Raw genomic sequence first — 72,089 nt, forward strand, 5'->3', positions numbered from 1 at the left:
TTTCTCCACCACTCCTCACCTATTTCCATAACTCCTTTTCCATTCCACACTTCCATCCCCCAAACCAATTATCCCTAGACCTTATGCTACAATAAAGAGGAAGAGAAGAGGGCCTAAACGTTCATACAATTCAAGTTTGAGTTGTTGGAATGTTTAGGCGTTTCTTTGATTTCAATGTTTAATTTCAATTCTCTTTGTTTTGTATGAGGAACTAAACCCCCCTCTAGCTAGGGGGGTGATTCGAAATAAATGTTTATGCTTGCATTTTGATTTGATTACTTCTAATTGCGTTTCATAAGTTGTGAATTCAATTTGTTTAACCGTTTGATTGATAACTTATTTATGTATGTTTTTGAGAATGCGCGCTTAATTTTCATGCATGAATATGACGCTAGAATATAAGTGAGTTTCACCTAATCGTTATGAACTTATATTCACAAGTAGTGGAGGTTGCTTATAAACAATCGCGTTAAACGAATTCTTGGCATAAGTTTCATGCAATCATAGTAACGAATGCCTCGTCAACACTTATAGTTTTCATGATGCTTAATGATTCTTGCTTGTTTCTCTATTATGCAATTCATGTAGGGAACTTGTGAGGAATGCTTTGGGTTGTCGTATGCAATCATCCAATTCATTAACTTAAGGAAAACTTGACGGTTAATTTAAGCGGACCTAATTAACCCGGGGTGTTGAGAATTCATGGTTTATTGAAATGCAATTGGAAATCATTTTATTATGCAAGTGTAACATGTATGGAGATGAACCCCTTAGCTAGCCATACCATCCATTCATTTCCGTCAATTTCATATTTACAATTTGTTTTCTTTACAATCTATCCATTTTAGTTTAAATTCGTCAAAAATCAATCCCCCCATATTTCGTTTAAAGTCTTAGTCTTAATCTTTTTTTATTTTTAGTTTTGAATTCTTCGAGTTTAGTATAGCATTTTAGTTTGAGTTTTTAAAAGCATTTTGAGTCTTTTGATTTGTTTTAGTGTTTTAATTTTTAGTTTTGCTTTCTTCGAGCATTAAATAGTGTTTTATATTGTATTTTTATGTTTTTAAGTCAATTTAGAAGGTTTTAGCAAGCCCTCCTAATCCCCGGTCTAGAACGATCCCTCACTTATCCATTCTACTACAATTGTCAAACGAGGGTTTAATTTGAGTGTCAAGTAATTCTCGCATCAAATTTTGGCGCCGTTGCCGGGGATTAGCAACTTTGCTAATCCCTTGGTTCTTTTCTTTTTTTTTGGTTTAGTTGTTTTCGTTTTAGTTTCTAACTTAGTGTTGTTTTCTTTGTTTGTTGTTACTTTTGATTTTTGATTTAGTTCTCTTTCTTTGATTTTAGGTACTAGAGAAGTAAGATATGGATTTTGCTAGCATTCAAGCTCAATTGGCAAATCTTACTTCTAAATTGTCGCCGTATGCCGAAAGGACCACAATGCAGAGTGTCCCTACATTTGGTGCTTCATATAGGCAAGGATTTCAAGCCAATCAATGTCCACAAAGAGATTGGAGGGATCATTCAAACTCTATATGGTGGGAAGATCAACAAGTTCAACGTGAAGCATATTGGCAACCATATGAGGAGTTCTATTCAAGACCTATGCAGCCACCACAACTTCATATGCAATATGCTCAATTAAATTCAAGTTCGCCAGTAGATTATATTCAAATTCTTAATGAAATAAATTCTTTGGCGCAGGGGTCACAAAATCAAGCCAAGGAGGCTCAACAAGAAGCATATTGGCAACCATATGAGGAGTTCAATACAACACCTATGCAGCCACCACAACCTCCCCCACAACAATTCCAATCAAGTTCAAGTATGTCCATGGATAATGATAAAAATTTTCAATTACTAACCTCTTTGACGCAGGACGAACAAAATCAAGACAAGAAGTTGGGTAAATTGGACGAGCAATTTGGGCAGATTATGGAGTTCATGAAACAAATTCAAGAGCAAAGTGAACTTTCCAACTCAACTATTGAAAACTCGAAGGAAGATTTTGAAATCCATAATGCTATCACTTTGGGAAGTGCTATGGAGGTTGGAGCTGACCTAAAAATGTCCAAACATAGCCTAGAAGTGGATGAAAAGCTGCTAATTGAGGAGGAGGAAGAAGACATGCACACGGCAAGGGTAGAACAACCCTTGCCGCAGCCCCCTAATCCCTCTAAACCACCCACCACCAGTAAGGACGTCCCAATTTCATGTTATTCTGATGTTATTCCACCCAATGTCCCTTTTCCTAGCAGGTTTTTGATTCCCAACCAAGAAGAGAGTAAAAAGGACATCGTGGAAGCCTTCCCAAAGGTGCAAAATGCTATTCCAATTCTTGGTGCAACACAGCAAGTTTTAGATGGTGTTGAATTCTTCAAAGGACTTTGTACACCAAGAAGAATGATTCAAGAGAAGGTAGTGGCTGGAGAAGATGTAGAAGGCATCAAAGAGGACATATTTGAAACCACAATTCCCAAGGAAGTTGGATTTTATGACACGGGACAAGTCATAACTTTCGAAGGGGTGTTTATTCTGGAGTTCATTTTGGAGCACACAGGTAAGCCGCCTCCCCGAATTTCAATTTTCTTTTATACTAACATGTGGTTAATGATTCAAGCACCCAATCTGGAATTTAAACTATTACCGGATCATTTCAAGTATCACCGCCCATTCAAAGATAAATTCCATGCCGTTTGATTTTATTTATGTAAATAAAAAATAAAAAATAAAAAATAAAAAATAAAATAAAAAAAGATACTAAACATGGAGAAAGGTGGAGCTTCACAAAGGTTGTTTACGTGAAGCCCCACTACGAGGCGCAGAAGCAGAAGGCGCAGAAGCGGGAGGCATAGAAGCAGGAGGCATCGGAGCGGAAGCCATCGGAGCGGGAGGCATCGGAGCTAGAGCATTCCAGGCCTCAATACTTGGCCAAGCGCTGGATGACCCAGGAAAAAGGTGCCTCTGGAGATAAGACGCAAGCCTTTGACGGTCACTGTGAATTCGACCCTCAGATTCTTGCAGCTCATCAAGCTTCCTCTTCATCCCCGACGAATAGTTATTTGCAAGCACATGCAAACTTCTATTCTCGTACTTAAGCTGCTGGATCTCTTGCTTAAGTCTTTCCACCTCTGCCATCAACGATTCCACTTGGCGGGACCGAGCAAGCAGGCGTAGGCCCATGTTAGACACAGAGCTCGCACACTGAACAATAAGTGCGAGGGACTCTTGAACGGCCAACTCATCGGACCGTCCTGACAGCAGCCTATTATCCTTTGGAGTGAGGAGATTCTTAGCTACTATTGTAGCTGTTGTGGCGTCCTGCATCACAGAGTCTTCACCTGAAAGAGGACCGTTAGAAGATAAAAAAGAAGGGCACCATACATTACCTTGACGGGGCGCAACCGGATCGCTGCTGAGACTCAAATCTAAGCTAAGGTTCGATGAGTTTGCCATTTTCTTTCAAAAGTGTTCAAAGAGAAGGGGTGGATGGAGTAAATTTTCAAAGGGTCGGAGTCGATTTTCAAGAATGGGAGTTCTTCAGAGTGTGTTTGTTGTGGTGATCGATAGCTCTATAAGAAGCCAAGGCGACGCGTCCACCAATTCAAAAAGCCGGAATTTCCGGCGTAATTTAGGCGACGCGTTCTCGACTTTTCAGAAGACGCACGTGGAGGCCATCATCGCAACTACACCTCTTTAGCCGACAAGCGCAAAGTTCGGCGACGCTTTCTCTGCTTTTCAGAAAACGTGTGCAGCTTTGTCAAAAGGAGCCGCATCTGCACTACCACGTGTCGTTCAGAAAGCGAAGGGCGTCGTTCAGAAATCGAAGGGGCGCCTGCTCAGAAATCGAAGAGGCGTATTCAAAGATTGAAGAGGCGCCACTATTTCAAAGAGCCGGATTTGTGGGATCAAAACGTTTGTCGACAAGGGTAAAGAGTACCACCACTTGATATTATCTCTATATATGTCGACCTTCGTCTTTTATGGCAGGGCAAACCTGAAGAAAATGCCCAACTCTCCCTCACCTCTGAGGGCGCACTCCCAGCAAAGCCTTTCAAAATACTCAATTCTTTCTTCTTCCCCAAAGATGATACCAGATGCCTGGAGTACAGATGACCCAGGAGGAAACAGCACAACAAATACATGTGCTGATTCATTCACCGCTTCTTCAAAAGCAAAGGTATCTCATATCATCAAGGTCAAAAGCAAAAGTATCTCATATCATGCTATTTCCCTGTCTTTTTCTTTGTCCTTGTTCTTACTCGCATGGCAAAGTAAAAGAAGCAATCAGCCGGCACTTGGAGTCAGTCTTCCGTTCTGGAGCCAACTGCCTGGAATCTATTCCTGATTGCTTACCTGGCGTTGCTCTCGAGTAGTCATCTTCAACGGTTGATACACTTCCGGAGAAGGGACCACTTCTGCAAAGGGGAGCGAGTAAGGCAAGTGAAAATGATACATTGAAGCATGTGGAGACAAGCTTAGGCTGAGTTATCCTCCAACCCTTTTCATTACGAATTGGAAAGATTGAACAAAGAAACAGACCAAAGGGGTAAGCTCAGACCTTCGGGGAAGACCAAAAGAATCCTCCAGCCCAGTAGCACAAAGGAAAATCAATGATGGGCGGAAACCAGTTCGAGAGTAAGCCTGTGGAATCATCAAGATCAAGCCTCAATGCAATCAACAAAGAGAAGATGGAATTTACACTCTATAACCAGATTTGCGTCTCTAAACTCTTCTCTTTGTTAATTACATTATGCCATGTTTAGTATGTTTAAGTGCTTTTTGTGTATTTACTTATGCTTTGTGTGAATCTATGCTTAAAACATTGAGGACAATGTTTGATTTAAGTGTGGGGGGGGTAACTAAGTATATTTGATGCAAATTCGTTGGATTTTATCACCTATCACTTCACATGTTGTTTCTCACTGTTTTAAAACTGTTTTAGTGTGTTTTGTCTTAAAAATTCGAAAATCCCATAAAAATTTGAAAAATTGTTTTGAAAAACCCAAAAAGAGTTGTTTTAAAGTTGTTTTTGTGTGTGTGTTTGTGTCTTAGGATACCTTCCAACACAAAGATAAGGATTTGGTTTGTAATTGCATGACTGTTAAAAAGAGTTATTAACATAGAGAAAAGTTTGATTTACTCTTGGTATATGCTTGGTTATGGTTATAATGTATAACTTCACATGCAATCATAAAAGAAAATTTAGTTTTTGTAACATGCCTGAAGGAAGGAACTCAAACAAATGCTACAACCCTGAGAGACTTGAGCCTATAACGTTCTTTGGAGAGTATAATCTGTGATTTCTTGTTTTCTAAAATCGTTGCATGATCTCATTATTCTTTGCTTGGTTACTACTTAGAAGGCGTTTCATCATATAGTTCCAAATGCTAGAACTCATGCCCATTTCATTCAAAGCATGTTATTGATTTGCATAACATATATCAAGATGAAGTTGTGTAGTTGCCACCATAGCCAAATAGCCTCGCTTCCCATATTTCGTATATGTTGTAAGTTTTACCCCCGTTGAGCCATGTTAACCCATGTTCTTTGTTTACCCACTTTATCTTCACCTAACCTAGAATATGACCGTCCTTACCCTTGTTCTTAAAAGATAGTGAGCATGACTTAATTGAATTCCTTTTGAGTTACATTATGAAAGAAAATAAGTGTGGGGGAGAGAATGTTTAAGTGTTTTTGTTTTGAGTGTTGTGTATTTCAATTTGTGGAGTTTGAACTTGGTATGAGCTTATGGTGTCACTGGTTCTCGCGTCTAAGTAGTAGCATTCCATTCATGAGATCATATCTAAACTTGATTATTAACTCCAGAATTTGCGTTCTTTGTGATACATATATGTGAGTGTCGTTTTCATGTTTACATCAATCTTCTCACATATGACTAGATTAGGGTGTGTAGTTAGAAAATCTGAGTAAAAATTGAGTGCATATCTTGAACGGAATTGAGCAAATTCTCTAAGGCATGTTACTACATTCAAAACATGGTTTTAAATGCTTAATTGTGAACTAGTATATGGTGACTATGATTAAGAATGTACTTAAATGTGAAGATGACTAAAATCTGTGAGAATGATGATTTTTAACTTGTCATGTGCATTGGAAATCCCTAAGACGGTTGTTGGAAGGTTTAGGTTGTGTTTTACGTGTTTAGTGTCGTTTTGTTTATTTGTTTTTATTCTGTTTTGCTCGAGGACTAGCAAAAGCTAAGTGTGGGGGTATTTGATAGGAGCATATTCATGCGACTTAAATGGCTTGTTCTCGTGCATTTACGTTATGTTTCTCTCGTTATTTTAGTCCTTTATGCTTCTTTTGTGTGTTTTCAGGTTCTAAGGGCCTAGGGAGCAAGAAAGTGCATTTTGAGGCCATTTGGAGCATTTTTGGGCATGGATTGGATAGCTTATCCATGGAGCCAAGAGGATGGACGAATTTGAAGGCCTTGTATGCACTTGAAGACACAAAACAATGGCTCTAGCCCAATCAAACACATTATGCCATACAAACCAACCTATTTTAGGCCCATTCTATGTACTTAAACCCTAGCCCTTTAAACTAATTCATTTATCACTTATCAAACCATTCACTTATCACTCACCACATATCATTCACTTATCACTTAACATATCATTCATTTATTTCACTTCCATACTCCTCTTAATTCCACATGCATTCTCACACATGCACATCATTCACTCACATTTCCACCATTCATTCTTTATTCCTTTCCAAACATCTCACATGCATTTCCACCTTCCTACTTCATCATTTCACCACATTCTCCCTCTTCAACTCACATGCATTCATCATAATTCACAACACAAAACAACTTCATTGCCGTGGGTTCCCATTTCCTTTCCAAACATCTCACATGCATTTCTTCATTATTTCCTAACCCTACATGCATTATTTATTGCATCTTCACATGCATTTACATACACTTTACACATTCAAACCGTGAGCTCCCATTCCTATATGCCATTTTCAGATTTCCACCCACTAACCTAGTCATCAACACATGCACTTCAACCTTTCATCCACAATGATTCATGATTCATTCACTTTGCATCCTTTAAATCACATACTTTTCCATCATTAATTAGCCACTTGCATCTTAAACAAACAACCATATGTTCCCTCCACTACTCCTATAAATACCCTTGCATTCATTCATTCAAGAACATCTCATTCCATTGTAGATACCACAACACAAACACTCCATTCCTTCTCTAGCCGTGAGTTTCTCTCCATTTTCTGCACCATTTTCTCCACCACTCCTCACCTATTTCCATAACTCCTTTTCCATTCCACACTTCCATCCCCCAAACCAATTATCCCTAGACCTTATGCTACAATAAAGAGGAAGAGAAGAGGGCCTAAACGTTCATACAATTCAAGTTTGAGTTGTTGGAATGTTTAGGCGTTTCTTTGATTTCAATGTTTAATTTCAATTCTCTTTGTTTTGTATGAGGAACTAAACCCCCCTCTAGCTAGGGGGGTGATTCGAAATAAATGTTTATGCTTGCATTTTGATTTGATTACTTCTAATTGCGTTTCATAAGTTGTGAATTCAATTTGTTTAACCGTTTGATTGATAACTTATTTATGTATGTTTTTGAGAATGCGCGCTTAATTTTCATGCATGAATATGACGCTAGAATATAAGTGAGTTTCACCTAATCGTTATGAACTTATATTCACAAGTAGTGGAGGTTGCTTATAAACAATCGCGTTAAACGAATCCTTGGCATAAGTTTCATGCAATCATAGTAACGAATGCCTCGTCAACACTTATAGTTTTCATGATGCTTAATGATTCTTGCTTGTTTCTCTATTATGCAATTCATGTAGGGAACTTGTGAGGAATGCTTTGGGTTGTCGTATGCAATCATCCAATTCATTAACTTAAGGAAAACTTGACGGTTAATTTAAGCGGACCTAATTAACCCGGGGTGTTGAGAATTCATGGTTTATTGAAATGCAATTGGAAATCATTTTATTATGCAAGTGTAACATGTATGGAGATGAACCCCTTAGCTAGCCATACCATCCATTCATTTCCGTCAATTTCATATTTACAATTTGTTTTCTTTACAATCTATCCATTTTAGTTTAAATTCGTCAAAAATCAATCCCCCCATATTTCGTTTAAAGTCTTAGTCTTAATCTTTTTTTATTTTTAGTTTTGAATTCTTCGAGTTTAGTATAGCATTTTAGTTTGAGTTTTTAAAAGCATTTTGAGTCTTTTGATTTGTTTTAGTGTTTTAATTTTTAGTTTTGCTTTCTTCGAGCATTAAATAGTGTTTTATATTGTATTTTTATGTTTTTAAGTCAATTTAGAAGGTTTTAGCAAGCCCTCCTAATCCCCGGTCTAGAACGATCCCTCACTTATCCATTCTACTACAATTGTCAAACGAGGGTTTAATTTGAGTGTCAAGTAATTCTCGCATCACACATCTAATCCGGCCATGCTGATAAATGAGTTTGCTGCCTTCCTTCACAAGAAACAAGGTGGTGGAGAGAATGAAGGATCAACCAGTCAGGGTGACAACAAACCAGCTGCTCTACTTGGACAGCTTGCTGGTTTTTTGGCTGGGAAAGAAGGCATGACACAACAAGATATTCTAGGTATCTTGCGATCCTTCTCAACTGCTCTTAAAATAGGTAATAGGCATGATTATTGGATTATAGATTCAGGAGCCACTGATCATATGACCAACAAGTCCACAAATCTGTATGATTTTAAAAAACTTTCACGTCCATCTCAAGTGTCAGTCGCTAATGGCAAGGGTGCCATGGTTATAGGTAAAGGAAAAATACATCTGATCTCTAATAATGTCGAGTCTGAGGCACTCTATGTTCCTTCATTCCCTTTTCAGCTTTTATCTGTTGGAAAAATCACAAACTCACTAAACTGCACTATCATCTTCTCTCCCAAAATTGTGATTTTTCAGGACATCACCACCAAGAAGACGATTGGTGAAGGTTTTTTTCTAAACGGTCTTTACTACCTTTCCAAGCATGTTCAAACTCCCAAGGCTTTTCAAGTCACCTCAAGCCTGATTCAAGAACAACAACTTTGGCATCGACGCCTTGCACATCCTTCTGATAAAGTCCTATCTTTTTTGTTTCCAAACCTGTGCAAGGTTACAAGTTCTTGTGATGTGTGTCATTTTTCTAAATTCACTAGGTTACCTTTCACTTCCTCCCTATCTAGGGCTAGTAATCCTTTTGAAATCGTGCATTCCGATGTTTGGGGACCAGTTTTAGAGTCATTTGATGGATACAAATACTTTGTAACCTTCGTGGATGATTTCACAAGGATAACTTGGTTATATCTTTTGAAATTTAAAAGTGAAGTGCTGGAAGTTTTTCAAGATTTTCATAGACTTGTAAACGCTCAATTTGCTTCAAATATTCATGTCTTACGATCAGATAATGGCTCCGAATATATGTCCCATAATATGTCTCATTACCTAAGCACACATGGCATATTACATCAAACCAGTTGTGTTGGAACACCCCAACAAAACGGGGTAGCAGAAAGGAAAAATAGAGACCTGCTTGAAAAAACTAGGGCACTGATGTTTCACTCAAACGTACCAAAAAAATTTTGGTCTCAAGGTGTCCTTACTGCTGCTTATCTTATCAATAGATTGCCCAGTAAGGTTTTGAATTTTAAATCACCTTATGAGATTCTGAAAGGCAGACAGATAGATTTGTCACACTTACGGGTGTTCGGATGTACATGTTTTGTTCACATTCAAGCACAGAAACGTGACAAGCTAGAACCACGGGCTGCAAAATGTGTGTTCTTAGGCTACTCTTCTACTCAAAAGGGTTACAAATGTTACAATCCCACAACTAGGAAGATGGTTGTTTCAAGAGATGTAAGATTTGAGGAACCAATGCCTTACTTCACCCAACCCCTGGACTACTCTCAAGAGGGGGAGAAACTGCTTGACTTGTTTCCAATGCCATATCCATGTGAAGAAGACGCAACGGATGTCTTAAGGGACCAAACACTGGATGAGGTCCATTCTCAGCCAGTGGTACCTGATGAACTTATCTCATCTGAACCCTCAAGGAGTCCTTTCAACCAAGAGACTGCTCAACTACCAGTGGCTCAACCTTCCACAGTTCGTCGAAATCCTTCCCGTGAGAGGAGACTCCCATCCAAGTTAAATGATTATGTAACTTATAATGTCAGGCACCCCTTGACTTCTGTTATTAATTACAGCAAAGTGTCACCTTCATTTGCTGCATTTCTTAATACAGTTACTGAGACACATGAACCTCAAAGCTTTCAAGAAGCAAAATTACACAGCGAATGGAGAGCTGCTATGGCAGAAGAGCTTCAAGCTCTTCACGAGAACAACACCTGGACCATCATGAAGCTTCCTAAGGGAAAGAAGGCTGTAGGAAGTCGTTGGGTGTACAAAATCAAGTTTCATTCAGATGGCACGATTGAAAGACACAAGGCTCGAGTGGTTGCTCGTGGATTTACTCAGACTTATGGAGTAGATTACAAAGAGACCTTTGCACGTGTGGCAAAGATGAATACAGTGAGGGTGTTGTTATCTGTTGCCATTAACAATGCATGGCCTCTCTTCCAAATGGACGTTAAAAATGCTTTTTTACATGGGGAACTAGAAGAAGAAGTTTTCATGAAAATCCCTCCGGGTCATCCTCAATCAAACAATCCAGACTTGGTGTGCAGACTTCATAAATCTATTTATGGACTCAAGCAAAGTTCCCGAGCATGGTATGCCAAGCTCAGTCATGTCCTAGAGGGAGTTGATTTCTCTCGGAGCAATGCAGATTCCTCTCTATTTGTGCGATCGGGCACATCTGGTAAACTTGTTGTGCTTATTTATGTCGATGACCTAATTGTTACAGGTGATGATGTTTCTGAGATTAGTGCCCTTAAGCAATATCTCAGTCATAAATTTGCTATCAAAGATCTCGGCACTCTTAAATACTTCTTAGGAATCAAGGTGGCACATTCCCACAAGGGCTGTTTTCTAAATCAGCGAAAGTACATCATTGACCTTCTTCATGAGGCAAACATGACAGATTGTAAACCTGCTCGAACACCCTTGAATAGCAACTTGAAGCTGCAGTTCCATGGTGATCTCATTCCTAACATAGAATATTATCAGCGACTGGTTGGCAAGCTCATTTACCTAACTATCACTCGTCCTGATATAGCATATGCTGTGAGCCTTGTTAGCCAGTTCATGCATGCTCCAAACACAGATCACATGAAGATCGTTCACCGTGTGCTTCGCTATCTGAAGGGTTCCATTGGTAGAGGGATCCTCATGCGCAATAATGGTCATACTCAAATCTCAGGATATACAGATGCAGATTGGGCAGGGAACTCTCTCGATCGCAAGTCTATCACTGGTTTTTGCACATTCGTAGGGGGTAACCTTGTCACCTGGAAGAGCAAAAAACAAAGTGTGGTTGCACGCTCAAGTGCAGAAGCGGAATATCGTGCTATGGCATCAACGGCATGTGAGCTTACTTGGCTCAAAACTCTACTCTTGGACCTAGGGTTTCCTCATCCGCAACCTATGTCTCTTCATTGTGACAATCAAGCAACAATGTACATCGCATCCAATCATGTCTTCCATGAGCGAACAAAACACATTGAAGTTGACTGTCACTATGTTCGGAATCAAGTGCAGTCCAAGGTAATTGCTACACACTTCGTTCGTAGTCATGATCAGATTGCAGATATCTTCACCAAAGGACTGCCATTTACCGTTTTTCATCATCTCCTATCCAAACTCGGATCAATTGATCCCTTTGATCCAGCTTGAGGGGGAGTATTGGAAGAAGTTCTAGGGTTAGTCTAAGTTAAATCCCAAACCCTAGTCGGCAGACATAGGTGTATGTATGGTGCACTGCAGTCTAACAACTAAGTATGGCTGCCATGGTTGTGTATGGCTGTCATAGTTGTCATTCTCACTAATTCAAGGGATTTCTACCTTGCTTTAGTTGTTAGCTGATTGTCCTTATCTTTAGTTGTTGGTAAAGCATAAATCAAGGAAGTGTTGTCCCTTGATTTCTGCTTCTGTTTTCTCCTTTTCTTCAGCTCATATATATGAGCTTTCCTTGTATCTTGTTCCATAATAATGAGAAATAGACATTCAAACTTCAATACTCCACTTAAATGGAAGAGTTTAAGTGGAGTGCTAGCTCAGTGCAATTTGTGCATTATAAAACCTGAAAACTTTGAAGAAGAAGCTCAAGCTGACAAAGGAAAATCATCTCATTTTATGCTTGGATTCAAATACAAAAACCACTACACAAACACTAAAAAAACTTGCAAATCTGTCATTCAGCATTATTAAGATGCAACATTTTAACTGGTCTTTATGTCCGTGGATGCCCGAAACTCGTTACATTACCATATAAGGTGAAGTCGTCTGGAGCTTCATGTAGTGTACAACCACTTCCATTGGTGCTCCCAACTAGCTCAAGGATTCACACAACAGTTGTGTTCTTTAGCGCTTCCCAGTCTTGAGCAATTAAATGTACAAGGATGGAGTTATCAGAAATGAATTTCCTTTCTGTTCTTGATTGTGTGTCCACCTTATTCAAACTTGATGTATCGCGAAGCAATTTTGTTAGTCTTCCCAGATGCATTATCAACTTGATGTATCACGAAGCAATTTTATTACTCTTCCCGAATGCATTACCAAATTTGTCAGCTTGAGGATACTTGACATGCATGGATGCAACAGGCTTGTGGAAATTCCAGAACTTCCTCCGAAGGTAGGGTGAGTAGATGTCAGTGATTGTGTATCCTTGACAAAATTTCAAAATTGTCAAACATTTTGGAACGTGGAGATGCACAAATGTTTAACTGGATGGACTTGTCTAACTGCCAGAGACTCAAACAATCATGCTAACAATGTTACAAAAATGAAAACTATATTGTCGAATGGCGAGGCTGATCGCTTCTCTCTTTCTATCGTCTGCAATCTGAATTCGAGAATGTATTTCCAGGAACTGAAGCTCCAAGGTGGTTCAGCTTTAGTAAGATTTTGAATGCCTTCGATGCATCATGGTTAGCTCTAATGTAGTTGAAAAAATGCGGGATGAATTTGCTTTCCGTTTTGCAGCCGCGATCCATATCAATGAAGAACAAATTTGGGGTAATTGATGCGAGATTTATACGCACACAAATTAAACCCTCTTTTTGTCAATTGTAGTATAAGTATAAGTAGGGATCGTTCTTAACCGAGGATTAGGAGGGATTGCAAATCACTTGGAAACTGACTCAAAAACGTAAAATAAAGTTAAAAACGTTCACAAAGACTCAAAGGACTCAAAACAAGTTCAAAAGACTCAAAACTGCCTAAAAACACTAACTAGGCAGTTTCTGACCTTAAACCCAATGTTGGACGAATTTAAGATTATGGCTTGATTCAAACGTAAAATAACAATATAAAACACTATACTAGACTCAAAGAATGCAAAACTAACCTTTAAAACACTAAAACAAACCAAAAGACTCAAAACAACACAAACACACTCAAATCTGCCTAAAAACCACTTTCTGGGCAGATTTGAGTACAAACACAAATTTGGACGAATTTGTGTAACAAAATGACTCAAAACTCTTATAAACACAAACTAAGACACTTTCTAACTAAATTAGACAATAAAGTAAAGGGGGAATTTAATTTGACGAAAATTGAAATAACGAAACAAGTTTAATAAACTAGACAGAATGTAAATATGAATGCGATGAAAATGAATGGATGAATGCTAGCTAGAAGGTTCTTCTCCACACATGTTACACTTGCATAATAAAATTATTTCCAATTGCATTTCAATAAACCATGAATTCTCAACACCCCAAGTTAACCGTGATGCACTAATTAACCTTCAAATCTTCCTAACGTTATTGAATTGGATGGGTTAGCGCATACAACAATTCAAAACATTCCCCACAAGTCCCCTACATGATTGCATAATAGAGATACAAGCAAGAATCATTACGCTCTATGAAAATTATAAGTGTTGACGAGGCATTCGTTACTATGGAATACGCATGAAACTTATGCCAAGAATTCGTTTAACGCGATTGTTTATAAGCAACCTCCACTACTTGTGAATATAAGTTCGTAACTATTAGGTGAAACTCACTTATATTCTAGCGTCATATTCATGCATGAAAATTAAGCGTGCACTCTCAATAAACATACATAAATAAGTTATCAATCAAACGGTTAAACAAATTGAATCACAACTTATGAAACGCAATTAGAAGTAATCAAATCAAAATGCAAGCATAAACATATATTTCGAATTTCCTCATAACTTTGAAATCAAAGAAACACCTAAACATTCCAACAACTCAAACTTGAATTGTATGAACGTTTAGGCACTCTTCTCTTCCATTCCTCATACGTACAAAACAAAGAGTATTGAAATTAACATTGAAATCAAAGAAACACCTAAACATTCCAACAACTCAAACTTGAATTGTATGAACGTTTAGGCACTCTTCTCTTCCTCTTCGTTGTAGCACAAGGTCTAAGGATAGTTTGATGGTGTGAATGGTTTGGGGAGTGGTGAAAATGGAAGGATGGTGTTTGGATTGTAAGGGAAACTCACGGCACAAAGGGGGAAGTGTTGGTGGTATGTACAATGGAATGGAAGTGTTTATGGAATGGATGAATTTCTGGCACAAAGGCCTTATTTCTGTGGTGAATGGATCCCCCCCTTTGTGGCTGCAATGAAGGTTTATTTATAGGTGAAATGGGGGAAACATGACAGCTAGGAACTTGGTGGAAATCTGGAATGGTGATGGGAGATGCATGTGGCTGATTTATGCATGTGATTAAAGGGTGGAAATGCATGTGCAATGTTGGAAATCTGATGGGAGAAAGGTAGATGCATGTGTTGGCTGATTTAAAGAATGTGAGGGAATGATGAAAGGGGAAACATGACAGCTAGGATGAATGCATGTGAATATGCTAGAAATCTGATGGGAATGAATGATTAAATGTGAATGGCTGATTAGAATCTAGGGTGCATGTGGGTTAGAAATGCATGTGGGTGAATGTTTGAATGATTAAAGGGGAAACATGACAGCTAGGTTGGTTGGTGGCTGCCATGGAGGTGTGGAATGATGGAATTGCACAAGGGGAATGCATGTGCACGGTTTTGGTGTGGAGAAATGATTATGGATGCATGTGTTGAATGATTTCTTGGTGAGGGATGTGGAGTGGCTGGAATGATGAAAGAATAAAGGGTGCATGTGGGTTAATTAATTAAAGGGAGTGCATGTGCAATGTTGTTGTTGGTGCAATGATGGAGGAACAAGTGCATGTGGCTGAAATGTGGAAGGTGTGTGGCTACTTCAAGTAGGAATCCTTGTGACATCAACTCTTCAATTTCGTCCATTCCTTTTGCTCCAAGTATAAGTTATCCCTTCCAAGTCCAATTTTGCTCCAAAATGCTCCAAAATGCATCTTTTTGCTTCCTTAGCCACATGAACCTAAAAACACACGAAAATGGCTTAAACGCCAAAAACAACTATGAATTAACAATATAAATGCACGAAAACAAGCTAAGTAAGTCGCCTAAATATGCTCCTATCAGTAATATGTATGAGTTTTGTTCAACTAAGTTAGAGTCAGCACAAGTGTTCACGGAGCTGAAGGAGATCAAGCGTCTGACACAGCCACCTCTTACGTGCAGAGTGCGTTTCAATTTTGACTTTCTTAGCAAACGTTTGCTACACTATAAAAGCTGGGGAGTCCACCTGGTAATGCCACAGGATGAAGACCTTGAAGATGACAAAAGTGTTTATGGAGGTATTGGCCGATGAAGATACCTGCTCATCAAGGTTTGGTGAAGAAATTGTCCCATTCCCATCCGAGGCAATGATGACAGCAAGCAGTATTGAAGTGTTGAAAGATATTGCTTTGAGGATGAGGAAATAATGAGAATAACATCATTTCAGAAGTGAATGTGACTACAAGTACTCCATTCACTAACGTCGCCCCACTGTTATTGATACCATCCAAATGTCTGTGTCGTTTGTTTTTGGAAGATGACTACTTCTGCTACTTCTGCTACCTCTACTCTAACATTGGCGATCAAGACCGTCAAATCAGCAGGTAATGAAACCTCAAAGTTAGCTGAGTGTGAAGATGAAGATTTTCGAAGATGAAAGACTTTTTTCCTCGCTATCTTTGCTTCTTGCTACTTGGTTTTGGTGAATGGTTCGTTGCTGGTGCTTCTGCTCGTCAATTTGGTTTGGGTTTCTTGTATTGCAGTCGGTCTTCATGGTTCATCTTTTCTGGGTGGTGAATGCAATCGAATATGCAGCGCGCAGATTTTGACTTGATTTGCCGACTTGTGCAACCTGCCTTCAGCTTGTGGTTTCCTGCTTAGTGGCGGGATTCCATTTCTATTATTTCCTTGTTCTTGGAGTCTTATGTTGGAGGTAAGATTCCACATTTCAATTGTGATAGGAGCATATTTAGGCGACTTACTTAGCTTGTTTTCGTGCATTTATGTTATTAATTCATAGTTGTTTTAGTAGTTTAAGCCATTTTCGTGTGTTTTTAGGTTCATATGGCTAAGGAAGCAAAAAGGTGCATTTTGGAGCCTTTTGGAGCAAAATTGGACTTGGAATGGATAGCGTATGCTTGGAGCAAAAGGAATGGACGAAATTGAAGACCTAAAAGAGTTAGGATTCCTAATCACAAGAGGATTCTTAATCACAAGAGGATTCCTAATCAAATGAGGAATCCTAGTCAAAGAAGGTTTCCTACTTAAAGTAGGAAAGTTAAGCCAAGGTTTCCTATTTTGGTTTAACCTTTCCTAATCCTTAATGACTCCATGTTTCAGCAACATTAAGGACTTCTGTCTATTCTAGGACAGAAAACAAAGTTTCCTTGCAACATAAATTCCTTGCCGTGTATCCCCTTAGTGTTTCCCTTCCTTGCCGTGCAAGGGAGGGCCTTCTTTCCTATTCTAAAGCATTCAAACACATTCCTTTTTCATATCAAACTCAGCCATAACTCACATACCCTTTTCTATTCCAAAGTCCTTGCCTAATTTCAGAAATAAATGACATTCCCCTTATCACAATTGAATGCCGCAGGTTCCCTTCCCTTTTCCTTCAAATTCTGACTTTGTGTTTCCTTTTCTTTAAAGTTTTGGAGTTAATTCATTTCCTAAACTAAGTAATAAAGCCTTAGGATTCTTTCTTCCATATAAATACCCTATGCCGCACCCTTATTGAAACCTAATCACCCTTCCATACAACCGGCCTTGATTCACTCAGAAAACCAACCTTTGCCACAGCCTTCCATCCAACTTTCCACCATTCCCCTACTTCCAAACCTTCATCCAAGCCTCCATACACCACCATCAACCCTTGCCGCACCACCCTACCTTCCTAAATCCATTTAAAACCCAGAAAATCATCCACAAAACCACCCTAGACTCTTGTGCCGTGACTTAGCAAGGAAGAAGAGAAGAAAGAAGAAGCCTTGGACGTTTGTGCATTCAAGTTGGAGTGTTGGAACGTTTCTAGGTGTAATCTATCTTTGTTTTCAATGTTTAATTCTATTTTCCTTTGTTTTGTTATGAACATGAGAGGCTAAACTTGTTTTAGCCTAGGGATGCTTTGAAACCATGATTACGTTTATAATATGAATTGATAAATTCCAGTTGTGATTTCATAAATTGTGAATGCAATTTACTTAACCGTTTGATGGATAACTTATTCTTGTATGTCGATTAGGGAGGCCTACTTAATTTGCATGCTTGAATTTGGTGCTAGAATATAAGAGAGTTTCACGTAATCGTCACAATCTTATATTCACAAGTAGTTAAGGTTGTTTTCACAATCATGTTAAGTAAATTCCTAGCATGAGTATCATGATGTCATAGTTACAAGTGCTTTGTCAATACTTATGATTTCCATTGAACGTAATGATCTTAGATTGTATCTCTATTATGATGTCATGTAGGGGACTTTTGAAGAATGCTTTGGGTTGTCGTATGATGTCATCCAATCCACTAACTTAAAGGAAATCTGAGGGTTAATTAGTGATGTCACGGTTAATCTGGGGTGTTAAGGTTCATGGTTTATCGGAAAAGCAACTGGAAATCAATTTATGTTTGAATGTATCATGTGTGGAGAAGTATCACTTGGCTATCCCATCATCCATTGGTTTTTCTTAATTTCGTCAAAATCTGTTTTAAAGTTTTAATTTACTTGTTTTTCTTTTAAATTCATCCAAAATCAAATCCCCTTTACTTACTTGTTCCAAATCTGTCCAAAAGTGTCTTTTTGAGTCTTTTGAGTCAAAACTAATTGAGTCCTAGAGTCGAAATTGAGTCTTTTTGATTGTTTTGAGTAGTTTTGAGTCTTTGAAGTTTGTTTTGAGTCATACAAGTTTAGTTAAGAGTCTTTTGAGTTGTTTAAGTTTTTAAAGCATATTTTTACATCTTTGAGTCGATTTTCATTAGATTAGCAATCTCTCCTAATCCCCGGCCTTATATCTATACTACAATTGTCAAAAAGAGGGTTTAATTTGTGTGCTATCTTTTATCACATCAAATTGGAAGCAAATCTCAAGCATATACTGATAGGAGCATATTCATGCAACTTAAATGGCTTGTTCTCGTGCATTTACGTTATGTTTCTCTAGTTATTTTAGCCCTTTATGCTTCTTTTGTGTGTTTTCAGGTTCTAAGGGCAAGGTATGCAAAAGGATGCCTTTTGGAGCCTTTTGGAGCAAATTAGAGATTGGAATGGATATCATATGCTTGGAGCCAAGAGGATGGACGAAATTAAAGACTTGAAGTAGGAAAGTTAAATCCTAAAAGACCTCATGTTTAAGCATCATTGAAGACTCCTACGCATTTTAGAACACAAAAACAACATTCCTTGCAACCTTAGGACATTGTCGTGTGTTTCCTTGTGTCTCCCTTCCTTGCCATGCAAGGAAGGGCTTTGTTCCCTATTTTAAACACTTAAAGCATTCACTTATCATATCATTCACTTATTATAAGCATTCACTTATCATATCATTCACTTATCACTTCCATTCACTTATCACTTATCACTTCCATTCACTTATCACTCACCACATATCATTCATTTATCACTTAACATATCATTCATTTATCACTTAATACATCATTCACTTATCACTTATCATACTCATAATCATCTACACATTTCAACCATTTAAACATATGCATTTCAACTCACATGCATCATCATCATGCAACCAACCTTGCCACATGCTTTCCAAGCTTTCCCCCTTCATCATTAAGCCACATTCACTCCCATTTCTCTCCCCTTAACAGCCCTAAACCGTGCATAATTAAAGGACACCATTCAACACACACATGCACCAAAAGACAACATTGGCATGCATCACATGCATTTCCAACACTTCCCCCTTTGTGCCGTGCCTTCCCTTCCACTTTCCAACCACATTCTTTCAATTCCCACTTCATCATTACACCACCTAAGCCACATGCACTCCCATTCTTTAATTCAGCCACTTAATCATTCAACCACAAAACAATCACACAACACACCAACACACATGCATCCTGAAATTCTTTGCCGTGCAATCACATGCATTTCCCTTGACATTTTCAGCCATCACACTTCATCATTACACCACCATTCACTCTTTAACCCACACACACTTCACACAAACAACATTCACATGCATTCACATGCATTTCCAACACAAAACACACTCAAAACCGTGGCCACCTTTGCATTTCAGCATTCCCATTTGCATTTTCAGATTTCCAGCTTTCCAACCTAGCCACATTCACATGCATTCACTCATAATCATTCACCAAACTTGCAGCCACATTTCCACCCACCTCCTAGCTGTCATGTTCCCTCCATTACTCCTATAAATACCCTTGCATTCATTCATTCAATATCATCTCATTTCATACACAACACACCACAAACACACCACCAAACTTCCTTTGCCGTGGCTTCCCATCTCTCCCTTATAATCCAAACACCATTCCTCTTCCATTTCAATCATTCCCCAATCCATTCAACACACCAACAACATCCCTTAGACCTTATGCTACAATAAAGAGGAAGAGAAGAGGGCCTAAACGTTCATACAATTCAAGTTTGAGTTGTTGGAATGTTTAGGTGTTTCTTTGATTTCAATGTTTAATTTTAATTCTCTTTGTTTTGTATGAGGAACTAAACCCCCCTTGGCTAGGGGGGGATTCGAAATATATGTTTATGCTTGCATTTTGATTTGATTAATTCTAATTACGTTTCATAAGTTGTGGATTCAATTTGTTTAACTATTTGATTGATAACTTATTTATGTATGTTTATTAAGAGTGCACACTTAATTTTCATGCATGAATATGACGCTAGAATATAAGTGAGTTTCACCTAATCGTTATGAACTTATATTCACAAGTAGTGGAGGTTGCTTATAAACAATCGCGTTAAACGAATTCTTGGCATAAGTTTCATGCAATCATAGTAACGAATGCCTCATCAACACTTATAATCTTCATAGAGCGTAATGATTCTTGCTTGTATCTCTATTATGCAATCATGTAGGGGACTTGTGGGGAATGTTTTGGGTTGTCGTATGCAATCATCCAATTCAATAACGTTAGGAAGATTTGAAGGTTAATTAGTGCATCACGGTTAACTTGGGGAGTTGAGAATTAATGATTTATTGAAACGCAATTGGAAATCATTTTATTATGCAAGTATAACATATGTGGAGATGAACCCCGTAGCTAACTTTCCATCCATTTGTTCTTTCTTTTCTTGTTTCTGTTTTCATGTTTAATTTAACTTGTTGTTCAATTATGTTAAACATGTGAAACTAATTTCTTTTTAGTTAGAGGCGAATTTGAAGCCATGGACATATGTTGGTTATGATTTGATTTACTCCAGTTATGAACTCATGAACTTTAGATGTGGTTTACTTTTCTGTTTTGATTAAGAACTTGTTTATGTATGTGGGTTGAGGGTCGACACTTAATTTGCATGCCTAAACTTGATGCTAGGATATAAGGGAATTTCACCTAATCGTTATGAACTTATATTCATGAGTAGTAAAAATCGCTAGTCACGATTGTGTTTAGTAAACCCTAGGCTGGATTAACATGCGTTTTCCATAGTTATGAATGCCTAGTCGATGTTTATGATTTCCATTGAACTTAATGATCTTTGTTAAATGTCTCTATCATGCGTATTCCATGGTTAGGGACTTTGATTAGGAATGCTTTGGATTGTCGTATGCAATCATCCAATCCAATGAATCTAGGGAAATCTGAAAGTTAATTTAAGCGGACCTAATTAACTTGGAGTATTGTCATTCATCGTTTGTTGAAGTCATAACTGGGAGTCAAATTATATGCTTATGTTCATGTGTGGATAAGGAACCCTCTAACTAGTTTTTCATCATTCTATTTTATCAATTTCGTTTTTATAATCTGTTTCCAAGTTTCTGTTTTAGTTTAAATTCATCCAAAACCAATCCCCCATTTATTTTAAAGTGTTAGATTAGTTAGAAATACATTTATTTTGTGTTTTTACGTTTTTGAGTCAGTTTCCAAGTGATTTGCAATCCCTCCTAATCCCCAGTCCAGAACGATCCCTACTTATACATATACTACAATTTGACGAAAAGAGGGTTTAATTTGTGTGCGTATAAATCTCGCATCATATACCAATTGGAAAAATCAATGTCAGTGAAAAAAGTTATGACATGAGACTGTAACGGCAATTTTGGTTTGTTCTACCCGCTCTGAGCGGATGACGAAGCCTTTACGTGTAGTTCAACTCACCTAATCCTTTGTCCTGTCCCATTTTTGCCGCTTTCAGTTTTTTCTATGTACTTAACTGCTTACTTTTCTTCAATAATATAACCAAAAACTAAATTTTAAAATACTTCAACTTGATAGTGTTGCAAAATTACGGACTTCGTTGGGGAAAAAGAAAAAACAGATCTTTCATTGTTTAAACAGAACTTGAAAAAGAATATGAACTCTATTTTCTCACTGTATATCTGTGTTTCCTAGTGCATTTATATAAACAATTTGCACAACAGCAATGGTTGCATTTACAGAAAGACATTTAAGCGGAAGAACTTGCCTCAATGCTAGCGGAAGAGATCTCGTGAATTAATCTGGGTACCTCTTCCTCCCATTTTAGAATCTCACTAGCATATCTAAGAGCTTCATTTACAGTATCAGACTCTAGCGCTGTAACCAGTGAAACAAACAGCTTCCTATCTGTTAGAGAATGAAAGAGTCTTTTGAACTTCACTGCAATATATTGAAAGGCTCGGTGAGCCAACGTGGGGTTATTACTGTTGTTATTGCTACCACTGGGATTTTGGCTGGTTACCGGATTGAAGTCATGAAACCATTCACATCGAGTGAGAGGGGCTTCGTCAATCTTTTCTTCAAGCAGATCATACTTGTTGAGTATCAGAAGGAAGCCTTTTTGGTCAAAGGCTGGATGGGTAACAATATTTTCAAATAGCTGCTTGCTTGCCATCATCTTGTTTATGGAAACCCCGTTAGCATCTGTAGAAAACTCATCGTATTCTGTCAATGAAACACAAAATGCGACCATATCAACATCTTCAAACATCTCAACCAACTTGCAGTTTCCTCCGAGGGTGCTCTGATGCACTCTAATTAGTTGGTACCTGCGAAGAAAACAATGCCAGTGCATTTTAAAACACTGTTTTCCATCAAATAAAATTGCTCAAGTTTTTCTTTTTAATATAAATATACTACTAGGAAATGTTTCAACAACAAAGAAACTGGATAAAAAAGGACCGGTTTAGAACTTCGAATTCAAGATCATATCTTGGAAAAGAAATTGATTTTCAAGTAACTTATTGAGCATCAAACAGTTATATTCCTTACCTGTGTTTTCCTTTATCGGCAAAGCATACTCTCAAAATTCCATTGACTATTGTGTATGTATTATAAAAGTTTCATCTTAACCATGTGTTACGTAGTGAAGACGACTTTTCCTAGTTATAACTAATCTAAAACTGCACAGCAATTTCTATATATTGGGCAAAGCATGTCGACAATAAATTTAATCAGCCAGATTAAGCAAGATATTTGGCCAACTCAATGAAGAAAGATTAATGCATTTGTTGCTCAAGTATAATTTACTTGATGCATGAATCCGGAACTCTAACCTTAACGAAGGGTCATGCTGATAAGGAGGGTCCAGATTGCTATTTCCAGCTGATGGGGGAATTGAGAATTCCATGCTCGTAAGGCTGTTGGATGAGGTGATTCCCTCGGCATACAAGATGTCCGTGTCTGTGGGCTCATAATCTGTCCTTGAAATCTCAACAGCCTACACAGAAATATAAATATTTGAACTGAGTAACACGCATATAATATAGTGATCATGTATTATCCACATTCCATGTTCATATTTAAATGTATCCACGACCTAAAGAATAATTGAAAACTCAAAAGAACTAAAGCTAAAAGGAATTTAAAAATAAACAAATAAAAAATATGAGCAGAAGCACTTTGAGAATGTGAATTGGCTTAAAACTAAAAGACAAGGAACACAGAGCGTGATCTCACCCGATTAAGAAAATATGCAGCTGGTCTGGGCAGCATTTCTATTTCATTCCTCCGGTCGTATGTGGCTTGAATAGCAGGATCCTTCCACAAATCCTCAACAAATGGTGCATATTCACGGGTAGCTGCTGGAAATATGACTTCCAGATTACCAGATACCATAGAGTTGAGGAGCCAATCAGAAAAAGCTTTCAGTCTTGGACCAATGGAATATTTTGTTTTATCGTCAAGCTGGCTTGTATTCCCTATGTAAACTGAATAACTTCAGGCACAACTCCATAATGACAAATACTGATAGCAATAAATTCATACAAAAGGCAAGCATCTCACTTGATGTTTAAAGTTTTAATATGTTATTTATAAGCCGAACGATAACGTAATACAATCATATACTAGAAAGATACATCAACTTGACAGGAAAGTAAAAGATAGTAACCCATAAGAAAAGCACTAAATGTATCCAAAAGGAACGAGCTGTTATCCTATACAAACTATTGATGAGTAAAAAACAACCAACGTTTCAGTTTGTAAAACCAACATCTGGAAAGTACTATAAATAACAAATTGAAAAAAATGATTTTGTCAAAGCTCGATAGTCAGTTGACCCTAAAGTTTTAACGCTTTAGCAGTGAAGGGAAACGGTATTCCCAGACTTTCCAACATTCACTTCTGAATCTTATTTTGTTCCTTTTAATCATCCAAAAGGTCTTGTAATCCCTTCTTTCTACGAATTATTGCATTAACCTGAACGAAATTCCAAGTATTAAACTCCGCCATGAGTTGGACCCAAAGTTATGAGGGATTCAATAGAGATACAAATGTTGAAATCCTAATATATATATATATATATATATATATATATATATGTGTATGTATGTATGTATGTATGTATGTATGTATTCTTGAAACCATTTCAAAATCTAACATTTGTATGGGTATGTCCATATGCACTCTCAAGGTCAAGAAAGGCAGAAATCTAATTTTATCAGTAGTAGCTCATAACATATTATATGTAGTTCATGATATCAGTGAAACAAATATTCTTTATCCCTTATAACTAATTCATAGAAGACAACACATTTTCTTGAACCACTGTTAGACGGGTTTAGAAGATCAATGGTCCAAAATAAAGTGGGTGGACAATTCATTAATTGAAAATCGACACTCACAACTGAGATGCACAAATGATTAAGAGAAACACATAACAAATAATTCACTAGACCAAACAGGTAAAGCTATAGAAACTCAAACAATGTTATCCCTCATCCCCTGTTATCATTATTTGCCAAAAGGATCTAAACCGAATTTGAGTTATCTCTTGTTAACAGTTTATTTACAGCCTTTCTTCCACGTGCTGGATAGGGTAACCCATCTTAATTGTGTTTCTTATACAAACCAAAAATAGTCACAGATCTCATCTACATTTATCCACATAACTAATTTATCATACAGTTAGAAAGGAACGGGGCAACTGACTTTAGTGAAAATGCCATCCAACATAAAAATTACAAATTGATGTACAAAGGCTGAGGGCGAGCCTTGGCGTAACGGTATGGTGCTCCTTTGTGACTGAAAGGCCACACGTTCAAGTCGTGGAAACAGCCTCCTTGCAAAGCAAGGGTAAGGCTGCATACGATAGACGTTTCCCCAACACCCCACACCCACCACAAAGACCCTCGCAAAGCGAGGAGCCTTGTCGGCTTGGGGGTCTCACCTTTGATGTAAAAAAAAAGCTAGATCATAAACATAATGGAGTGAAGAAAACAAAGAATAGATCGATTTGTACCTGAAGGGCCAGGTTCATCCAAAAGCCGTCCTTTTCCTTTTCTCTTCTCAATCAAACTTTCTTCTTCAAACCACTCACGCCCTTCAAGCAATATACCAAGATAACTGTACAATCTGCTCTGGATCACGAACTTAATACTTTGGCGCTCATCTTCAGAGAAAGGAACATTGTACAAGAACTTGGCCTAAAATAAGCGAGTACTTAGTGTCAGAAAAAATAAAGCTATCATTTGGAATAAATTTATTGGAATTAAGTGTTTGGTTTCATTAAGTGCCTTTTAAACCAATATTCCTAGCAGCGCTGTTTTAAACTGGACACTCAACCACCCACTGAGAAATGTTGAAGTTACTATCACATTTCCCTCCAAAAGTTTATTGAATACAATAGAAAAAGTGTACCAAACTAGACTTACAGATGTGGAAGGGAAACAAAAAACAATGTGTCACTTAAAATATAACGACAACATTGTTGTGGTAAAAGAAGAGCACTTGGTTATTAAATAGAAGAACACTGCTGCCGAGTGGATGCACTAATACATTATTAGTACAAACACATCACATAGTGGTGCATTAAGAAAAATACTTACATACATACATACATGCATACATGTATATATGTTTACACATCTCTGATATGCACTCGCCGTCAACTTTTTACAGGTATAAATATACCAAATAAATCAGAAAAAAAAGTTCTTGAAAACTTCAAGTCATGTCAATACTAGTTCCCTGTCAAGTTTCACCAATGATTACTATCATCTAAAGCTTTGTAGGGTAAATAATTTTACTGACCCTGAAGCTACGGAAGGAAATTCACCACCTAGGTTCTGACCTTTATAATATTAAGTGATGGGTAATCGGGTTATTCCTCCCCAAATGTCTTACCTGTTTAAATATAGTGCTTGTACCAGATTTGTGATGTCCAACTAGAACAATTTTGTTAAGCTTTTTCTCTTCAAAGGTGTTCCAGGTGTTCACTTCGTCAGAGGAAAGATTTGGTGAACCAGAAGGAAATGGCAAAGACAAGATGTTACAAACCATCTTTATTGTAGCCTGTAAAGAAGTAACTCCACAGTTAAGGGATGCTTGATCATAACATTAATTAGGAAAGGGCGGAAAGGAACACAATTTATTGCACATCACACGCGTACACACCTTGTCCCATATCTTTCCCTTTACTTGATTCATTCCCTCTTCCTGATACTCCCCATCTGCACTCACCCAGTAGTGAAGATTTCCTTCACATGGCACTCCAGCCAACTGCATAATTCAAACAAAATGCATCAATACAATGTGGTTTGTTTTTCAAAGTATATAATATACAAAAGAACTTGAACCAGTCCAGTATAAAAACCTTCAGCATGAACGCCTCTAACTTAGTGATCTCCCGATTGTTAATCAATATATTTGTATCCCCGTTACTAGCATTTCGTTGTATGTGGCCTCCTACACTCAACCGGGGGTTAATGATTTGGCAAGGCCTATGCCCTTCCTGTTCATTTAAAGAAGAATCATCATCGCATTGAGGTGCAATTTACGACAAAATAGAGGTCCAATATTAACAAGCTGATAAAAATTGAGCTGAGTTCAAAATTTACCTTTCCCCAAAAACCAGATACATTATCGTACCAATAGTATCCTGGTTTTATCTTTTTTGGTGGGTTTCGGCAACTTTGCAATCGAACCAGCTCTTCCTGCGATAAAGGTTCGCCATTCACAAAAATAAGATTGCCTGGCAGTTGATTTGCTTGGCAAGATATCTCGGCCTTCATTATCAGTTCAACTTCCGATTTAGTGAGAAGCCGCTTCAGCATCCTAGAACACTTGCCCAGTTTCCTTCGCCTTGACTCGTCAATTTCAAAACTAATGCAAGTAACACATTTCCTTCCCTCCGGCATTGACCCCATTGCTCTTAGCACACAATTATAGCAAAACTTAGCACCACAAACAATGCAAACCTCCTTCTCCATGAGTCTGTTTCCTTTCCCACATCGATAGCACGACCCTTTCTTCCCACTTCTCTCAATCGTTGGCCTCACTCGCACATCTTCTTCCCCTTCAGAAAGATCAAACTCTTCTTCCTGAACAATGTCATTCGAGTCAGGATCACGGAATGTCACAGCTGATGGCCTTTTGACATGGTGAGGAATTGCATCCGTATAAGCTTCCTCTCTACCAGAGAAAACCTCAGAGGAAAGACTCCGCGAACTCGAACCAGACTCTGATGAACCCCAGTTACCGGGGCTCATATAATTCTGAAAGCCTTGAGCTTCTTGACCATCATCAGGCAATTCAAGCACACCCTCCAAACTTCCAGACAGACTGCCAGAAGACCCCAATTTCCCAGAGATTTCACCCTTATCTGATAAAGTCGAGACACCCTTTTCGCCATTGCTAATTTCCAATTCAGCAGGGGTTACTGAATTGGAAGAAACAATTTCCTTTCCAAACTTTACTTCAGTTTCAAGTTTCGTCTCTTCTTTTGGTTTCTTGGTGGATTTCGCAATCGGATGAATAACAGGGAGGGACAAATTGTTCAAGAGAGAGGCTGAAGAAACCGGAGCAGCAGTTGGGATGTGGCGAATGTCAACAGGAAATGCATTTGGGATATCATAACCCACCGGAGGACCCTTGTACTCCACGGCAAACGAAAACTCCAACTCCATGCTAAAATCCCCACCATCCCTGTCGCCGCCACTAGAAGCCGCCATAGCAGAACTCAGTTTTCTCATCACAGCAGCCATACCGGAGCTCACAAAATTCAGCCAAAAACCAGCGATTCCAACATCATAACAAAACAAAAAATAAAAAATAAAAAACCCACCAATCTTAACCTTTTAATTCGAAAACCCACGAAGAAAAACGAAGATTAAACAAAACCCAGGAAACAAAATTCAAAATTTTCACAAACCCATCAGGGAAAAATTCTGGAAATTTGCCGTGAAACCCTCCAACAACCTCCTCACCTTGCCCCAAATAAAGAAGTAAAATAGAAAAATAAAAGGAAACTCTTTGATGGAAGTCGCAAGTGTAGAGACGCAGACTTGGAGGAAGACTAATTCGTTGACTTCTCATTTTTCTCCAAGCGATGATGTCACGAAATTGCTACGAAAAATTCCTCGTAGAAACAACAAGAGAAGCAAATAGCAACACACAAATGCAAGGCCGACTGAGTCTTCAAACTGAGTGGGTGTGATACTCTGCAGTTACACATACAGAAGTAACTATAGTCCTCCCTTATTCCTGTATGACACGACATCGTTCTGGTGCTAGAAGGGGTATTTTTGTCCCTTTGATATGCGGTAAGAGCTCTTTTTGTCCTCTTTTATTTGGAAGTGAAGAGTTCAATTCTCGTTAAAAATAAAGTTAAACCACATGATTATAGTAACCATATTGTAAGATTTAGCTCCCTATCCTACCCCCTCTAATGTAGATACAATGGTTTATTAAAAAAAAAATTGATAAAATAATAATATCATTAAGTATATCTAGTTGTTAATTTTTTTTTTTCTATAATTTTAGGGAGTTTTAACGAAAAGCCTACAATACTGTTCACTTTAACGAAAAACCATATTTTTACGCTAAAAAGTCAATCCTGATACTATTCACTTTATCCTTTATTTTGTCCTTATCATTAAAACTCAAAATTTTCAAGCCATTTTCATTAGTTTTCCTATAATTTTATTCCCCACACTCATAGGAGAAACAATTCTTTTTAATTTTTATGAAAAAAGGAAATGCATATTTTTGGTATCGATTCTTGAACGTAGTACACCAACTGACCAAAGGAATTTCAGTTGGTGGTTTAATAATTTCCAACAAAAACAATAATGTGGTTTAATAATTAAGCCATTTAATTTCGGGTCTTTGTTGAATTAATCTTGTAAATAATCAGTCATAGGAGAGGAGAGCTTCCAGAAATTTTCTTTCGACTATCAAAGTTTCCAATTCGTCGCCGTGACTCAAGAAAATTTACAGATTATCATTATCTAGTGTGGAATAGAGAGTGCATCATGCACAGTTCATACAAAGTTCATGCAAAGTTTTAACGAGGTCATACCATTATTGCACGCTATGATTTTTACGTATTCTTCACATTTTCTATGACTATTATTGTATCATGCAAGCATCTATAACAAAATTTTGAATGCAATCGGATAACTTAAATTTCTCTCGTCATATATAGTCTAAATTTGTTCACATGCTTGCTCAGCTCGATCTTATTGTTGGTCAGGGTTGTACCTGGCTAGATGATCCTCCGAGTCTAATTTTAGATTTGCTTGTGGAGGACTCTCGCTCTATATGATTTGACTTGTAGTGACCCCTTTTTTGAATAAATCTATTATCGTTTCCTTAAAAGAAAGTCTAAAGCTGCCTAGCGTGAGTGGGCTTTTATTTATTTATTATTTCTTGTTCAAAATTTTCATCATTAAGTTTGCTCACCCATACACATGGAATGTGCGCAAGTTTGCGCATGACCAAGTAGATAGTGCATTGACAATGTATCACCTTTATAAAATATATACAATGTATCCTCCTTATAAAATATATAAATAATGTATTGTCTTTATATTATCATTATATGGTAGATAGTGTATTATCACTTTACTATCATAATATTGTCAATAAATTATAAATATTGCCATGAATACGGATCATGTGCAAACCATGAGCACAACCTAACGTATGTAAGCATTCTATGTTTTAATCTCAGTACATGCAAGAATGACTACAATGACTACATAGTGGGGTATGATAGGCTGTACCCGGGGGTTTTGGGGAAAACAAAACATCAAACCTGCTCTAAATAGGCAAAAGATAATGAGAGAGACTCTGTGCTGGACATTGAACTGGAATGCGATCAATGTATTACTCTGCTTGTTTTCTTCACTTGTGTCAAACAATGGAAATGAAGAAGTAGAGAAGTGAGGAAAACTTATATAATTTCTTTCAACTTTTATCTTTATGTTATTGTTGGCAATGATAAAAAAATATATCTTTATATAGAGGTTTCATCTAACATCTCCCTTAGTGCTTATGAAAAATCTACACAACAAAACAATAAAAAAAATAAAAAATAAAAAAAACTAACACACTATATAGGGCATGTAGCTTTTTGACTTTCATTTGAATGGGCATTCACATCACACCATTCACAATACTCCCCCTTGTACGCCCATATATCAATATCGGCTGCCTAGTTAGAACCTTACTCGGAAAAAACCTATGGGAAAAAAATCGTAGCGAAGGAAAAAGAATACAACTTTGCGTGGATCATTGATATAGTGTTGAGCGCACTTTTGTTGCCTCATTAAAACCTTGCTAGGAAAAACCCAATGGAAAAAGTCCTAGTTGAAGGAAAAAGAGTATAACGGCATGTGTCTTGGATGCTCCCCCTAATGAGTATTTCCCCATGATTCTGCATTCTTCAATCTGACTGATTACTAAGTCGACGTAATCCAATACCATGCATTAGCTTTTGGAATGTACAATTTGGTACATATTTGGTGAATAGGTCTACCAAGTTATCATTGTAATGAAATTGTCTAACTTCAGTAACTTTAACCTTTTGAAGTTCATGTGTATTGAAAAACTTTGGAGATATGTGTTTAGTCTTATTTCCTTTGACGAACCCTTCCTTCATTTGTGCAATACACACTGCATTATTCTCATGAATGATAGTTGGAGTGTTTGGTTTTAAAGATAGGCCACATGAGTTCCTAATGTGATGGACCATTGTTCTTAACCAAAAAGACTACAACTAGATTCATGGAGAGCAAATATTTATGAGTGATTAGAAGATGTAGCAACCAGTGTTTGCTTCGTTGAGCGTCATGAGATTTACACACTTAAGGGATAGTGTTGCAATCCTATTAGTTTAGGAATGTCATTGTGAAAATTTTATCATATTTGGAATATCCTTTTGAGATTCTACCACACTTAAGGGATAGTGTTGTAATCCTATTAGTTTAGGAATGTCATTGTGAAAATTTTATCATATCTGGAATATCCTTTTAAGATTCTACCATATCTCTTAAATTAGTTATTAGCCTATTAGAGTTGTTATCATATTGGGGTAAGGAATTTGTGTGACATCCCACATCGTCTAGGGGATGATCCTTAAATGTATATTCCCATCCCTACCTAGCACGAGGCCTTTTGGGAGCTCACTGGCTTCGGGTTCCGTAGGAACTCCGAAGTTAAGCGAGAAGGGGGCTAGAGCAATCCCATGATGGGTGACCCATTGGGAAGTTGCTCGTGAGTTCCCAAAAACAAAACTGTGAGGGCGTGGTCGGGGCCCAAAGCGGACAATATCGTGCTACGGTGGTGGAGCGGGCCCGGAAAGTAGTCCCGCCCGGGCGGGGATGTGACAATTTGCCTTACCTACTACTATAAATAAAGGCACAATGGGGTGAGATAACACATACCTCACAATTACATATCTCTCTCTTTTGTCTCTATTGCCGCCGCATCCCTTCTGTCTGTTCTTATATTGTTCAGTAAATTAGGCCTACAACATTGTTTTATATAGCCCCAATAATTGTAACTTGTAAACAGTGGATAATCAAGGGCAATACTTTTTCATTAATAAATCAAGAAAATGAACGGACTTTTTGATCCTAGGTTTAACAGCCTAAACTCCCCAATTTGTATCTTTTTCATTGATTTGTTCACAAAATATAAGTAATTTTTAAATGAAATTTACTCCTTGGCAATTCTTCTCTACCCCTACCCCTACCCCTCCAAAATATATTGCTTTCATTCTATTTTTCTTGTGTTTACAACTCATATGTTTGTGAAATTAATTATTTTGTATAATTTTCAATTTTCATTGGCGAAACCTATTCGGTTGGAGCCAGGAATTAAACTGAAAGGATACATTTCCAATTCTTTTGTTGAACTCATTTTCATCAACCTGTGATAATGTGTTTTTATTGTTGCACTTTCATGTGTTTGTTTTATGTTGGAACCATAAATGAATAGAATCGTGAAATAGCTATTTATATAATTTTAGTTATATCTAGTCTATATGAGGCTGGAAAAATGGTGGACATAGCCCATTTTAGAGGTCCAAATGATTTTTGGGGCTTTATAAAAGAATCTCTCCCAATGAGGGGTTATTTCTTTCGGGCTCTAGATGGGGTTATATATATTTCTTTATGTAATAATTTGATTATGCAATAATTTTTTAGGAAAACTAACGAAAATGGCTTGAAACCTTTGAGTTTTAATGATAAGGACAAAATAAAGGGTAAATTGAATAGTACCATGATTGACTTTTTAGTGTAAAAATGTGGTTTTTCGTTAAAATGAACAGTACTGTGGGCTTTTCGTTAAAACTCCCTAATTTTTTTGTGTTAACTTTTCTTAAGTTGATTTTTGGACGTGTTATCTTAATTTTTTATTATTTTTATTTTTATGAACCTTTCAACCTAAAAAGGTTCAAATTCTGATAAAGCTAGATTTCATTACTTATGAACCGTTCGTTGGATTAGATCTCTTATCCCAATCTCATCCGTTGAAAGACAAACCCCCACTTCGCCCTCTGAAATAATTTGATTTTCACGTACAACACAACAATTTACCTAGCACCAATTGGTAAATTAGTATCATACAATTTCGAGAAAATTTATTTGAAAATTTCAGCCACCAATGCCCATGAACGTTAAATTAATTTGAAATTTTAATTCTTATGGAATTTAACAATCATTAATTAGCCAATTTGCAATAAATTACAAACAAACACAATCAAATGTTTCATCACATAATAAGGGGCATTTTAGGACTATAAAATATTTTAATTTGAGTCATAAAACAAATTTAATGAGATTTTTTTTGTTAAACCCAATAAATGGGTTTAAGTCAGTGAAAAATATATACGATATGTTAAAGACAAAGAAAAATGAGTTTTAAGGGGTAATCCAAAATTTTTAGATTAATGAAGGTGAGCTTTTTATAGTATAATAGCTTATATCATTTTATGTCTTTAGCATTAAACATACAAACAAAATGTAGGAGCATCTTTGGAACAAAAATATGTAAGAAAAAAGAATTAAAAAAAAAGAAAAGAAGGAGAGAGTATAAGTGTATTAACAAGTAGAGGGAGAGTGATAGAATTTGACTCACATGGGTTGCTATTTTTCTTGTGGGACTCACTATTTTTTGGGGCTAGATGTAGCCCAATTTTATGTTACCCAAGAAAGAAAGTGATGCAGGACATCAAATAAGATCATTAGAAGATTCAATACATTTGGCTTTTGAAATTCAGCCGATATACATTGTAATAATTATATTTAGTGGGCTAGATTAAAAGCAATTATTTTGGTTATTTGGTATCTCATATGATACAATTTAGTCAATCTTTATTTAATGTAATAAATATATGTTAGTGGGGTAGATTAAATGGGGTTAATATTAATGAGTTCATTAACTCTAGTAATGATGCATGAACCATGATGCATGTATCAATAATTATTTAGAGATGGGGTTTTGGGGTTTTCAGGTCTCTCCTCGCACTAGGAGATAGTGGACCCTATATATCAGTTTCCCTTTTCGTTTTATTTCGTTTCTATCTGCTGCGCCCTGCATCAGTTGGTATCAGAGCATTAGCTCGATCCAAGGGTGACGTTGTATCAAGGGTAACAATACCAACAAGTCGCAACTACCAATACATGAAGATCTAAATCTGGACCTTCCTCCAATATTTGCTCGTTGCTTGAAAAGTTCATGTCTAATATGTTGTGAAAATTCTTCAGGTGATAATTCTTTAAATCTTGATCTTCCTCCGGTGTTTGATCTTTGTTGTGATGATTGTGAAATCTGTAACGCAACTTCAACTTTAAGACAACAAGAGAGAGAGAAAGATTACAACTCAAAAGAGGAGAATATGGAATTCATTGTCAAGGCTTCCAAAATATTTGTTTGTCACGACCTTTTAATTCTCTATGAAACCTTGACATCGGTCCAGCCATGTGACACAATTTATATTTTGGAGACTGATACTTCTGAATATGTTGATTTGATTGGAGTTGGTAATTTCAATTCAAGTACTGCAAGGAACTTTGGAAATACAACTAATCAAATTAAGATTTATTGGGAAGACGTCCATATCAAGACCTTGGCTATGGAGCATATTTTATGTTATTCAAAGTTTATCATTTATTCAAAGTATCTATTTGTTTGGAGTGGAAGATATCGATATTTTGTCTCCAAAGCGGATGGTGATTCGAATTTGAGGACAAATTCTCTCTGACTCGGTGAAAATGATGCAGGACATGAAATAAGATCATCGGAATATTCAATACATTTGGCTTTTGAAATTCAGCCGATATACATTGTAATAATTATATTTGGTGGGCTAGATTAAAAGCAATTATTTTGGTTATTTAGTATCTCGTATGTTACAATATTAGTCAATCTTTATTTAATGTAATAAATATATGTTATTGGGGTAGATTAAGTGGGGTTAATATTAATGAGTTCATGACCTCTAGTAACGATGCATGAACTATGACACATGTATCAGTAATTATTTAGAGGATGGGGTTTTCGGGTTTTCAGGTCTCTCCTCACACTAGGAGATAGTGGACCCTATATATCGGTTTCCCTTTTCGTTTTATTTCATTTCTATCCATTGCGCTCTGCATCAGAAAGTTGCTAACCCAAGTGGGGATGCTCTAAGACTAGGAACTGCTTGTACAAGAAAAAAAACATTCATCTTTTGTAGGGCAACGAAATTAATAGCATAGATAAAAATATGAAAGTTAGTAATTTCATCAATAAGAACTGCTAGGATACAATGACTCTTTCTAATTTGGTTGATCAAGATATTGTTAATAAAATTTGTAGTATATCGTTGCCTATAGCCCAACAAGAAGATTATATGTTATGGGTCTTCAATGCCAATGGTAAGTTTATTGTTAAATCAGCAACATGGATACAAAATAGCAACATTACTCCTAATCTAAATTTTCAGTTGCTTAGAAAATGTGGAATCTCAATATTGCAAACAAAGATAGGTTACTTAGTTGGTTACTTGTGGAATCTAAAGTAATCCCAAAAATTCTAGAGGCGACATGTGGACTTTTATTAAATGGGCAGGCTCCGTAGATACTCCCACGTGTAGCTCAGCACCCTGAAGGTCTACACAGCTGAATACAACATCCCACAGCTGACTTGCCATTGGCAAGAAAAAGTCAAAGCATTAAAGATAAGGATTAATTACCCAAATCCTATTTTCATACATTCCCAATTGAAAATTGACTCCATTCAAATAAGTAATCCATACTTAAATCAATTAGGGATAGTTACTCCATTATCTGAAGATATTATTTTCTATTTAATATCTTGAGAATATTCTTTCCATACACCCTGGCCAATATGTGTAGGGTAAAACCCTAACACTATGGCCAACCCTCTTCCCTATATATATCTCCAATTCTACCAAATTTTGGTAAGCTTTTCTACCCTGAAAAAGCCCTAAACATTTACTCTTTTTAGAGAAACTTACTTAGGCATCAGAGATTCATTGGCATAACACCCCCACATGCCGCCCCCCCCCCCCCCCCCCCACCAAAAAAAAAACCTCGTGGGCACATGAGGCTTAGGTCTTTGATCAAATGTGTTGATTGTTTTGCAGGTACATTTTCATCAAAGCAAGAGGCGGAGGAAATTTGCATCGACATTACTGATTCTAGGAAGATTGAAAACCAGAGATAGACTCTCAAAATATATTCACTCCCTTCGTCCCTGCTGCCCTATTTGTAATGAGGATGTTGAAAGTAATAATCACTTATTCATAAATTGTAATGTGGCCGAGTAAGTCTGGTCCAATATTAACTACATTAACCCTAATAGAAACAATAGTAACAACACCTTATTGGAATGGTTGAACTCCCTAGATTCTAAGGATAATGATAAATTCTCAAGCTTAAGTCTTGCCCTTCTATCAGCTGGCAAATTTGGAAAAAATGAAATAGTGTTGTGTTTCAAAATAATACTATCAACCCAAGTAGGATTATTCTTCTTGCCACCAAACTTGGCGAAGATTACTTAAATGAAAATAAGATTAGTACAAAAGTAAGCAAAGGAAATCAGTCTATCAAATGGTCTCCTCCATTGAAGGGGAACCTTAAAATAAATTTTGATGGCTCTGTAATTAAGAACCATGTTGTAAGGGATGAAAATGGCAGACCTATTCCTGGTGGGGCAAGGAACTTGGAGAAATCATTTTATCAATGTTGCTAAATGTGTTGCACTAAGAGATGCGCTTAGGATGGCTTGATCCGGGGGTTTCAGGAGGATCTAAATTGAGGGAGACTCGAAGCTTGTGATTGACTCTATTTTTGGTCATTGCTTGATTTCTTAGAGATTGAAAAACATTATTAAAGACATCAAATTCTTGGCTAGCTCATTTGAGGGCATCACTTGGAGCCATATCTTTAGAGAGACTAATTTTTTGGCGGATCCAATCATGGATGCGGGTTTTAGATTCAATAACCTTCATGCGTGGGATAGAACTCTTCCAAATTGATTGTACTCTTGGTCATTCTCTTTAATTTTTTTTGTTTTTTCTATAAGAAAGAAAGAAAAAAAAAAAAAAAAAAAAGACATTGATCAGCAGATAATTATTCTAGCTAGCCCACCCGTTAAAATATTTTAGTTCCGCCCTTTATGCAAGAGTGCTTTGTGCATTCGGTTTTGTTTTGGGTGCATGCATGCCCGCATGATTCTACATGATTCTATCATGCGCATTCAAGATTATTTTCTAGTTAGCCTAAAAGTCCAATCCATCACCTTTAAAGCACGACCCAATATCCCAACATCTCTTGCTCCTCTTCGTCTGAAATTAGCCCAAATGCCACTTGATTTTTTTTTTTTTTGAATAAATGATAGTATCTATACTAAAGGAAAGAGGATGGGCTAAGTCTCACAACGGGGAAGGCTTGAATGCAAAATAGCAAAGCGAAATGGGGATCTGGTTTTTTCTCTTCATCTCTGCGACATCATTTACTTCCCATCCTACCTTATCTAACCACCACCTCTGATTTGATTTGATTTCCTAGGAACATTCCCACAAAACCCCCCGACTTGCATAGAGCATCAAACAAATTTTTTTAGAGTTATTAGCCTATCTGCCTCAGCAACCCACCTTAAATTCCCTATTTACTCTGGTACAATTTGAACTGGTAGCTGTGGGCGGAGAACCTATGGGGATTACTCAATCTCAACCCCTTTGACATTTATTATCTAGGATGGCACAACCAATCACCCAAATCTTGGAAGTTATGACAAGATTTGGAGCAAGAGGTATTACGGTACCAAGAAGGCAACAATCACAAATTCCTATTGCTTTCCTGTGCATTCTGATTTTGGCTTTTTGTTGAAGGAGTTTATTAGAGGAACAAGAGCGAAATTAGGAATACGGATCTACTTTCGGAGTTAACACCCAAAAAGTGCTTCCAACCAGGAGATTATTCAGACCAAGGCCCAGAGGGAGTATCATGGCTCAACAAAATGTGGATGAACTGGTGGTCCAACTAGAAGGGGCAATGGAACTCATAAGTACAAAGCATGGAATCAAAATGATCAGGACAGTGTTGGTAGACCAACCACTCAATAAGTGGGGGGGGGGGGGGGGGGGGTTAGGAATATCCGAAGGAGTGCTTGTGATGTGGTAGAAACTAACACACAAATTAAACCCTATAAATTATGCTATCGTAGTACGAGTAAGTAGGGATCGTTCTATTCAGGGGATTAGAAGGGATGCTAATCGACACAAATTAAACTTATAAAACTGAAAACTAAGTTAAACTAACAACAAAACAATGATTGAGGGGATTTTGGACGAATTTGACTAAAACAAAAATAAATGGCAGCAAGTAAATTAAGTTGTGAATGAAATATGGATGAAAGGATAGCTAAATGATTCTTCTTCACACATGAAACATATGCATACAAATCAATTTCTAGTTATTCTTCCTATAAACCATGAATGACAATGCCCCCAAATTAACAGTGAATGTCACTAATTAACTCTCAGATTTTGCTAAAGTTCATTGAATTGGACTCAGCAACGCAACCAAATTATTTTTTCTCAAGTTCCTTAACTATCAAAAGCATGATAGAGATACATCTCAAAGATCATTAAGTTCAGTGAAAATCATAAGCATTGACAAAGCATTCGTAACCATGAAAAGCATGATACTCCTGCCAAGAATTTACTTAACTCAATCATGACTAATGACTTTACTACTTACAAATATAAGTTCATAAAGATTAGGTGAAAATCCCTTATATTCTAGTATCAAATCACTAGATGCAAACTAAGTATGCATCCTTAGTAAACATACAAGAATAAGTTCATAAAGCAGATAAGTAAATGGCATTCATGTCTTACGAAACAATAATTGGATGTAATCAATTTATATAAAACATATGATCATGGCTTCGAATTCACCTCTAGTTAAAAAGAAACTTAGTTACACATGTTCATCATAACTAAAAAATAATCTAAAATAAACATTGAAACTAAAACAAAGAGAGAAAGAATTCTGAAAATTTCAGCAACTTCAATGGTTGAATGGTAGGCGCAACACACTCTAAAACGTGCATGAATTTCATATATATAGGGAGGGAATGGCTGAATCCAAGGAGGAAAATGTTTTGGCATTTTGAATTATTTTAGGACTCTAAGAATTAGGAAAGTGTTGAAATGTGATTAGGATTCCTCCTTGCAGCTGGAGATAAGATAAGATAAGGCAATGCTGGATAAGATAGGATAAGATAATGTTCCTCTCCAACTAGGATTCCTCTTTCTTGTGTAATTCCTTGCCTTCCAAGTCTCAACTTTAATTTCTCAAGATTTTAGCACATTTCTAGCACCATTTAAACACTAAAAACATCCAGCCCATATGCTATCCAATCCAAGTCCAAAACTACTCCAAATTGCTCCATTTGGCTATTTATTGTCATCTTTACCAACTAGGCCTATAATAATACGAAAATAATTAAATTACTAGAATAAATGGAAATTAACTAAATATGTGACATCCCACATCGCTCAGGGGAGTGATCCTTTAATGTATATTCCCATCCCTACCTAGCACGAGGCCTTTTGGGAGCTCACTGGCTTCAGGTTCCGTAGGAACTCCGAAGTTAAGCGAGAAGGGGGCTAGAGCAATCCCATGATGGGTGACCCACTAGGGAGTTGCTCGTGAGTTCCCAAAAACAAAACCGTGAGAGAATGGTAAGCCCAAAGCGGACAATATCGTGCTACGGTGGTGGAGTGGGCCCGGGAAGTGACCCGCCTCGGGCTGGGATGTGACAAAATAAATGTAAAGAAATCACATAACAAAGTCGCATAAATATGCTCTTATTAAATTCCCCCACACTTAACTTTTGCTAGTCCCTGAGCAAAACAAAGAAAACAAAACAAAGCCTAAACCTTCCAACAATTGCCTCAGGGATTTCCAACGAAACATGACAAGTTAAAAATCACTACTTACATTGATTTTAGCCATCCTTACTCTTGAGCTTATACTTAACTACAGTAACCACTTACTAGCTTGCATTTAATCAATTAAAACAACATTTGAAAGTAGTAACATGCTTTAGACAATTCACTCAATTCCTCACTGGATATACTCTCTATTTTCACATAGATTTTCTGACTACACTCCCTAAACTAAGTATATGTGAGAAGATTGATGTAAACATCTAGACTAGCACTCACATATGTTATAACAAATAAGGCACTTTCTGGAATTATTAATACAAACATGTATATGATCTCATGAATGGAATGCCATTACTTAGAAGTGAGAACCAGGGATTCCATATTCTCATACCAATTTCAAACTCCACATATTGAATCACATAACAATCAAGATAAAAGTATCAAGGGTTATGGGGCTAAGGTATTGGCTAACAAAGAAAGGTTATGGATAAACAAAGGTTCTTAAAGTGATAGTAAGCAAAGTAATGAAATCAACACTTAGAATTCAACTTTTGACTGTAGCACCTAACTTTAAACACAAAGGGGAGATTTGTACTACTTTAGGGTCATATTCACATTTTTGAACCCTTCTTCAACAACCAACACTTACAAAATCATTCTCACTTCTTTTCAACCTCTTTTTTTTTTATTCTTTTTCTTTTCTCCTTTTTTTTCAATGTTTTTCTTGTTCTTTTTTTTTTCTTTTTCCGTTTTTTTTTGAAACAAAAAACATAAGCACTACTTCACCGAATTCAAAAGAACAAATTCTTCCCCCACACTTGTTTTTTCTGCAAATTGTAGATCAAAAGGAATTCCCAATAAGTCATGCTTCACTATTCTTTAAGAACAAGGGTATGGATATTCCTATACTAGGCTAGGTAAGGATAATGCAGGCTAACAAAGAAAATAGGCTAAATAAGGCTCAAAGGGGTTAAACCTACAATACATATGCAAGGGATAAAGCTTTTTGGCTCTGGTGGTAACTAAACACCTTCATCTTGTTATTTGTTATGCAATCAATTTTATGCTTTCAGTTGCTTTTTCAATAAACCATGAACCTCAACACCCCAGATTAACCGTGACATCACTAATTAACCCTTAGATTTTCCTTAAGTCATTGAATTGGATGGACAACGCATCGACAACCAAATTATTCTTCCCAAGTTCCCTACATGAACTGCATAATAGAGACAAGAGCAAAGATCATTAAGTTTCGTGAAAATCATAAGCATTGACAAGGCATTCGTAACTATGACATCATGATACTCATGCCAGGAATTTAACTTAACATGATTGTGACCAGCAACCTTGACTACTTGTGAATATAAGTTTGTAACGATTATGTGAAACTCCCTTATATTCTAGTATCAAATTCAAGCATGCAAACTAAGCAGGCCTCCTTAATCAACATACAAGAATAAGTTCTTAATCAAACGATTAAGTAAATTGCATTCACAATTTATGAAATCACAACTGGAATTAATCAATTCATATCACAAATATAGTCATGGTTTCAAAGTCTCGTCTAGCTAAAACAAGTTTAGCCTCTCATGTTCACAGCAAAACAAAGAGAATTTAAATTAAACATTGAAAACAAAAGATAGATTACACCTAAAAATGTTCCAACAATCCAACTTGAATAGCCAAAAACGTCCAAGGCTGCCTCTCCTTTCCTTGTTCCTTGCTAGGCTATGGCACAAGGGTGTAAGGGTGTGAAATTGGGTTTTGGTGTGTTATGGTGAATGATTGATGAATGATAGGGAAGTATGATGGATCATGATGCGGAAATTAATTTAACACACAAATTAAACCCTCTTTTGACAATTGTAGTATATATGTAAGTAGGGATCGTTCTTAAACCGGGGATTAGGATGGATTGCTAAACACTTTAAACTGACTCAAATAGATAAAACTAAGCTTTTAAAACACTTAACTCAACTTAGAAGACTCAAAACAAGTTCACAAGACTCAAACTAAGCTAAAAACACTCAAAACTGTCGAAAAACACAAACTGGGCAAATTTGAATCTAAACACAATTTTGGACGAATTTCGACTTGACTCAAAACACTTGAAAACACAATCTAAAACATATCCTAACTAGTTTGACACTCTAAAATAAAGGGGGATTTGGTTTTGGGCGAGAATAAAGTAAACAAAATCAAGACTTTAAACTATGCAGATTTGCACAAATTGGGTGAAATTAGATGGATGATGGCCTAGCTAGGAGGTCTTTCTCCACACATGACATACTTGCATACAAAACAATCTCCATTTGCTTTTTCAATGAATCATGAACCTCAACACCCGAAGTTAATTAGGTACGCTTAAATTAACCTTCAAATTTTCCTTAGGTCATTGAATTGAATGGAACTAGCGCATTGCAATCAAATTATTCCTCAAAAGTTCTCTACATGAAAGCGCATAATAGAAAAACAATCAAAGATCATTAAATTCTATGAAAATCATAAGTGTTGACGAGCCATTCGTAAGTATGAAAGCACATGATACTTATGCCAAGAATTTACTTAACATGATTGTGACCAACAATCTTTACTACTTATGAATATAAGTTCCTAACGATTAGGTGAAGTTTCCTTATATCCTAGCATCAGATTTATCCATGCAAATTAAGTGTGCAATCTCAATTGATATACATAAACAAGTTTTAATTCAAATAGATAAGTAAATTGAATTCACCATTCATGAAATCACAACTGGAAGTAATCAAATCATAATGCAAGTATAGCCATGGTTTCGCAATTCCCTCTAGCCAAAAGGGGATTAGTTCCTCATACTCATAAAGCAAAGTTTCTTGAAATTAAACATTGAAAAATACAAGAAAGATTACACCTAAAACGTTCCAGCAATTCGAACTCGAATGGCATGCACTGTTAGGGCTTTCCTTCTTCTTCCTTGCTGCGTCACAAGATGTGGGTGGTGGTTTTGGGGGTTTTGAATGGTGTGTTCTTGTTTAGGATGGTGAATAATGGCTGATTATGGTGGTAGAGTGCGGCAGGTTGTGTATGAAGGTGTAGGGAGTGGATGAAGGATGAAGAATGGAGGCTAGGGCTTGCGGCAAGGAGTTTCTGAATGGCATAACGGGTTCCTCCAAATTTGTGGCTGAAAATATGTTTATATAGTCCTAGGGTTAATAAGATTAGGGTTACACTTAGCAGATTTATTGGATTAGGGCCCTAGGGTTCGGCACAAGTGAGTTAAATCCACTTAGGAGAGGGTTTGGCCCAATTAGTTTCATAAAAGGATTTGTGTAACCCAAATCCACAAGGAATGAGGCCCTATAAATCAAAATCCAAAAGGATAAAGGTTTAGGAAATTCGTCCAAAATTGGGCCTTCTAGAAACTAGGTGTTTTGTGTCTGATTTTGGGTTTTCTAGAAGAGATAAAAGGGGGAAGGGTGCAGCACCCTTTTATGGTTAGATAAGGCTTCTAGAAATCATGTTTTTAGGTCCACTTGCAGCTAGGATTAAGGTGGAACAAGATTAGGTTAGGATAAGATAGGATAAGGTTTGGATAAGATAAGGTTAGATAAGGTTTTGGATAATGTTTCCTCTTTTGAGCTGATTCCTTATCCTCTTTGTCTTTAATTTAATTTCTTCATCTTCTTATCAGATTCCTAGCCTTTTGAACTCCAAATTTGTCCATCCATGTTGGCCCATACATGTGATATCCATTTAGTGCCAAAAACTGCTCCAAAGTGCACCAAAATGCACTTTCTTGGTACTTTAACCCTTTGGACCTACAAACACACGAAAATGAGTTGAAATACTACATTAACTAAGAAATAACAACACAAATGCACAAGAACAAGCTAGCTAAGTCGCATAAATATGCTCCTATCAGATCATAGAGTGTGGAAGTGTGTAAGGGTGATGTTTGAATGGAAGGATGCGGCTATGGGTGAAGAGAGGTATGAATGATGGTTGAAATTGTGTATATGAATGAATGGATGTGTGTATAGGTGCGGCAAAGGGTATATATTTTAGGGAAAGGATCCTAGCTTTAATTAAATATTTTTGGGATAGAATTGGACCCCAAATCCACAAGGAAAAGGACAATTAAAGTCAGAATCGCAAGGGAAAAGGGATAGGAACTTGCGGCAAGGAAAATAGGAAAGGGAATGAGGATGCCTTGCGTGGCAAGGAAGGGAGAAGGGGTAAGGTGGTGCGGCATCCCCCTTTGGCTGAGATTAAGGCTTCTAGAACTTATATTTAAGTGTCCCAGATCAATTAGGAGCCCCCTATGCAGCTGGAACCTAAGTAGGAAAAGATTAGGATTGACTAAGTCAAAACAAGGAAGTTTGACTCATATTTCCTTCTTTGTGGTTGATTCCTTTTCTTCCAAGTCTTAAATTAATTTCTTCCATCTCTTAAGCAGATTCTTAACCTCCTTTGGTCTTCAATTTCGTCCATCCACCTTGCTCCAAGCATGTGCTAACCATTCCAAGCCCAAAACTGCTCCAAAATACTCCAAATTGCACTTTCTTGCCACTTTAACCAATTGGACCTACAAACACACGAAAATAACTCAAAATACTAAAATAACTAAGAACTAATAACATAAATCTAAGAAGACAAGCTAACTAAGTCGCATAAATATGCTCCTATCAAATTCCCCCACACTTAGCTTTCGCTAGTCCTCGATCGAAACAAAACAAACAAAACAAACAAAACACAATCTAGACCTTCCAACATTTACCTCAGGGACTTCCAATGAACATGACATATTAAAGAACATTACTCCCACATATTTTAGCCATCTCCACTCTTGAGCAAACACTTAACTATAGTTACCACTTACTAGCTCACATTTAATCAATTAAAACAACATTTTGAATGTGGTAACATGCCTTAGAGAATTCCCTCAATTCCTCACTAGATACTCTCTATTTTCACACAGATTTTCTGACTAAACTCCCTACACTAGGTATATGTGAGAAGATTGATGTAAATATGTAGACTAGCACTCACATATGTCATAACAAAGAAAGCGTTTTCTGGAATTATTACAATGACTTGTATATGATCTCATGAATGGAATACTACTTAGAACGAGAACCAGGGATTCCATATGCTCATACCAATTTCAAACTCCACATATTGAACACATAACATCAAGATAGAAGTCTAAGGGTTGTAATGAGGCTAAGGTATTGGCTAACAAAGAAAGGTAAGGAAAAACAAAGGTTCTTAATGCAATAGGAAGCAAAGTAATGAAATTGACACTTAGAATTCACTTTTGATGCAGAAATCAACTTTTAAACACAAAGGGAAGATTCACACAAAACTTAGGGTCAAATTCAAACTTTTGGACCCTTTCTTCAACTCCCAATACTTGTGAGTTTATTCTCACTTATTTTTCAACTCTTTTTCTTTCTTTTCACAACTTTTTTTCTTCTTCTTTTTTTTTCTTTTTTTTTTCTTTCTTTCTTTGCCGTGCCCTTTTACACTCCCCCACACTTGTTTTCTGCAATATGTTGATCAAAAGGAATTCCTTTTAAGTCATTGATAGGAGCATATTCATGCGACTTAAATGGCTTGTTCTCGTGCATTTACGTTATGTTTCTTTAGTTATTTTAGTACTTTAAGCTATTTTCGTGTGTTTGTAGGTCCAAAGGGCTAAAGGAGCAAAAAGATGCATTTTGGAGACTTTTGGAGCACTTTTGGGCTAAGGATGGATAGCTTATGCTTGGCGCCAAAGTGTTAGACGAAATTGAAGACCTAATTAAAGACCAAAGTGTTGGAACCTTGTTCCCTTTAGTTTTAGGACATTTAAACCTTTCCAATTTCCTTAGCCGTGCATAACATTCCAACATTCCACTCCTTCATTTCAGCCACACTCCCACATATCATTACTTATCATCACCACTTATCATATCATAACCACTTATCATATCACTTATCATAATCACTTATCACTTATCATCATCACTTATCATATCACTTATCATAATCACTTATCACTTATCATCATCACTTATCACTTATCACTTATCATCATCACTTATCACTTATCACTTAACATGCATAACACACATCCATTCTAACACATTGTCATTGCACATGCATTTCCTTCATTAATTAACCCACATGCACCCTTTATTCTTTCATCATTGCAGCCACATTCCACATGCATTTGCACATGCATTCCCTCACCAAGAAATCATTCAACACATGCATTCACTCTTTAATCACATGCACCACCAATTCAGCCACTTTCACATACCAACAACACCACTCATTGCACATGCACTCCCACCCTTTAATCACATGCATAAATCAGCCACATGCATCTCCCATCACCATTTCAGAATTCCAGCATTTGCACATGCAACCTAGCTGTCATGTTCCCTCTCCCATCCATCCATCTCCCTATAAAAACCATACACACTTCACACAATTCTCATTTTCACTCTTCCATATTCCAGAAATTCGTCAAAACCTCTCCACACCCTTGCAGTAGCCACCAAAACACTTTTCTCCTCCATTGCAGCCACTCAAACCACTCCCCAAACCATTCACACCATCAAACTATCCTTAGACCTTGTGCTACAATAAAGAGGAAGAGAAGAGGGCCTAAACGTTCATACAATTCAAGTTTGAGTTGTTGGAATGTTTAGGTGTTTCTTTGATTTCAATGTTATGAAGAACTAAACCCCCCTTAGCTAGGGGGTGATTCGAAATATATGTTTATACTTGCATTTTGATTTGATTACTTCTAATTACGTTTCATAAGTTGTGAATTCAATTTGTTTAACTGTTTTATTGATAACCTATTTATGTATGTTTATTGAGAGTGCACGCTTAATTTTCATGCATGAATATGACGCTAGAATATAAGTGAGTTTCACCTAATAGTTATGAACTTATATTCACAAGTAGTGGAGGTTGCTTATAAACAATCGCGTTAAATAAATTCTTGGCATAAGTTTCATGCAATCATAGTAACGAATGCCTCGTCAACACTTATAGTTTTCAAAGAACTTAATGATTCTTGCTTGTATCTCTATTATGCAATTCATGTAGGGAACTTGTGGGGAATGCTTTGGGTTGTCGTATGCAATCATCCAATTCATTAACTTAAGGAAAACTTGACGGTTAATTTAAGCGGACCTAATTAACTCGGGGTGTTGAGAATTCATGGTTTATTGAAATGCAATTGGAAATCGTTTTATTATGCAAGTGTAACATGTGTGGAGATGAACCCCTTAGCTAGCATTCATCCATACTTTTCATCATATTCATATTTACATTCTGCCTTAATTACAATCTGTCCATTTAATTTAATTTCGTCAAAACCTTAATCCCCCTTTACTTTAGTGTCCAATTTAGTTAGAAAGTGTCTTAGTTTGTGTTTATAAGTGTTTTGATTCAATTTGTTACACAAATTCGTCCAAATTCACCAAAGTGCTCAAAACTGCCCAGAAAGTGATTTTAAGGCAGTTTTGAGTGTTTTGGGTGATGTTTGAGTCTTTTGGTTTGTCTTAGTGTTTTAAAGTTTAGTTTTGCATTCTTTGAGTCTAGTATAGTGTTTTATATTGTGTTTTTACGTTTTTGAGTCAGTTTCCAAGTGATTTGCAATCCCTCCTAATCCCCGGTTAAGAACGATCCCTACTTATACTTATACTACAATTGTCAAAAAGAGGGTTTAATTTGTGTGCGTATAATTCTCGCATCAGTCATGCTTCTTTAAGAACAAGGGTATGGATAGTCCTAATCTAGGCTAGGTGAGGATAATGTGGTTAACAAAGAAAATAGGCTAAATAAGGCTCAAAAGGGTTAAACCTACAATACATATGCAAAGGGATAATGCTTTTTGGCTGTGGTTTAACTAAACAGCTTCATCTTATTGTATGTTATGGGCATGAGTTCTAGTATTTGGAACTATAATGATGAAAACACATTCTAAGTAGCAACCAAGCAAAGAAATAATGAGATCATGCAACGACTTTAGAAAATAAGAAATCACAAATTAATAACTCTCCAAACAAAGTTTAGGCTCAAATCTCTCAGGGTTGTAACGTTAGTTTAAGTTCCTTCCTTCAAGCATGTTACAAAAACTGATTTATTTTCTTTAATCACATGTGAATTCATAAACAACAACTATAACTAAGCATAAACCAAAGAGCAAATCAAACTTCCATCCATGTTTGTAACTTTCTTTAATAGTCATGCATTTAAAAACCAAATCCTCATCATTGTGTTGGAAGGTACCCTAAGACACAAACAAACACACAAAAACAACTCTAAAACACTCTTGTTGGGTTTTTCAAAACTGTTTTTCAAATTCTTTTTCAAATTTTCGTATTTTCTGAATAAGAGACATAAAAACATTTCAAAGCACACTAAAAACACTTAAAAACAGTGAGTAACAACATTAGAAGTGATAGGTGAATAAATCCCACGAAAATCATGCAAAAACAGCTTGTTTACCCCCCAACACTTAAATCAAACATTGTCCTCAATGTTTGAAACAAAGACTTACATGCAAACAAACAAACAACACAACAATCAAACACAACTAACATGGCAAAGTAAAAGCAATAAAGAGAAAGGTTTAGGAACACAAATCTGGTTGTGGATTGTTGGATTACCTAAGTCTTCTTTATTTGAATGCATGGATTGCCTCCCAAGAAGCGCTTGCTTTAACGTCTTCTAGCCAGACGATACCTCTTCTTAAACTCTATTAGGGCCTACGGCATGGAGGGGTACATCCTCCACAATCTGCCCTTCAACATTCTCATAACATGGCTTCAAATGATGCCCATTCACCTTGAATTCTTGGCCATTCCTTAAGCTTTGGATTTGGACTGCACCATGAGGAAAAACATTAGTAATAAAAAAGGACCAATCCACTTAGAACATAACTTACCGAGAAACAAACAAAGGCGAAAGTTGAAAAGTAACACTTTCTGTCCTATGGAGAATGTTTTGCTACGAATCATCTTGTCATGAAAATGCCTTTGTCTTTTCCTTGTAAATGCGAGCATTCTCATAACCTTCATGCCTAATCTTTTCAAGTTCATTCAATTGAAGCTTCCTATGAATTCCAGCCGCATCTATGTCCATGTTGAATGTTTTGACAGCCCAATGCGCCTTGTGTTCTAATTCCATGGGAAGATGGCATGGTTTGCCATAGATAAGCCAAAATGGGGACATGCCAATGGGTGTTTTGTAGGCTGTACAACGGTCTTCTCTAAAATCTGCTTGATTTTTCTATTTGAAACCTTGGCTTGCCCATTTGTTTGAGGATGATAAGGTGTTGAAACGTTATGTGCGACATAATATTTCTTGAGCAGCGCCTCAATGGTACGATTACAAAAATGAGACCCTCCATCACTTATGAGCACTCTAGGCATCCCAAATCTAGAGAAGATGTTAGTTTTGATAAAATCTGCAACAACTCTAGAATCATTAGTACGGGTGGCTTTTGCTTCCACCCATTTCGAGACATAATCAACCGCAAGCAAAATATAAGTGAAACCATATGAAGAAGGAAAAGGACCCATGAAATCAATGCCCCAAACATAAAAAATTTCAACATTGAACATAGGGTCTGCAGCATTTGATCCCTTGCACTTATATTGCCCATTCTTTGACAATGATCACAAGTCATACAAAAAGTTCGAGCATCCTTAAAGATTGTAGGCCAATAAAATCCACATTCTAACACCTAAAGGGTTGTGCGTTGTGTGCCAAAATGACCTCCACATGCATAAGTGTGACAAAATGTTAAAATTGAATTAAACTCACAATCATGCACACACCTACGAAGAATCTGATCAAAGCAATATTTTCACAAATATGGTTCATCCCACACATAAAACCGTGCATCCTTCTTGAGTTTAACACGTTGGTGTTTGTTTAGGGTGTTTGGAACTTCTTTAGACACCAAATAATTCACCAAATCAGCATACCATGGCTCACTTACCTGAATGGACAGTAATTGCTCATCTGGGAACGTCTCTTGGATGAGTAAGGACTCCTCATTGTGCACCAAATGACTCAAGTGGTCAGCAACCATGTTTTCACTTCCCTTCTTGTCTCTAATTTCAATATCGAACTTTTGGAGGAGGAGCATCCAGCGAATTAGCCTTGGTTTGGCCTCCTTCTTGGTGAATAAATACTTCAAAGCTGCATAGTCAGAATAGACAACAACTTTAGTGCCAAGTAAATATGAACGAAACTTATCTAAAGCAAACATAACAGCAAGAAGTTCTTTTTCAGTGGTAGAGTAGTTGAATTGAGCATCATTCAAGGTCCAGGATGCATAATAGATGACATGTGGCTGCTTGTTCTTCCTTTGGCCTAAAACAGCCCCTATTGCATAATCTGATGCATCACACATTAGCTGAAAATGTATGCTCCAATCTGGTGGAACTATGATTGGTGTCGAGGTAAGCAATCCTTTGAGATTTTTGAATGTCTTCTCACACTCCTCATTGAACTCGAAGGACACTTCCTTTTGAAGGAGACGGCAAAGGGGTTGTGCAATCTTTGAAAAGTCCTTGATAAATCGCTTATAGAATCCTGCATGTCCAAGAAAAGAACGAACCTCTCTCACCGAAGTGGGAGATGATAAGTGGTGTACAAGATCTATTTTTGATTTATCAACCTCAATTCCTTTTTCAGAAATTATGTGACCCAAAACTATACCTTGTTTTACCATAATATGACATTTTTCCCAATTCAAAACAAGGTTAGTTTCAACGCATCATTTCAAGATTAAAGTGAAATTATGTAAACAAGCATCAAATGAATCACCAAAAACACTAAAATCATCCATGAATACCTCAATGATCTTCTCAATATAATCAGAAAATATACTTACCATGCATCTTTGAAATGTGGCTAGTGCATTGCACAAACCAAATGGCATTCGACAATAAACAAAAGTACCAAATGGACAAGTAAAAGTGGTATTTTCTTGATCATCTGGAGCTATAACAATTTGATTATATCCCAAATAACCATCAAGAAAACAATAAAAAGAATGACCGGCTAACCTTTCAAGCATTTGATCAATGAATGGCAAAGGGAAGTGATCTTTCCTTGTGGTGGCGTTGAGCTTCCTATAATCGAAACAAACTTTCCAACCTGTTTGGATATGTGTGGGCATAAGTTCATTCTCTTCATTCTTCACCACAGTGACTCTGGATTTCTTTGGGACAACTTAGATCGGCGAAATCCAACAACTATCAGAGATTGGACAAATCATTCCACAATCAAGTAGCTTGATAATTTCCTTTTTCACAACTTCCATCATTGGAGGGTTGAGTCGAAGTTGAGCTTCTTGAGATGGTTTAGCCTCTTCCTCCAAGAGTATACGGTGCATGCATGTAGTAGGGCTTATTCCCTTGATATCGGCCAAGGTCTATCCAATTGCTGTTTTGTACTCCTTTAGCACCCTCACCAACTTGTCTTCTTCTTGTGCCATGAGTAAGGAAGCCACAATGACGGCCAAAGTTTCTTGTCCTCCCAAGAAAACATACTTCAAGTGCTTTGGTAATGGTTTAAGCTTAAGGGAAGATGGCTGTATTACTGAAGGAAATAACTTATTAGTAGAAACAGAATATGAAATTGGGATTGGAGACTTACCATATTGTTGTGGCAATGACTCTAGGGCAGCCACCACCTCAATTATTTCTTCACAAGGAGGCACGACATGGAATTCCAGATTGGTGCCGTGGGTGTTGTTTAGTGCTGCTTCTTAGTTTTTGAGTCATATTCCACTTGTAATGACCGTTTCAAGTGCATCCTCGTGTAATTGTTCAAGATGTTCCTACGCCAATGAATCAATAATATCAATAGGAAAACATGAATGATCATCATTAGGATATCTCATAGTTTCAGATATATTAAAATCAATAATTTCCCCATCAAATTCCATCGTTAAAGTCCATTTGAACACATTGATCTTGGTGCGGGCTGTTTTCATGAATGGTCGCCCAAGTAGGATCGGCAAGGGTGTGGAATGGGCTGTATCTTCCATCTCAAGCACATAGAAATCAGCCAGGAATATCAAGTTATTAACCTGTACCAAAACATCTTCCAACACTCCTTTTGGATATGCATTAGAACGATTAGCTAATTAAATAATAACTCAATCACTTTTCATCTCCCCTAAGTTCATAGATGCATAAATAGAGTATGGCATGACATTAATTAAAGCTCCTAAGTCTAACATAGCATGTTCAAACTTAGTTTGGCCAATAACACAAGGGATTGCGAAACTACCTGGATCTTTGCATTTAGGAGGTAATTTCCTTTGTAAAACAGCGGAAACATTTTCAATTACCCTTACCACTTGTTTATTCGAAACCCTCTTCCTTGTTGTGCACAGCTCCTTCAAGAATTTGGCATACTTTGGAACTTGTTTGATTGCATCAAGGAGTGGAATGTTGACTTGCACATTCCTAAATGTCTCAAGAATGTCCTTGTCATTCTCTTCCTTCTTTGATTGCATAAATCTGCGAGGGAAAGGTACATTGGGTGGAATAAGGTTAGAATTAATGGAACTTGAACCCAACTTACCTATATTGGACGAATTGGATGAATTGAGGTCTTGAAGTGGTTGTGGCAAGGGTGTATCTACCCTTGCCGTGGCTTGGCCTTGTCCCTCTTCCTCAAATTGTAGCTTCCCATCCTCTTTTTGACTTGATTTGGATGGTCTTGGGTCAGTGCCAACTTTTTTACCACTTCTCAATGTGATGGCTTTGGCGGATTCGAATCCTCCATTCGGGTTAACAATGGTTGAACTAGGTAATTTGCCTTGGTCTCTAAATTGTCCCATGAATTCCACCATTTGCCCTTTTTGCTTCTTCAAATCATCCACCTCTTTAGCTTGATTTTGTACCCCTTGCGTCAAAGTGGTTAATAATTGAATAACCTTATCATTGTCTAAAGATGTACCTGAATTTGATTGAACCGGAGGTGGTTGAGGTTGCATGGGTGTGAACAGCTTTTGATATATCCCAGGGGGTGTTGGACGAAATCCTCCTTGTTGTTAAGGTTGTTGAGGCTCTCTTCACCTCATGTTTGGGTGATCTCTCCATCCTGGATTGTAAGTATTGGAGTATGGATCATGCTTTGGCTAATTTTGTCCTTGCTAGCCCACAACATTGACACTCTCCCATCCACCATTCTCAATCAATTAAGGGCATTTTTCATATTGGTGTCCACGTATAGAGCATACACCACAGATTGTGTTTTCTTGCATTTTGGGTTTTTCAACAACCTGTGACACAAGAAGAGTGAGATTAGCCAATTGGGATTGAATTTTAGATATTGCACTTACCTCATTCACATGTTGCTGCCATGGTTGGTGTGAAATATTCTAACACTTAAATTAAAACCCTATGATTGTAGTATGTGTAAGTAGGGATCGTTCTAGGTTGGGGATTAAAAAGGATGCTAATCTACCCAAATTAAACTCTAAAACACTAAACTAGACTCAAAAACAGAAAACTAGACTCTAACAACTCAAAACAAACTAAAAAGACTCAAAATAGCACAAAATAATCAAATAGACTCAAACTAGACACTAAAGGATGATTTGGACGAAAATTACTTTTAACTTGACTCAAAACACTTAAAAACACAAGTTTGGACAAATTCTAACTAAAAGACACAACCAAGTAAAGGGGGATTGGATTTTGCACGAAATTAAGGTAAAAACAAACAGATTTAAAGACTTAAATAACTTTGGACGAAATTAGGGAAAAATATGGGTGATAAGCTAGCTAGAGGGTCCTTCTTCACACATGACACACTTGCATACAAATTGATTTCCAGTTGCTTTTCCAATAAACTAGGAATCTCAACACCCCAGATTAACCGTGAACAACACTAATTAACCTTCAGATTTTCCTTAAGTCATTGAATTGGATGGAATACACATCGGCAACCAAATTATTCTTCAATAGTTCCCTACATGAACATCATAATAGAGATACAATCAAAGATCATTAAGCTTTGTGAAAATCATAAGCATTGACAAGGCATTTGTAACTATGAAAAGCATGATACTCTTGCTAGGAATTTACTTAACACAATCGTGACTAGCAACCTCCACTACTTATAAATATAAGTTCATAACGATTAGGTGAAACTCCCATATATTTTAGCATCAAATTCATGCATGCAAACTGAGCGGGCCCTCTTAATCAACATACAAGAATAAGTTCTTAATCAAACAGTTAAGTAAATTGTATTCACGATTTATGAAATCACAACTGAAAGTAATCAATTCATATTGCAAATATAATCATGGTTTCAAAGTCTCCTCTAGCTAAAACAAGTTTAGCTCCTCATGTTCGCAAAACAAAGATAATTAAACTTAAACATTAAAGACAAAGATAGAATACACCTAGAAACACTCCAGGTGGCTCATCCTTCCTTCCTTGCTACGCACAATGGGGATTTGTGTGAATTTAGGCTCTTAAGGTGTGGTGGATGGTGTGGTGTGAAATTGTGGTAGAGGGTGGTGGTTTGTGAGTGTTGCGGCATCATGTATTTATAGGCTGAAGGGAAGACACGAAATTGGGCTGAAAATGAGAGGAATTAAGACTCCAAATCACCAAAGAACAAGGACACTTCAATCTGATAAGAGCATATTTAGGCAACTTAGTTAGCTTGTTTATTTACATTTATATTGTTAGTTCATAGTTATTTTAGTGTTCTGAGCTATTTGCGTGTGTTTATAGGTCCAAATGGCTAAAGTAGCAAAAAAGTGCATTTTGGTGCATTTTGGAGTAGTTTTGGGCTTGGAATGGATAACATATGCTTGGAGCAAGGTGGATGGACGAAATTGAAGACCAAAGGAGGCTAGGGATCTGCTAAGGAGATGGAAGAAATTAATTCAAGACTTGGAAGAAAAGGAATCAACTACGAAGAAGGAAAATTGAGTCAAACTTCCTTATTTTGACTTAGTCAATCCTAATCTTTCCTACTTAATTTCCAGCTATCAAAAGGGGTTCCTAATCAATTTAGGACACCTAAATATAAGTTCTAGAAGCCTTAATCCCAGCCAAAGAGGGATGCCACACCTAAGTGCCCTTTCTTTCTTCCTTGGCATGCAAGGGAAACACATTCCCTTTCTCCTTAGGTGCTGCGCACCTTTTCCTTTCCTTTTCTCTTAGGATTCTGATTTGTTACCCTTTTCTTGGAGGATTTGGAGTCTTAAAACCTTCCCAAATTAATTAATTAATGCCTTAACCTTTCTCCCCCTATATATACACAATCTGCAGCACAAAATAAAGCTATTCATCACTTTCCATTCATTCAGCCATCATCCACCTCCTACCACCATCCAACCTATCCATCCATCACCATAATTTATACCCAAACACCCTTGTGCTGCAGCAAAGAAGGAGAAAGAAGAGACGAGAAGCCTTGGACGTTTTGGTCATTCAAGCTTGGATTGTTGGAGCGTTTCTAGGTGTAATCTATCTTAGTTTTTAATGTTTAATTTAAGTTTTCTTTGTTTTGCTGTGAACATGAGGAGCTAAACTTGTTTTAGCTAGAGGAGACTTCAAAACCATGATTATATTTGCAAAATGAATTGATTACTTCCAGTTGTGATTTCATAAATCGTGAATGCAATTTGCTTAACTGTTGGGATTAAGAACTTCTTCTTGTATGTTGATTAAGGGTGCACACTTAGTTTGCATGCATGAATTTGATGCTAGAATATAAGGGAGTTTCACATAATCGTTATGAACTTATATTCACAAGTAGTGGAGGTCGCTTATAAATGATCGCGTTAAGTAAATTCTTGGCAGGAGTATCATGATGTCATAGTTACGAGTGCCTTGCCAATGCTTATGGTTTTCACAAAGCTTAATGATCTTTGATTGTATCTCTATTATGCTTTTCATGTAGGGAACTTTTGAAGAATAATTTGGTTGACGATGCGTATCCCATCCGATTCAATGACTTAAGGAAAATCTGAGGGTTAATTAGTGATGTCACGGTTAATCTAGGGTGTTGAGGTTCATGGTTTATTGAAAAAGCAATTGGAAATCAATTTGTATGCAAGTGTGGCATGTGTGGAGAAGGACCCTCTAGCTAGCTTATCACCCATAGTTTCCCCAAATTCGTCTAAACTTTGTTTAAGTCTTTAAGTTACTTGTTTTTACTTTAAATTCGTCAAAAATCCAATCCCCTTTACTTTGTTGTGTCAAATTAGCTAGAATCTATCCTAGTGTGTGTTTTTAAGTGTTTTGAGTCAAAACTATTTCAATTTTCGTCCAAAGTAAGTCCTAGAGTCTAGTTTGAGTCTATTTGATTATTTTATGCTGTTTTGAGTCTTTTTAGTTTGTTTTGAGTCATATAAGTCTAGTTAAGAGTCTTTGAGTCTATTTAAGTGTTTTTAAGTTTAGTTTTATGTTTTTGAGTCAGTTTAGAGTAGATTAGCAATCCCTCCTAATCCCCGGCCTAGAACGATCTCTACTAACATCTTTACTACAATTGTCAACAAGAGGATTTAATTTGTGTGTTATTATTTATCACATCACAATCAGATTCCAAGGAGGACAAGGAATGCTCCTTGTGACAGATTCTAAAACCTAGGATTACATGTGACATAAACTTAGGGCACGAAAATAGGGCTTCTAGGACCTGATATTTAGGTAATTTAATGTGAAAGGAGTCCTCTTTGCAGCTGGAATTAAGGTAGGAAAAGATTAGGTTAGGATAAGATAAGATAAGGTTGGATAAGGTTTGGATAAGATAAGGTAATTTGGATAATGTTTCCTTCTTCATGGCTGATTCCTTATCCTCCAAGTCTTTGATTTAATTCTTCCAGATGTTAAGCACATTCCTAGCCTCTTTTGATCTTCAATTTCATCCATCCACCTTGCTTCATGCATATGCAATCCATTCCAAGCCCAAAACTACTCCAAATAGCACCGACTTGCACTTTCTTGCCAACTTTGTCATTTAAACCTACAAACACACGAAAATAGCTTAAAACACTATAATAAATAGAAATAAACTTACTGAATGGAAAGAAACAAGCTAACAAAGTTGCATAAATATGCTCCTATCAGTGGTATGTCTCTCTGCCCAACTCCTTCATATTGTTGTGCATTCAAGGCTCGGTTTGCAATCAAAGTCTTGGCATCAATTGGTGTTTTGTCAACCAAGCTCCTCCCGCTGATGCATCTAGCATTTGTCTCTCAATTGGAAGAAGTCATTCATAGAAATATTGAATTAGAAGCTCTTCTTTCATTTGATGTTGAGGACATGATGCAACAAAAGTCTTGAAACGCTCATAATAGGCTGGAAAGGACTCCCCTTGATTTTGTTGAATTCCACTAATCTTCTTCCTCAAGAGAATGACTCTCGAAGTGGGGAAGAATTTTTCTAAGAATGCTCCCTTCATGTTTTCCCAAGATGTGACGGTGCCAGGTGTTAATTCATGCAACCAATCCTTAGCTTTTTCCAAAAGAAAGAATGGAAAAGCTTTCATCTTCAAAATGTTGGCATCTACGTTGATTGGAGTCATGCTTGAACAAACCACTTCAAATTCCTTCAGATGCTTGTTTGGATCCTCCATGGATAGCCCATGGTACTTTGGAATGTGGTGCAACAAGCTAGACTTCAATTCGAACTCATCAGTCTTGTCTTGAGCTGCCTTGGGATATTGAATGCAAAAAGGTGCGGCATTGTCCATTCCCGAGGCTGAAAGTTCCTTGATGGTTCGATTATTTGCTGCTGATGTGAAAATTAACGTGACACACAAATTAAACCCTATTTGTGACAATTGTAGTAGATATGTAAGTAGGGATTGTTCTAAACCGTGGATTAACTAGGGATGCTAATCAATACAAATAAGACTCAAAAACACTAAACTAGACTCTATAGACTCAAAACTAACTTGAGACTTTAAAACAACAACAAACACTCAAAAAGACTCAATTTTAGACCTAACAAGTGTTTTGGACGAAAATAAACCTTAACTTGACTCAAAAGACTCAAAGAAAACAGATTTTTACTCAAATAACAAGACTAAATGAAAGGGGGATTGTTTTTGACGAATTTAAAACTTAAAACAAAAACTTTGTAGAAAACACTTTGTAAAAACGAATTTGTGTGAAATAAATGGGTGAAAGGCTAGTTAGAGGGTCCTTCTCCACACATGACATATGTCACGGTTAATCTGGGGTGTTGAGGTTCATGGTTTTTCGAAAAAACAACTGGAAATCAATTTGTGTTTGAATGTATCATGTGTGGAAAAGTATCCTCTAGCTATCTAATCATCCATTGGTTTTACCAAATTCGTCAAAATCTCTTTTAAGTCTTTTAAATAATTGTTTTTCTCTTAAATTCGTCCAAAACCCAATCCCTTTTACTTACTTGTTTCAAATCTGTCCTAAGGTGTGTTTTTGAGTCTTTTGAGTAAAAACCAATTCTATTTTCGTCCAAATCAAGTCCTAGAGTCTAAATTGAGTCTTTTTTTATTGTTTTGTGTTGTTTTGAGTCTTCTAAGTTTGTTTTGAGTCATATAAATTTAGTTAAGAGTCTTTGAGTTTGTTTAAGTGTTTTTAAGCATATTTTTGTATCTTTGAGTCAGTTTTCATTAGATTAGCAATCCCTCCTAATCCCCAGCCTAGACTGATCCCTACTTATATCTATACTACAATTGTCAAAAAGAGGGTTTAATTTGTGTGCTAGTATTTATCACATCAAATTTTTGGCGCCGTTGCCGGGGATCATCTATCCTAAACCCTAAACCCTAAACCCTCCTAAACCTACAAGGAATGGTCTACATACGGCATACAAAGGGATTAGGCTTCTAGAATCTGAAATAGGTGTTTAAATGTATAACTAATCCCTTCTAAATAGCTAGATTTAAGGCACAACTTGATTTGGGAAAGGATAAGGTTGGTTAGGATAGGATAAGATAATGTTTAAGATAAGATAACTAATCCCTTCTAAATGTTTGAGATAAGATAATGTTAGATTTAGGAAAGGATAAGGTTGGATAAGGTTCCTTATTTCTTGCTCTTTCCTTATCTTCTTTGTATTTGATCTTATTTTTCCAGATTTGTAGCATTTCCTAGCCCCTCTTGACTTCAATTTTGTCCATCCATTTTGCTCCATAGATAAGTTATCCAATCCATGCCCAAAACTGCTCCAAATGGCTCCAAAATGCACTTTCTTGCTCCTTTTGCCATTAGGACCTAAAAACATACGAAAATAGCTTAAAAGACTATAATAAGTAGTAATTAACTAACTAAATGCAAGGAAACAACATAACTAAGTAGCATAAATATGATCCTATTAGCTGCCATGACTTGAACTTCTTCTTCCTCTCTTTCCGTGGCCTCTTCTTCCTCCTCAAAATCAGATTGTGAGGTAGAACTAGGTGGATTAAGTTCTGGCTCCTTCCTCTTCCTTCTCAAAGTCCGCTCAAAATCATCGTCAAAGTCCAAGATATTTGTACGAACAGGTTGAGAGCTTCGAGTCATAAACTAGTACCTAAAAACAAGAAAAGAAAACAAGGTCAGTAACTAAAACAAAACATATGAAAAAGAAACAAAAAGAAACAACGGGGGATTAGCAAAGTTGTTAATCCCCGACAACGGCGCCAAAATTTTGATGTGATAAAAGATAGCACTCAAATTAAACCCTCTTATTGACAATTGTAGTAAAGATGTAAGTAGGGATCGTTCTAGGCCGGGGATTAGGAGGGATTGCTAATCTACTAAAAACTGACTCAAAGATACAAAACTAGGCTTAAAAACACTTACATAAACTCAAAGACTCTTAACTAGACTTATATGACTCAAAACAAACCAAAAAGACTCAAAACAACACAAAACAATCAAATAGACTCAGAACATACTCTAGGACTTACTTTGGACGAAAATTGAATTGGTTTTGACTCAAAACACTTAAAAACACACAATAGGACAGATTCTAGCTAATTTGTCACAACAAAGTAAAGGGGATTGGTTTTTTGACGAATTTAAAGTAAAAACAAGTAACTTAAAGACTTAAATAAAGTTTGGCACGAAATTGGGTAAATGGATGGATGATTAGCTAGCTAGAGGGTCATTTTCCACACATGACACACTTGCATACAAATTGATTTCCAGTTGCTTTTTCAATAAACCATGAACCTCAACATCCCAGATTAACTGTGACATCATGATAGGAGCATATTCATGCGACTTAAATGGCTTGTTCTCGTGCATTTATGTTATGTTTCTCTAGTTATTTTAGTCCTTTATGCTTCTTTTGTGTGTTTTCAGGTTCTAAGGGCAAGGTATGCAAAAGGATGCCTTTTGGAGCCTTTTGGAGCAAATTAGAGATTGGAATGGATATCATATGCTTGGAGCCAAGAGGATGGACGAAATTAAAGACTTGAAGTAGGAAAGTTAAATCCTAAAAGACCTCATGTTTAAGCATCATTGAAGACTCCTACGCATTTTAGAACACAAAAACAACATTCCTTGCAACCTTAGGACATTGTCGTGTGTTTCCTTGTGTCTCCCTTCCTTGCCATGCAAGGAAGGGCTTTGTTCCCTATTTTAAACACTTAAAGCATTCATTTATCATATCATTCACTTATTATAAGCATTCACTTATCATATCATTCACTTATCAAACCATTCACTTATCACTCACCACATATCATTCATTTATCACTTAACATATCATTCATTTATCACTTAACATATCATACACTTATCATAATCATTCACTTATACACTTATCATAATCATTCACTTATTCTTTCATCATTCAACCACCAATTCAACACATGCATTTCAAACCTTTCAACACCCTTTAATCATCTCCCTTTAAGTTATGATTTTATTTCCTAACCCTACATGCATTATTTATTAGCATCTTCACATGCATTCACACACACTTCACACAAACAAACAACTCAAAACCGTGAGCTCCCATTCCCTTATGCCATTTTCAGATTTCCACCCACTAACCTAGTCATCAACACATGCATTCCCTTCACATTCACCCACATGCACTCCCATCATAATTCCACCACCAATTCAGCCACAAAACATTATCATTGCACCACATTCAACCACTCCACATCCCTCACCAAGAAACCATTCAACACACACATGCATCCTGAAATTCTTTGCCATGCAATCACATGCATTTCCCTTGACATTTTCAGCCATCACACTTCATCATTACACCACCATTCACTCTTTAACCCACACACACTTCACACAAACAACATTCACATGCATTCACATGCATTTCCAACACAAAACACACTCAAAACCGTGGCCACCTTTGCATTTCAGGATTCCCATTTGCATTTTCAGATTTCCAGCTTTCCCTTTTATTTTCCAGCTTTCATTCTTCATCATTGCAGCCATTCCACATGCAATTCTCCATCATTCCTCCACACAAACACCTTAAACAAATAGCCATATACATCTCCACTCCTCCTATAAATACCCTTGCATTCCCATCATTCAAAACATCTCATTTCATACACAACACACCACAAACACTTCCATTCCTTCTCTTTGCCGTGAGTCCCCTTAGAATCCAAAACCATTTTTCCATTCCCCTTCCACTTCTCCACCACTCCTCTTCCATTCCACACTTCCATCCCCCAAACCAATTATCCCTAGACCTTATGCTACAATAAAGAGGAAGAGAAGAGGGCCTAAACGTTCATACAATTCAAGTTTGAGTTGTTGGAATGTTTAGGCGTTTCTTTGATTTCAATGTTTAATTTCAATTCTCTTTGTTTTGTATGAGGAACTAAACCCCCCTTTAGCTAGGGGGGGATTCGAAATATATGTTTATGCTTGCATTTTGATTTGATTACTTCTAATTGCGTTTCATAAGTTGTGGATTCAATTTGTTTAACCGTTTGATTGATAACTTATTTATGTATGTTTATTAAGAATGCACACTTAATTTTCATGCATGAATATGACGCTAGAATATAAGTGAGTTTCACCTAATCGTTATGAACTTATATTCACAAGTAGTGGAGGTTGCTTATAAACAATCGCGTTAAACGAATTCTTGGCATAAGTTTCATGCAATCATAGTAACGAATGCCTCGTCAACACTTATAGTTTTCATGATGCTTAATGATTCTTGCTTGTTTCTCTATTATGCAATTCATGTAGGGAACTTGTGAGGAATGCTTTGGGTTGTCGTATGCAATCATCCAATTCATTAACTTAAGGAAAACTTGACGGTTAATTTAAGCGGACCTAATTAACCCGGGGTGTTGAGAATTCATGGTTTATTGAAATGCAATTGGAAATCATTTTATTATGCAAGTGTAACATGTATGGAGATGAACCCCTTAGCTAGCCATACCATCCATCCATTCATTTCCGTCAAATCCATATTTACAATTTGTTTTGTTTCCAAGTATTCATTTTAGTTTAAATTCGTCCAAATCCAATTCCCCCCTATTTCGTTGAAGTCTTAGTCTTAATCTTTCTTATTTTTAGTTTTGCTTTCTTCGAGCATTAAATAGTGTTTTATATTGTGTTTTTATGTTTTTAAGTCAATTTAGAAGGTTTTAGCAAGCCCTCCTAATCCCCGGTCTAGAACGATCCCTCACTTATCCATTCTACTACAATTGTCAAACGAGGGTTTAATTTGAGTGTCAAGTAAATCACGCATCAAATTTTGGCGCCGTTGCCGGGGATTAGCAACTTTGCTAATCCCTTAGTTCTTTTCTTTTTTTTTTGGTTTAGTTGTTTTCGTTTTAGTTTCTAACTTAGTGTTGTTTTCTTTGTTTGTTGTTACTTTTGATTTTTGATTTAGTTCTCTTTCTTTTTAGGTACTAGAGAAGTAAGATATGGATTTTGCTAGCATTCAAGCTCAATTGGCAAATCTTACTTCTAAATTGTCGCCGTATGCCGAAAGGACCACAATGCAGAGTGTCCCTACATTTGGTGCTTCATATAGGCAAGGATTTCAAGCCAATCAATGTCCACAAAGAGATTGGAGGGATCATTCAAACTCTATATGGTGGGAAGATCAACAAGTTCAACGTGAAGCATATTGGCAACCATATGAGGAGTTCTATTCAAGACCTATGCAGCCACCACAACTTCATATGCAATATGCTCAATTAAATTCAAGTTCGCCAGTAGATTATATTCAAATTCTTAATGAAATAAATTCTTTGGCGCAGGGGTCACAAAATCAAGCCAAGGAGGCTCAACAAGAAGCATATTGGCAACCATATGAGGAGTTCAATACAACACCTATGCAGCCACCACAACCTCCCCCACAACAATTCCAATCAAGTTCAAGTATGTCCATGGATAATGATAAAAATTTTCAATTACTAACCTCTTTGACGCAGGACGAACAAAATCAAGACAAGAAGTTGGGTAAATTGGACGAGCAATTTGGGCAGATTATGGAGTTCATGAAACAAATTCAAGAGCAAAGTGAACTTTCCAACTCAACTATTGAAAACTCGAAGGAAGATTTTGAAATCCATAATGCTATCACTTTGGGAAGTGCTATGGAGGTTGGAGCTGACCTAAAAATGTCCAAACATAGCCTAGAAGTGGATGAAAAGCTGCTAATTGAGGAGGAGGAAGAAGACATGCACACGGCAAGGGTAGAACAACCCTTGCCGCAGCCCCCTAATCCCTCTAAACCACCCACCACCAGTAAGGACGTCCCAATTTCATGTTATTCTGATGTTATTCCACCCAATGTCCCTTTTCCTAGCAGGTTTTTGATTCCCAACCAAGAAGAGAGTAAAAAGGACATCGTGGAAGCCTTCCCAAAGGTGCAAAATGCTATTCAAATTCTTGGTGCAACACAGCAAGTTTTAGATGGTGTTGAATTCTTCAAAGGACTTTGTACACCAAGAAGAATGATTCAAGAGAAGGTAGTGGCTGGAGAAGATGTAGAAGGCATCAAAGAGGACAAATTTGAAACCACAATTCCCAAGGAAGTTGGATTTTATGACACGGGACAAGTCATAACTTTCGAAGGGGTGTTTATTCTGGAGTTCATTTTGGAGCACACAGGTAAGCCGCCTCCCCGAATTTCAATTTTCTTTTATACTAACATGTGGTTAATGATTCAGGCACCCAAAATGGAATTTAAACTATTACCGGATCATTTCAAGTATCACCGCCCATTCAAAGATAAATTCCATGCCGTTTGATTTTATTTATGTAAAAAAAAAAAAAAAAAAAAAAAAAAAAAAGATACTAAACATGGAGAAAGGTGGAGCTTCACAAAGGTTGTTTACGTGAAGCCCCACTACGAGGCGCAGAAGCGGAAGGCGCAGAAGCGGGAGGCATAGAAGCGGGAGGCATCGGAGCGGAAGCCATCGAAGCGGGAGGCATCGGAGCTAGAGCATTCCAGGCCTCAATACTTGGCCAAGCGCTGGATGACCCAGGAAAAAGGTGCCTCTGGAGATAAGACGCAAGCCTTTGACGGTCACTGTGAATTCGACCCTCAGATTCTTGCAGCTCATCAAGCTTCCTCTTCATCCCCGACGAATAGTTATTTGCAAGCACATGCAAACTTCTATTCTCGTACTTAAGCTGCTGCTGGATCTCTTGCTTAAGTCTTTCCACCTCTGCCATCAACGATTCCACCTGACGGGAGCGGGCAAGCAGGCGTAGGCCCATGTTGGACACAGAGCTCGCACACTGAACACTAAGTGCGAGGGACTCTTGAACGGCCAACTCATCAGACCGTCCTGACAGCAGCCTACTATCTTTTGGTGTGAGGAGGTTTTTAGCTACTATTGTAGCTGTTGTGGAGTCCTGCATCACAGAGTCTTCACCTGAAAGAGGACCGTTAGAAGATAAAAAAGAAGGGCGCCATACATTACCTTGACGCGGCGCGCCCGTATCACTGCTAAGGCTCAATTCCAAGCTAAGGTTCGATGAGTTTGCCATTTTTTTCAAAGGTGTTCAAAGATAGGGGTTGATGGAGTAAATTTTCAAAGGGTCGGAGTCGATTTTCAAGAATGGGAATTCTTCAGAGTGTGTTTGTTGTGGTGATCGATAGCTCTATAAGAAGCCAAGGCGACGCGTCCACCAATTCAAAAAGCCGGAATTTCCGGCGTAATTTAGGCGACGCGTTCTCGGCTTTTCAGAAGACGCGTTCAACTTTGTCAAAAGATTTCTGACAAAGCTGAAAACACGTGGAGGCCATCATTGCAACTACACATCTTTAGCCGACAAGCGCAAAGTTCGGCGACGCTTTCTCTGCTTTTCAGAAAACGCGTGCAGCTTTGTCAAAAGGAGCCGCATCTGCACTACCACGTGTCGTTCAGAAAGCGAAGGGGCGTCGTTCAGAAATCGAAGGGGCGCCTGCTCAGAAATCGAAGAGGCGTCACTATTTCAAAAAGCCGGAATTGCGAGATCAAAACGTTTGTCGACAAGGGTAAAAAGTACCACCACTTGATATTATCTCTATATATGTCGACCTTCGTCTTTTATGGCAGGGCAAACCTGAAGAAAATGCCCAACTCTCCCTCACCTCTGAGGGCGCACTCCCAGCAAGGCCTTTCAAAATACTCAATTCTTTCTTCTTCCCCAAAGATGATACCAGATGCCTGGAGTACATATGACCCAGGAGGAAACGGCGGATTGAAGCATGTGCTGATTCATCCACCGCTTCTTCAAAGCAAAGGTATCTCATATCATCAAGGTCAAAAGCAAAAGTATCTCATATCATGCTCTTTCCCTGTCTTTTTCTTTGTCCTTGTTCTTACTCGCATGGCAAAGTAAAAGAAGCAATCAGCCGGCACTTGGAGTCAATCTTCCGATCTGGAGCCAACTGCCTGGAATCTATTCCTGATTGCTTACCTAGCGTTGCTCTCGAGTAGTCATCTTCAACGGTTGATACACTTCCGGAGAAGGGACCACTTCTGCAAAGGGGAGCGAGTAAGGCAAGTGAAAATGATACATTGAAGCATGTGGAGACAAACATAGGCTGAGTTATCCTCCAACCCTTTTCAATACGAATTGGAAAGATTGAACAAAGAAACAGACCAAAAGGGTAAGCTCAGACCTTCGGGGGAGACCAAAAGAACCATCCTGCTGCCCAGTTCAAGAAGTAGCACAAAGGAAAATCAACAATGGGCAGAAACCAGTTCAAGAGTAAGCCTGTGGAATCATCAAGATCAAGCCTCAATGCAATCAACAAAGAGAAGAGGGAATTTACACTCCATAACCAGATTTGCGTCCCTAAACTCTTCTCTTTGTTAATTACATTCTGCCATGTTTAGTATGTTTAGTTGTTGTTTGTGTGAATCTATGCTTAAAACATTGAGGACAATGTTTGATTTAAATGTGGGGGGGGTAACTAATGTTGTTAATGCAAATTCGTGGGATTTTATCACCCATAACTTCAAATGTTGTTCCTTGCTGTTTTAAGGTGTTTTTAAGTTGTTTTAGAGTGTTTTAGTATGTTTTGTTTTTATAACTCCGAAAAGCACATAAAAATTTGAAAAATTGTTTTGAAAAGCCTAAAAAGAGTGTTTTGAGTCGTTTTTGTGAGTTTGTGTCTTAGGGTACCTTCCAACACAATGATAAGGATTTGGTTTGTAATTGCATGACTGTTAAAAAGAGTTATAAACATAGAGAAAAGTTTGATTTACTCTTGGTTTATGCTTAGTTATGGTTATAATGTATGACTTCACATGCAATCATAAAAGAAAAATTCGTTTTTGTAACATGCTTGAAGGAAGGAACTCAAACAAACGCTACAACCCTGTGAGACTCGAGCCATTACCTTCTTTGGAGAGTTATTTTCTGTGATTCTTTGTTTTCTAAAGTTGTTGAATGATCTCATTATTCCTTGCTTGGTTGCTACTTAGAATGCAATTGTATCATGATAGAACTAAATGCTAGAACTTATATCCGTTTCATTCAAAGCATGATATTGAGTTGCATAACATATATCAAGATGAAGTTGTGTAGTTGCCACCATAGCCAAATAGCCTTACTTCCCATATTTCGTATATATTGTAAGTCTTAACACCGTTGAGCCTCGTTTAACCTATTTTCTTTGCTAACCATATCACCCGTTACCTAGCCTAGATTAGGACCATCCGTACCCTTGTTCTTAAAAGATAGTGAGCATGACTTAAATGAATTCCTTTTGAGTACATTTTGCAAGAAAATGAGTGTGGGGGAGTAAAAGTTTGTTCTTAAGTTTGTATGTTTTGAGAGTCAAAAGAAAAGAAGAAAAAAAAAAAAATTTGTGAAAAACATATGAAAAAGAAAAACAAAAAAGAAGAGAAAAGAAAGAAAGAAAAAAAAAAAAAAAAAAAAAAGAGCTTGTTCCCCCTTGTTGTTCAAAAGTTGAGTTTTCATTCAAAAGTGAATTCTACGTTAAATCAAATGCTTTGCTCGCTATTTCTTTAAGAACCTTTGTTTTCCATATACCTTCTTTGTTAGCCAAACACCTTTAGCCCCGTTACACCCCTTTGACTTCTATCTTGATCGTTATGTGTTCAATAATGTGGAGTTTGAAATTGATATGAGCTTATGGAATCACTGGTTCTCATTCTAAGTAGTAGCATTCCATTCATGAGATCATATTCATGTCATTATCGTAAATCCAGAAAATGCTTTCCTTGTTATAACATATGTGAGTGTTCGTCTACATGTTTACATCAATCTTCTCACATATAACTAGTGTAGGGTGTGTAGTCAGAAAATCTGTGTGAAAAACGAGTGCATATCTTGTAAGGATTTGAGCAATTTCTCTAAGGCATGTTACTACATTCAAAACATGGTTTTAAATGCTTAATTGTGAACTAGTATATGGTGACTATGATTAAGAATGTACTTAAGTGTGAAGATGACTAAAATCTGTGGGAATGATGATTTTTAACGTGTCATGTGCATTGGAAATCCCTAAGACGGTTGTTGGAAGGTTTAGGTTGTGTTTTACTTGTTTTGTTTCGTTTGGTTTTGTTTTGTTTTTCTTTCTGTTTTGCTCGAGGACTAGCAAAAGATAAGTGTGGGGGTATTTGATAGGAGCATATTCATGCGACTTAAATGGCTTGTTCTCGTGCATTTATGTTATGTTTCTCTAGTTATTTTAGTCCTTTATGCTTCTTTTGTGTGTTTTCAGGTTCTAAGGGCAAGGTATGCAAAAGGATGCCTTTTGGAGCCTTTTGGAGCAAATTAGAGATTGGAATGGATATCATATGCTTGGAGCCAAGAGGATGGACGAAATTAAAGACTTGAAGTAGGAAAGTTAAATCCTAAAAGACCTCATGTTTAAGCATCATTGAAGACTCCTACGCATTTTAGAACACAAAAACAACATTCCTTGCAACCTTAGGACATTGTCGTGTGTTTCCTTGTGTCTCCCTTCCTTGCCATGCAAGGAAGGGCTTTGTTCCCTATTTTAAACACTTAAAGCATTCATTTATCATATCATTCACTTATTATAAGCATTCACTTATCATATCATTCACTTATCAAACCATTCACTTATCACTTCCATTCACTTATCACTCACCACATATCATTCATTTATCACTTAACATATCATTCATTTATCACTTAACATATCATACACTTATCATAATCATTCACTTATACACTTATCATAATCATTCACTTATTCTTTCATCATTCAACCACCAATTCAACACATGCATTTCAAACCTTTCAACACCCTTTAATCATCTCCCTTTAAGTTATGATTTTATTTCCTAACCCTACATGCATTATTTATTAGCATCTTCACATGCATTCACACACACTTCACACAAACAAACAACTCAAAACCGTGAGCTCCCATTCCCTTATGCCATTTTCAGATTTCCACCCACTAACCTAGTCATCAACACATGCATTCCCTTCACATTCACCCACATGCACTCCCATCATAATTCCACCACCAATTCAGCCACAAAACATTATCATTGCACCACATTCAACCACTCCACATCCCTCACCAAGAAACCATTCAACACACACATGCATCCTGAAATTCTTTGCCATGCAATCACATGCATTTCCCTTGACATTTTCAGCCATCACACTTCATCATTACACCACCATTCACTCTTTAACCCACACACACTTCACACAAACAACATTCACATGCATTCACATGCATTTCCAACACAAAACACACTCAAAACCGTGGCCACCTTTGCATTTCAGGATTCCCATTTGCATTTTCAGATTTCCAGCTTTCCCTTTTATTTTCCAGCTTTCATTCTTCATCATTGCAGCCATTCCACATGCAATTCTCCATCATTCCTCCACACAAACACCTTAAACAAATAGCCATATACATCTCCACTCCTCCTATAAATACCCTTGCATTCCCATCATTCAAAACATCTCATTTCATACACAACACACCACAAACACTTCCATTCCTTCTCTTTGCCGTGAGTCCCCTTAGAATCCAAAACCATTTTTCCATTCCCCTTCCACTTCTCCACCACTCCTCTTCCATTCCACACTTCCATCCCCCAAACCAATTATCCCTAGACCTTATGCTACAATAAAGAGGAAGAGAAGAGGGCCTAAACGTTCATACAATTCAAGTTTGAGTTGTTGGAATGTTTAGGCATTTCTTTGATTTCAATGTTTAATTTCAATTCTCTTTGTTTTGTATGAGGAACTAAACCCCCCTTTAGCTAGGGGGGGATTCGAAATATATGTTTATGCTTGCATTTTGATTTGATTACTTCTAATTGCGTTTCATAAGTTGTGGATTCAATTTGTTTAACCGTTTGATTGATAACTTATTTATGTATGTTTATTAAGAATGCACACTTAATTTTCATGCATGAATATGACGCTAGAATATAAGTGAGTTTCACCTAATCGTTATGAACTTATATTCACAAGTAGTGGAGGTTGCTTATAAACAATCGCGTTAAACGAATTCTTGGCATAAGTTTCATGCAATCATAGTAACGAATGCCTCGTCAACACTTATAGTTTTCATGATGCTTAATGATTCTTGCTTGTTTCTCTATTATGCAATTCATGTAGGGAACTTGTGAGGAATGCTTTGGGTTGTCGTATGCAATCATCCAATTCATTAACTTAAGGAAAACTTGACGGTTAATTTAAGCGGACCTAATTAACCCGGGGTGTTGAGAATTCATGGTTTATTGAAATGCAATTGGAAATCATTTTATTATGCAAGTGTAACATGTATGGAGATGAACCCCTTAGCTAGCCATACCATCCATCCATTCATTTCCGTCAAATCCATATTTACAATTTGTTTTGTTTCCAAGTATTCATTTTAGTTTAAATTCGTCCAAATACAATTCCCCCCTATTTCGTTGAAGTCTTAGTCTTAATCTTTCTTATTTTTAGTTTTGCTTTCTTCGAGCATTAAATAGTGTTTTATATTGTGTTTTTATGTTTTTAAGTCAATTTAGAAGGTTTTAGCAAGCCCTCCTAATCCCCGGTCTAGAACGATCCCTCACTTATCCATTCTACTACAATTGTCAAACGAGGGTTTAATTTGAGTGTCAAGTAAATCACGCATCACATCACTAATTAACCCTCAGATTTTCCTTAAGTCATTGAATTGGATGGACAACGCATCGGTAACCAAATTATTCTTCCCAAGTTCCCTACGTTAACTGCATAATAGAGACAAGATCAAAGATCATTAAGTTTCGTGAAAATCATAAGCATTGACAAGGCATTTGTAACTATGACATCATGAAACTCATGCCAGGAATTTAACTTAACATGATTGTGACCAGCGACCTTTACTACTTGTGAATATAAGTTTGTAACGATTATGTGAAACTCCCTTATATTCTAGCATCAAATTCAAGCATGCAAACTAAGTAAGCCTCCTTAATCAACATACAAGAATAAGTTCTTAATCAAACGGTTAAGTAAATTGCATTCACAATTTATGAAATCACAACTAGAATTAATCAATTCATATCACAAATATAGTCATGGCTTCAAAGTCTCCTCTAGCTAAAACAAGTTTAGCCTCTCATGTTCATAGCAAAACAAAGAGAATTTAAATTAAACATTGAAAACAAAAGATAGATTACACCTAAAAACATTCCAACAATCCAACTTGAATAGCCAAAAACGTCCAAGGCTGCCTCTCCTTTCCTTGTTCCTGGCTAGGCTACGAGACAAGTGTGTAAGGGTGTGAAATTGGGTGTTGGTGTGTTATGGTGAAAGATTGATGAATGATAGGGTGTGGAAGTGTGTATGGGTGATGTTTGAATGGAAGGATGCGGCTATGGGTGAAGAGAGGTATGAATGATGGTTGAAATTGTGTATATGAATGAATGGATGTGTGTATAGGTGCGGCAAAGGGTATATTTTAGGGAAAGGATCCTAGATGTAATTAAATGTTTTGGGAAAGAAGTGGACCCTAAATCCACAAGGAAAAAGAGAATTAAGGTCAGAATCCCAAGGGAAAAAGGATAGGAACTTGCGGTAAGGAAAATAGGAAAAGGAATGAGGATGCCTTGCACGGCAAGGAAGGAAGAAAGGGTAAGGTGGTGTGGCATCCCCCTTTGGCTGGGATTAAGGCTTCTAGAACTTATATTTAAGTGTCTCAAATCAATTAGGAACCCCCTATGCTGCTGGAACCTAAGTAGGAAAAGATTAGGATTGACTAAGTCAAAACAAGGAAGTTTGACTCATATTTCCTTCTTTGTGGTTGATTCCTTTTCTTCGAAGTCTTAAATTAATTTCTTCCATCTCTTAAGCAGATTCTTAGCCTCCTTTGGTCTTCAATTTCGTCCATCCACCTTGCTCCAAGCATGTGCTAACCATTCCAAGCCCAAAATTGCTCCAAAATGCTCCAAATTGCACTTTCTTGCCACTTTAAACAATTGGACCTGCAAACACACGAAAATAACTCAACATACTAAAATAACTAAGAACTAACAACATAAATGCAAGAAAACAAGCTAACTAAGTTGCATAAATATGCTCCTATCAATACTCTTGACCACATTGTTTGATTTGATAGTTTATTCATGTCTACTATCCAATGTGATTCTCTTACTTATATGATTACCTTGAATATGATTTGGAACGAAATCCTATATCACATTATTACTCTGGCTAGAGATTCTTAATCATATCATAGAGTATTCTCCCTCAAACGGTTTGAAGGTTAGAGATCCCTTGTTGTGCATTCACTTGCC

The 72,089-nt window shown here is 37.1% G+C and overlaps 1 protein-coding gene across 2 annotated transcripts; it reads right to left on the bottom strand.

Annotated features, from left to right (window-relative positions):
- Positions 1–22,017: 22,017 nt before the first annotated feature.
- On the bottom strand, positions 22,018–28,190 carry LOC137726162 (extra-large guanine nucleotide-binding protein 1-like). 2 transcript variants are annotated; one of them, XM_068465043.1, is made up of 8 exons: positions 27,033–28,190; positions 26,789–26,926; positions 26,590–26,694; positions 26,320–26,487; positions 25,436–25,619; positions 23,653–23,894; positions 23,250–23,413; positions 22,018–22,742 (listed from the first exon to the last, which is right to left on the bottom strand). In XM_068465043.1, exons 1-8 carry the CDS (start codon positions 28,176–28,178, stop codon positions 22,163–22,165), a joined length of 2,727 nt encoding a protein of 908 aa, XP_068321144.1. In that variant the 5' UTR covers positions 28,179–28,190; the 3' UTR covers positions 22,018–22,162. The 2 variants fall into 2 exon arrangements, with proteins under 2 accessions (XP_068321144.1, XP_068321143.1); XM_068465042.1 differs by having other exon boundaries at positions 23,653–23,903.
- Positions 28,191–72,089: the final 43,899 nt, after the last annotated feature.

This window comes from Pyrus communis, chromosome 2 (genome assembly GCF_963583255.1).
Source record: "Pyrus communis chromosome 2, drPyrComm1.1, whole genome shotgun sequence".
Lineage (NCBI taxonomy): Eukaryota > Viridiplantae > Streptophyta > Magnoliopsida > Rosales > Rosaceae > Pyrus > Pyrus communis.

Coding starts and splice junctions, on each gene's coding strand:
- LOC137726162 (XM_068465042.1), bottom strand. CDS start 28,178: ATGGCTGCTGTGATGAGAAAACTGAGTTCTGCTATGGCGGCTTCTAGT. Junction 26,488..26,589: donor AGGGAAAGATATGGGACAAG/GTGTGTACGCGT, acceptor ACTTCTTTACAG/GCTACAATAAAGATGGTTTG. Junction 25,620..26,319: donor CAAGCACTATATTTAAACAG/GTAAGACATTTG, acceptor CGCTTATTTTAG/GCCAAGTTCTTGTACAATGT.